The 60948-nt window shown below is 39.5% G+C and overlaps 3 protein-coding genes across 5 annotated transcripts; all 3 read left to right on the forward strand.

The window, feature by feature from the left end:
• Positions 1-16101: 16101 nt before the first annotated feature.
• LOC102716148 (ABC transporter G family member 43) lies at positions 16102-27100 on the forward strand. Of its 2 annotated transcripts, XM_040525902.1 has the most exons (20): positions 16102-16478; positions 16605-16725; positions 18051-18133; positions 18386-18470; positions 18554-18844; positions 19137-19227; positions 20018-20918; positions 21039-21199; positions 21318-21421; positions 21599-21764; positions 21844-21942; positions 22211-22317; positions 22911-23243; positions 23642-23932; positions 24008-24091; positions 24914-25047; positions 25216-25443; positions 25560-25731; positions 26276-26530; positions 26624-27100. In XM_040525902.1, the coding sequence occupies exons 1-20, from the start codon at positions 16102-16104 to the stop codon at positions 26894-26896; spliced, it is 4356 nt and encodes a 1451-aa protein (XP_040381836.1). In that variant the 3' UTR covers positions 26897-27100. The 2 variants fall into 2 exon arrangements, with proteins under 2 accessions (XP_040381836.1, XP_015695240.1); XM_015839754.2 differs by lacking the exons at positions 16102-16478; positions 16605-16725 and adding an exon at positions 17680-17761.
• Positions 27101-35023: 7923 nt separating this feature from the next.
• On the forward strand, positions 35024-50558 carry LOC102716432 (ABC transporter G family member 43-like). Its single transcript, XM_006658559.3, has 20 exons — positions 35024-35515; positions 35648-35768; positions 39636-39718; positions 40923-41007; positions 41092-41382; positions 41654-41744; positions 42206-43106; positions 43229-43389; positions 43508-43611; positions 43782-43947; positions 44029-44115; positions 44444-44550; positions 46141-46473; positions 46881-47171; positions 47257-47340; positions 48234-48367; positions 48520-48747; positions 48897-49068; positions 49696-49950; positions 50055-50558. The coding sequence occupies exons 1-20, from the start codon at positions 35136-35138 to the stop codon at positions 50325-50327; spliced, it is 4347 nt and encodes a 1448-aa protein (XP_006658622.2). The 5' UTR covers positions 35024-35135; the 3' UTR covers positions 50328-50558.
• A 1570-nt stretch (positions 50559-52128) lies between these two features.
• LOC102706860 (glutamate receptor 3.4-like) lies at positions 52129-56814 on the forward strand. 2 transcript variants are annotated; one of them, XM_006657709.3, is made up of 7 exons: positions 52134-52511; positions 52635-53040; positions 53586-54928; positions 55034-55311; positions 55405-55436; positions 55519-55925; positions 56003-56814. In XM_006657709.3, the coding sequence occupies exons 2-7, from the start codon at positions 52755-52757 to the stop codon at positions 56447-56449; spliced, it is 2793 nt and encodes a 930-aa protein (XP_006657772.2). In that variant the 5' UTR covers positions 52134-52511; positions 52635-52754; the 3' UTR covers positions 56450-56814. The 2 variants fall into 2 exon arrangements, with proteins under 2 accessions (XP_015695374.1, XP_006657772.2); XM_015839888.1 differs by having other exon boundaries at positions 52129-53040; positions 55519-55911; positions 56003-56130.
• The last annotated feature ends 4134 nt before the right edge of the window (positions 56815-60948 follow it).

Here is a 60948-nt window from a genome sequence, read left to right on the forward strand (position 1 = left end):
CTCTGGCACTTGCTTTGGTGGGAAAAAATTAAGCAAGACTGAGTACAAACCACCGTACTCAACAAGTAACACCCAAGAGAGGGAAATAATGAATGCAATAGGGTAACAAGGATAGGCTAAGGTTAACTTGCATAAAGCGACAGTAATTTAGCAGAACAGTAGATAAAATAGACTGAAATAAAAGTAAAGTAAAATCTAAAATAATCATCTACTGTCCAACGTTACACCACGTTGCAACAGGCTCAAACCATTGTCCAGCGTTACACCACACTGCAACAGAGTCAACCCTCTGTCCAACGTTAAACCACGTTGCTACAGACCCAAACCACTGCCAACATTACACCACGTCGCGCAGGGTCAAACCGGTTCCAAGATTAATCAAGTTATTTAAAAGGTTCACTAATCCCAAAGAATCTGTCAGTTCGCCCAATAACCGCGGGCACGGCTATTCGAATAGTTTTACTCTGCAGAGGTGTACAACTTTACCCACAAGACATGGCTCCCAAGCATGCTACCATGCCCCAACGTATCACCACGATACCTCAGTATGGAAACCATGATTAAGACCTTTCACCTAACCCTTCCTAGACAATCGCACAGCACTTCAGGTTTCACCCCCTCCTTTACACCAAGTCGGGCAGTCCCCTCTTGTGCCTTGGTGAATCCGGAAGCAGCAGAGGCTTTCGTTACACCATGATTGCACGTCCATACTCCATCACGCTCACCCTTGCCTTGGTACGTCGAATAGGGACAAACTAGATTATGAGTCTCACCGTTGCCCATTCTGGCTTGTGGTTAGTATATGTAAGACTTCCAGGGTTTCCTGAGAACAGGTCCTTAATTGCCATGGGCACGATCAAAACCATGCACCCACAGCCCACCATAAGCAATATTTTAGTTGTTATTAATCCACATCGGGAGATTAATCATGATCACAACCATTAAAGGTCTATCAAAGTCTAATCAATAATTAAATGATAATTGGTGAGCTAGTTAGACTAAGCATGGCTAAGCATTGCCTAAGCCTATTTCTCGTCAAATTAACCCTGGGATAACAATAATAAATGGGAATCAACGGATATAAAGGTAAATGCCCAATAGATAAATAAAGTAAATACATTTGAATACAATACATGTTTGAATGTAAAAGCGGGGAATTTTATAAACAACGGGTCAATATAATCAAAGAAGGGTGTCACTTGCCTTGCTTAGACCCACGAGGAACTTCGGCGACGACTTCGAGAACGAACGGCGCTGCGACGGGGTCAAAACCTACGACAAACAAGACAAAACAAACAAAAACAGACTATGAAACTACTGAAACAGAGAAAGAAACTATTTTTAATGGATTCTTGGTATTTTTTTGGATTTAATGAAACTTGAATGGACCTAAACGGAGACTAGATGAATTACTTACGAATTTTAGAAGTTTTCTGGGTTTTTAACTAAACAGAAAAGTCCTAAATCAATTATTGCGCAATTAAATGGGGCGCTGACATCAGCGGAGGGGAGGTGGCACGCCGACAGATGGGGTCCACCTATCTGTGAGAGAGAGGGGTGGCGGGTGGATGACAGGTGGGTCCCGGGGAGGAGAGAGAGAGGAAGGGGGCGACCGGCGGCTGACGGGTGGGACCCGTCGGTCGGGAGAGAGGGAGGGAAGAGGAGGTGTGGCCGACGGGTGGGATAGAGAGAGAGTAGGGGAGTGGGCAGGGGAGATGCTCGGCCGGTGGCGCCGACTGGCGGGCGGCGACAGCGGTGGCGCACGGCGCGACGGCGACGGCGCGACGACACGGCGACGACGGGTGTGACGGCGCGGCGCGGCGGCGACGACGCACGACGCACGGTGGCGTGACGCACCGCGGCGCGCGACAGGGCTACGACACGCGACGACGATAGGCAGCGACGGGTGCTGGCGGTGACGACACGGTGACCGCGTGGCGGTGGAGACGGCGCCCGGTCGGCGCGGAGGCGGCGACCTACGGTGTGCGCGCGCGGCGACGGCACGCGGGCCAGCGACAACGACCGAAGGGGAAGGACGAGGAGAGAGAGGGGAGTGGGGTTGCTCACCGGCGAAGGCGAAAGCGGCGGAGGGTTGGCGACGGCGAGGCGGCAGGGGTGACGCGGATGGACGGCGACGAGCGGCATCCGACGGCGAGATCGGATGCGGTGGCGAAGGGAGCGGAGGGGTGGCGAAGGGCGCTGAGGTGCCCACCTGCGGCGGTGAAGGCTGGCAGAGGGTCGGCGAGTTCGAGGCGGAGGCGGTGACGCGGACGGGCGGCGACTTGCGGCGTCCGACGGCGGGTTCGGTCGACGGCGGCGAAGGATCGATGGCGCACGAGCGAGGGGAAAAACGGCGACGGTGCTTGGGCGAGGAGGATTTATAGTGGGGGGTGGCGCGGCTAGGGCGGGGACGGCCGTTGAGGGAGTTCGGCTCGGGCGAAGGACGGGGCGGCGGTTGCGGCGGCCGACGGACTCGGCGGCGGTGCAGACTCGACCAGCGCGGGGAGGCGGCACGGACTTCGCGCGGTGCGGGCGCGCTGGGCCGACCGGCTGGGCCGAGCGGCTGGCGGCTCAGGCGGAGGGGGAAGGGGAGGCGCGCGCGGGCGGGAAGGCCGGCGCGGTTGGGCCGGCCTGGAGGGAGAGGTGGGCCGGCTTGGCTGGGTCGGCCCAGGAAGGGAGAGGGGAAAAGAGAAAGGAAAAAGAAAAAGAGGGAGCAGGAAAATTGGACTTCGGCCCAATTTGAGAAGGAAGGGAAAAAGAAAGAAAAAAGAGGGAAAAAAAAGGAAAGGTTCACTTTTGCCGAATTTTAAATTAATTTGTTTGGCCAAATTTTATACTTCTGCAATTTGAGTTTAAATCCAGTTAATCGATTTGCGAACCTCGATTTAATTAAATTAATCTCTTTAGAGGGATTTTTCCTGAGTTAATTAAGCTAATTATTATTTACGAATTTCTTTTACGAATTAAGGCTTAGGATAAACTCAGGGCGTGACATTTAATCTATTACTTAAATAAATCATGATATTGTATAATGAAAGCATGGCAACACATGGATCAACCAACATGAACAGATTAACGAGATTTAATCTAAACATGTATACGAAAGTCGAAAGAGCTACACACGAATATATTAAACAGAAACAATACTATATTAAACGTAATTAATTTGTACCGAAGGTTGTTTGAGGAGGAGGATTAGGCGATATCGACAACGGCGAGACGCAACTGATCGACGAGTAAGACAAGCCTTTGTGGACGAATAACAAGTAGTAGCGTGGAGCGCTTTCCAAAATCTTTATTCGCTCTCTCCCGATGCAGGACTTCACGAGGATGATGGTTTCAGAGACCTACTCAACCGATCACCGGTGCGTCGTGATGGAGGGGATGGGGTAGACTACGTTAGCGACACAGTACTGTTAACACCAACATTTGGTAAATTTCCGTATTGGATTTGGATAGAGAAGGGTGCAATCGCCGCTAGAAATTTTATCCGAAAGAGTTCAAATTCAACAGAGAATCGTGAAGACCAAGGCTTGGCGGCGTAATTTTATCTAGTAGTTAGAGTTAGTTAGGATTTTATCGCTAAGAGATTAGAGTCCGATCGGGACTTGTGTGCGTTTTATCTAGTAGTAGTTGGAGATAGAGTCCATATAGGACTAGTTTGTTATTTCTTTTTATCTATTAGGAGTTGTATGTCGTGTCCAATACGGCCTAGCGTCCACCGAGGGTATAAATATGTATGTCCAGGGTCATTGTAAATCATCTACATCAATCAATAGATCAATTACTCTCGGCGCATCGCCACCCTCCTAACTGAGGTTTCAACTCCGGCGGAACTTGGCACCTAACGTGGGACTGCATCGTTTCAATCTCCGATGGAGGGGTAAGTCCTACGTTCCGCCGGGCCAAACTCAAAGATGATGACTCCAAGAAGGCCGCTGAACTAGCCGGGCCAAAATACTGCCCAACTGATGATTGCCCGGACAAATACGAACACAGGAAAGCACTCTTGCCGGATTGGGCACTAAACGAGGGACCATGGGAGATGAGAAGATTACATACCTTCTACATGGAAGCCAACAAGAAAGGCTTGGGCAATATAACAGCTTAATCACCGGCAGATTGTTTTGGCGCCGAAGGTTACGCATGGCTAGATTTTGCAGATCTCCATGCCATATATCGGCGGGATAAGATGGACGTCAACTATGTTGCTGTCTGGTGCATGTGAGTATGAACTTTAATTAATTACATGAAAAATATATACAATACACATCCATGAGATTGTTTCTAACAAACTTCTTCTGTGGGAGGCAATACATGGATGCTAAGAAAAAAAAAGAACCTATCGGCTTCTTGGATCCAACTTGGATCTGTCAAACACAGCATACTGTGAGTCTAGCACCTAGGTCGGACCAGCTCAAGGGGAAGACTACAAAACAGATAGCTGAATACAAGAAAGGCTTGCACAAGGAGATATTGATTACTGTCGCACAGTACATTGGACGAGCCTTCTTGCCCTTTCAAAATAAGAGAGTCATCATGGCTGCTTACAATTTCAAGTAAGTTTGGTACATTTCTTTTGTACATTGTCCTATTTTAGCTGGTACTAACTAACTATATTGTTGTTAATATGTAACAATCATTATATCTGTTTACTCATCCACCCTAAAGACGGAACTGTGGTAGTCTTGGACCCTCTTGATTACAGCTACCAGCAATACAAAGAATTTCTAACAATCTTACAATAGTAAGTGATTCTGACTCTTGCATTTTTATGTGAATGTATTATAAATAACTATCCTTCTTAATGTGAGACGGTACGACACCCATACAGTGCGTACCAATACTACAAGTTCAAGGGTGGAGAACAGACCCGGACAAGGGAGAAGTTGCTAGTTCGTACCTATTGGCCGGTAATACTCCACTCACTCAATGTATTTCAATTGTTTTACTAATTGAAAATTTTAACTATTTTTTCTACGATATGTCCTGAAGTGTCATAAGCAACCTAGAGGAACCGTCCTTTGCGGGTATTACACATATAAATTCCTTAGGGTCAATGGGAGGTACAGGACTAACGCAGAGGATGTAAGTCTCCATACTATGTACTACATAACAATTTCACATATTTATGGTACTAATATTTTGTTTATTTTCAATGCATGCAGTTGCCAAGATTAGAACATCGAACAAGCTTTGACGATATAGGCATCACAAATATCCAGCGTGATCTGTGCCACATCATCCACCGTGAGTGTTGTCATGTGAAGGGAGATTTCTTTGACCCAAAGGGTGCCCTAGCAACAAGTGATGAATTCAAGAATCTTCGGGAGTGGAACAATGCTATGCCATAATGTAATTAGATGGCGTATTTGAAGTAACAATGTACAAAAATATTGTAGCATATATATTTTGGCAACACTTTGGAGTTATGCAATATATGCACATTTCTCAGTACCAAATGTTTGATAATCTTCCAATATATGTAGATAATAATCTACCTGCAAGAATTTCTATTAACAGGAAAATTATTATTAAATATATAGCCAAATTATTATGAAATTTAAATAATTCTACCTATCTTCACAGGCGGATTTTTTTTTGCAGGCGGTTGTTTCTTACTTTCATAGGCGGGCCGGACTAGGCAAAGCCCGCCTACGAAAACTAACTTCACAGGCGGACAGTAGCCCCGCATGCGAAGATCGGTGATCTTCATAGTCGTTTCCTTACAAGTGACCGGCTGACCCGCCTGCGAAAGACCGTTCTCGGCCGCTTGTGATAATGCTTTTTCCAGTAGTGTTCCAGGGCTGTGGATAGTCTTGTTCCAGGATCAAGAGATGCATAATTCTTAAGAAGTGTCCATGACTCTTCAATTTGTATGGATCCAAATTACAGGGCCTGCAGTTCCTACAAACTTGGCTAGGTATATAATTGAGTTGTAACTAAGACTACACTTCCAGGTGCTCCCTTGCATAGTAGACCCATTAAACCATTCCATATCACAAGCATCTCATCCCATACATGATCAAGTACCAGGAGGAATTTTTTTCCTTCTATGACATTCTGAAATTTCATATGGACATGCTCCAGGGTGGTCATATTATAACTGAGGTCATAATTAGGATGAAAAGAACATATGATCTTTTTTATCATGTCCACTTGGCGGATGCTGTCAGTCATACAGACCCATGCAGATTTATCACCAAAGTGCTCCCGGACATTTCCATCATTGAATATGAATTTTGCAAGAGCTGATTTGCCCACCCCACTGATTCCAACTATTGGAATAGCTGCAGGATTCCGAAGATATGTAACAGTAGTGCGGATGTATTTCACTCTGTTGCTCATTCCATTTGGAAATATCATCCATCCATGAGCTTTACTTCCGTCCTTCCTTTAGTACCGCGAGGTATCAGTACTGTGAGGTAATAATAATTCACTCGTATTATCTACCCTACGACCAAGCTAGCACCTCGAGGTACCATATAATCGTGATTGTCCGATTTATCATCACCAACCGTTGGAGTTTTAGTACCAACTCAATCGTGAGGTGGATAGCACAAGTGAAAATTTTAGTATCTCACGATACTAATACCTCGTAGTAAAAAAGAAGGATAGAGTAAAACTCTTCCATTTGTGGGGTAAGGGGATACTTCCGTCGCTGGTCGTGTCCTTTCAGATAGATCAATTTTCTGAAGAGTTTCAGTAACCCATCCCTTGTGAGGATTGTGTCGTTTTCTATCTGCGCGCGCGTTAAGACTATCCCGACACCGGTAGCTACGTAGTGGCCTCGGGCTACAAATACACTCGGTATCGAGACCAGTTTATCACGAAATTAATTTCCTCAACTACAACTCAGTTCAAACCCTCGTCGAAGTGTTCGTCGCTAACTGGATGACGTCGTTCCGAGCGGCGACGGCGAAGTCTCGGCTGTGTCGCGTGCTACAATGGCGTCCGATTGACGAGCGCCGCCATCATTGCACCGAAATGCAGCTGTTCCGTCGTCGTCACGGGCCAGGTACGTCGTCGAAGAGCTCTCCGCCTTGTACGTACACGCCGGCGAGCCTCCCGATGGCGAGCTCCATCCTGACCTTGTTCTTGGCGTCGGACCCCAGCCACCCGGCCACCACCTCCGTCGCCGCCCTGCAACGCCGCCACGGCACCCACCACCACCGCCCCTTCTTCTTCTTCTCCGTCTCCACTGCCGCTTCCATGTCCGCCAGGAGGTCCTCCAGCTCGTTCGTGGCACTGTCCATCCGCAGCTTCCACTCGATGCGCGCCACGCGCACCTCGGTGTCGTCGCCGTCCTCCTCCTCCTCCTCGCGGCGCCGCCCGCGCCCGCCGCAACCGCCGCCGAGCGGGAGCACGCGGAGCTGCGCCTCCACCACGTCCAGCGCCAGCAGCGCGGACTCGTACCGGCCGTAGTCGTCGCCGAGGAAGGCGCGCAGCTTCTTGGCCGCCGCCGCGATCGCGTCGGACACGAGCGCGCCGAGGTCGCCCGGAGGGTCCGGAGAAACCGCCGCCATCGCGCTCGCGCCCCTCTGCTTGTCCCGGCTTGGTTTTATAGCGCCGTGCCCCCCATGCATGCATCCGCGGCTGGTTTCCGAGCTGGTTTCCGCTGATCCACTCCGTTTCGGACTCGGCGCGCGCCGCTCTGTGCTCTGGGTCTCCGGCTCGACATTGGATGCCGGTGGTGCTGAGGAGCGCGAAGAAGAAGGCCTCAGCAGCAGGCGGCGGCACGGGCGTGCTCCGGTCGTGCGGCCGCGAGAGGGGATGGAGGAGTGGACTGGGCCTCTCCAAATTGGGCTGGTTTGGTGAGCGTCGTGGGAGGCCCAGTTCCGCTTAGGTACTAGGGTTGCGGTCGCCTCCCCCTTTCCTAACCTCGTTCCCTCCATTACCGCGCGCAATGTTTCTCAAATTTCATGTATTTTTTATAAAAATTTTCTATAGATTTTTTATAATTAATAATTAATTAATTATTTACTAATCTATTACTATGTTTTTTACGTCAGATAACTAACATCCCTTTACTCCCACGAATGCGGCCTACGTTTGCGTAGGACTGTATGGACGGTATGATGGCTTCATGACACAATCATTCTACAAAATTGTTGTTGATGATCGGAAATTGATTAAATTTGATTTTAACCACAAAATATCTATGATCAAAGGGTATAATTAATTAGTTATTCCATGACTAGCCTAAGCAGTAAGCAGTGACGCATAGTTATAAAAGATAAGTTTATCTGATGGAGTGGGTTATAGGGCCTGACACGTAACCCCTCATCAACAAAATTGTCATCTATGATGGATGATATAGCCGTGAAAAACTTTTGGTCATTGATGTAGAGATTTATATGTGACGACTCTTCACCCCTTGCATACATCTGATAACTGTAGCTACTCAAAATGATGAGGAGTCATAAGAGATATAAAAAATCTATAAATGAAATGAAATAATAAAAAAAATTGACTCCTCAACCTACCATAGTGATGATAGATCGTGTGACCCTAAATGCAGCAGCATATGCAGAGAGAAGGGAGGTGAGGCAAGACAGTAGCAATAAAGGGCTTTCCCTCGGTGATGAAAAGGGGAGGTCCATGAGATGGAGGAGCATGTGGTGGGGAGGATGACCTCGATTTAGGGCCACAAGATATAGTCTTTCCGAGACGACAACCATTGGATTTGTTTGCTCGCCAACAACCTCATCAGCGGAGGGAGGTAAAATGGTTAGGTGAGATGACATACTAGTGGAGAGTAGGAAGAGGTTATGGAGAGTAGGAAGAGGTTATGGAGAGTGCTGAGAGAGGGGGGATTGAGACTTCTCTTTGACATGGTCATTAACATATGGGCCTGGGACCCACATGTCATGTCAGTGACCATATCCTGGTGGAAAGCATGTCAAAGGAATTGGTCACAGTAGAAAGCATGTTGGAGGAACTGCGTCCGAGAGAGACAAGGAGAGTCAGAGAGTTATATAGAGAGATGGAGAGTTTAGACTGAACTAACATAGATGTAATATAATTTATCATGGTTGGTCTTATCAATCCGCTAGTGATAGCTAGTATTCTATAATGGCTCTTCATTATGAGATGTTAGAGATGACTGATATGAGATCTATATCGACTCATACTTATTAATCCGTTAATGATAGCTAGTAATCTATAATGACTCTTCATTATGAGATGTTAGAGATGACCGATATGAGATCTATATCGACTCATCATTATGAGCCGCTATAGCTAGATATGTTAATCATTTGTAGCAACTCTTTAGTATAAGTCGTTAGAGATGTCTGACAACATCTATAGAGGTGTACCATTAGGAGTCATTATAAATGTACTCCCTCCATCCTATAATAATGCAAACTTTAGGTTTGTGTGTCCAGTATTTGACTATCCGTCTCATTTAAATTTTTTTAAAGAATTAAAAAAATAGTCACTCTATTCATGATTTATCATCTAATAAAAATAAAAATATTAATCATAATTTTTTTTAAATAAGACAAAGAGTCAAGATAAAAAGTGAAAGATTGGTTTATTTTGGGACGGAGGGAGGATTATCATCAGTAATAGCTTTGGGCTCCTACCATACTAATAACGGTTCAAAAATATACACCCATCACAAACTTAAGAGATCATCGTTCAGCTTTACGAAGGACAAAACAAAACTACTTATATCTTCTGAATGATCTAAAAGCGAATGTTTAAAAAATAAACTTTTTTACGATGAAAAAAATTAAAATCAACTCTAAATTTAAGTTAAGATTGAAAAACATAAGTATAAGTGATAAGATAAGGGTATCAGCGATATGTAACTGTTCTAATTAAGCCATGACATAAGTTCTATAGCAGTGGGGTCAAATAGAACTACTAGTTAGTTAGTTAGTTCAATGTGTGCGCTGAGGTACCACGCCAACACGTACTTATGGGATCAGTGATGGACAAGAGCTACTGCATTTTCCTCTTTAATTTGCACTCACAGACGGTGGCACAACCAAGCCTAGGACAGGTAGGACTTGGGCTCTATAAGTTTGTTAAATTCATTCAATAACTTAGCTAGAATTTTAAGATTAAAAAAAATCACATCAGTTAGGCCTCGCTCGCTCTTAACCAATTGTTGTTGGTTTGGCCTCCTGCTCACGGACAGTCACACGTGAAGTTCATAGTAAATTTGCCATAGAACGAACGTGATCGATGCAAGTGAACACGAGTTACACGAGCCCATCCAAACAACTTTTTTGACTGCTTTTCAACAATAAAATATCATACTGAAACGAGGCGATTTGCACCGTATCGTTAAATTAATAATCATCTTCTACCAACATACTGTCATGCTTAAGCTTTGCATGCGTTAATGAGTCGCCATCAAGTTAGCAAGCAAACAAACAAAGGGAAAAAAAAGCAGCAGTAAACCCATGGTGGTCAAAGACGAAAGATCAGCATGTATATATATCTATCAGTTACTTTGAATCAATCGCCACAACCACCAATCGATGATCTGTCGACCAAACTGACTGTGGAATTTCTAGAAGCATGTGTTTGGAATTCAAGTGCCCTCTCTGGTCATCTGTCGCGTGAACCTGGACTGCATGCGGAGCGCTTCTTCCTTTCCAAGCTTTTTCCTGGTATCTAACGAGAATTCTTCTCCGTTAATTATATATCAGTCACAAAGTTAATATATTTATACTCGTATCTTTTCGCTTAGACTTACACTTATTAGGCCAAAATTAAATTTGGAGGAAAGTGCACCAGCGGTCCCTAAACTTATATGCATGTGTCATCTAAGTCCCTGAACTTTCAAAATGCATTTTTAGATCCCCGAAGTTGTCCGGGAGTGTCATATAGGTTCAACGAGTTCTAACCTGCTCCATCTCCTGACGTGGCATGCCACGGTGGGGCCTATGAGAAGGGAGAGAAAAGAATAAGGAGGAGAGAGAAACTGACATGTGGGACTCATGTGACACCACCAACACGTAGACGCCACCGTGGCATGCCACGTCAGCAGATGGAGCGGGTTAGAGCTCGTTGGACCTATATGACACCTCCAGACAAGTTCAGGGACTAAAAATATATTTTGAGAGTTCAGGGACCTAGATGACATATGCATACGAGACTGCCGGTGTACTTCACTATTAAATTTGCAACCTTTATTTTAGGATTTTTTTATCGAGGTTTATTTTCAAGTCTTGGCTTTTAGATCGTTAATAATATATATATAAAATTTGTATCCACAAATTATTTTTCGTTTGTTAATATGTTGTTTGGTTTTTTCAAACAATCACCCATTTAATTTCCTCACAAAATTAAAGAGTGTCGCGTCTGTATTGGAACATTTTTTTAAAAAAAAATTAGGTATAATTTTGACCACTTAAATTTTTTTCACTTAAACCTGAAAATGAGTCTACAGAAGGATTGGGAATGTCATGTATGAACAAAACCTATATTCTAAACAATAATTGTGGCCATACTTATTTTGTATTGACATTAGATTCTAAAACAACAATTTTCCGTGACAAGAGCTAGGTAATATATAGCTGCTTCATCCAGCAGGTAGTGTGCCATGATTTCTAGAAGGCTCTGCCTATATATCACCTGGATAATTTTTTTTTTCTTAAAAACCACACGAGTATAACTATAGTATAATTATCCACATGGATGTAACTATAGTATAACTATAATTTAACTAGCAGGTATTTATAAATATAAATAGTATATAATTAGCATGTTAGACTCATACAAATAAAAAAAATACCCATTGCGTAGCGTAGTTCTAACTATACCAAAATTACATACTAGTTATATTAAAATTACATATCAATTTTATTACAATAATACTATAGTCACATTTGTGTTAATTTTTAAATCACTCGGGTAATTTATAACAAAATGGGTTCTAGAAATACACACAATCATTTGGATTAGTTCCTTTTCCTTTTTCCCTTTTGGTGATTGGCATAAAACAGAAGTCAAAATGAATTGAAAGGATGGTCACTTTCACCTCACAAGGAGCAACTGCTAAGTATATGTATAGTATATAAAAAGTTGTGTGTCCATCCACCCTCTCTCCTTATGTGTAGCACGTTAGCTTATCTAGAATTTTATGTTTAGTTGGTTCAACTTATTTATTTTTTAAATACTGTAAAGATATCATGCCAAAAATACAATGCATCTTTAACATTACAAAAAAAATCACCATCACATATTATTAAGGAAGTGTTTCCTTCTTTTCTCTCTTCATATGATTTATTTTTCAATTTCTACATATATATATATATATATATGGCTTGGATTAGATTTTCGGATGGTCCCAGTACCACCGGGACTACCGTTGCATACACACCCCTAGTTTAGCGCCACCCCTCTCCGAGAAAACAAACAACAAACAACCACTTCCCTGAGCACACCAACATCAGAAGATAATCCTAAAAAAAGAGAGACAACTTTTAACTTTTGTATTTAAGATCCATAACCGGTTAACTAGTTGCCTATTTGTCCCATCCCCAATATACCTATAAAATAATCAATAACATATTATAGTTTGTTTTTTCTGTTGTAAAACACAAGTACCTCTTACGAAGTACCTCTAATTGCTAAGAACAAGGCTAATAATATAGCCAACAAGCTTGCTAAAAGGCTTCTTATAGTTTTTTCTTAGCCCGCTCATATAGTAGTTAGCTATTTATCATCCACATATCTCTCTCATATAATTTTTTGGTTCTTGTGTCCAAGTTAGCTATAAGACTACAGTCCACTACTCATCTCTCTTCTCCACATAAGCATGTTAGACTCATACTAATTAATTATATACTAATTACGTTTATCATTTTGTTAATCAGCTTTTGCAACAGCCTGTTTTGAACGCAGCCTATTTGTTGACTTTGTCCCAAAAATATAGCAACCATTTTAGTTCAAAATTAGTCATTATTGTGTGATACTTGGAACGTCAGGGGTCCTATAGTGACTTTGACCCAGGCCTCGGCTGTTTTGTCTTTTAGACGAGTAGCATACGGAAATTTGTAAACATGTCATTATAATTGTGTAAAGTTGGAGATATGTCATTGGTATCACAGTAACATGAAGGACCGGCATGAGTGGTCAGGATGACGTATCTCTAATTTTATAAAATTATAATGATATGCTTATAATTTTCCCTATACGGCATTCTAGCCGTCAAAGTGAGCTGAATCAATTCAACGCATTCGATCGATCGATGTTGGTCAAAAACATATATTGCTGGCCGGTATTACAAAAATACACATTTCGGTCGCTTTCAAGCTTCAACGGTGAGCGCTACAAGTTGTGTTTTCTTGGAGAGCGTTCTCCGTTCGATTTGGAGGGGATCGGATGATCGAGGAGCTTGACGCAGTAGCTTTTCCATGTTGACAAGTCACTTGCTATATAGCTGGCTATTCTTCGTTGCTACTTAGGCCATTTTTAGATGGCAAAAGTTTTTGGTGAAGAGGTCACATCAAATGTTTGACCGGATATCGGAATGAGTTTTCGGACGCGAATGAAAAAACGAATTTCACAGCTCAGTTGGAAACCACGAGACGAATTTTTTGAGCCTAATTAAAGACGTCATTAGCACATGTTAGTTACTATAGCACTTATGGCTAATTATAGACTAATTAGGCTCAAAAGATTCGTCTCCAGATTTCTCACATAACTGTGCAATTAGTTTTTCATTTTATCTATCTTTAATGCTCCATTTAAATGTCCAAAAATTTGATGTGATATTTTTGGAAAAAAACTTTTAGAACTAAACAAGGCCTTAATCAATCGTAGGATCAAGCAGCCCTTCTAGAAGCAGACCCTGGAAGTTTGGACGACTTGGGTTAATTAGCGTGTGCTGAGAATCTATGCCATGCCAGCTAGCAAGCTATTCGATCTAGGTTTTCTGGTCAAAGTCTCTCTGTTATCTTCTTATACAGTGTTATCCGAGAAACATGCCAGGATCGAAGGCACCGCCACGAGGAAAAAAAATTAAGATATATTTATAAACAAAAACTAATTTACAAATAAACTTTTATATACTCATTCTTATTAATCTAGCTAATGTAAATAACAAAAAATAAACTATAATAGTAATCAAAATTTAATTTGGTTTATAAGCAAAAGCGAAAAACAAGACCCTGGAAAAGAAAGCCATGATCTAATCCTAACATGCTTTTTTTTTTACTTTATATACTGATATATATACTTATATACCACCTGATCAACGGCCGCCAAGATATTGAAGTGCTTCAATACATTCAAGATTACTCGCTATAGTCTCTAGGAAAGAGGTCATCAACTTTTTGATTACGTAGTCAGCATCCAGAACAGTAGAAATAACATGCCACTATTCTACTGTTCTTAATTAAAAATTAACTCCTTTCTCGAACAATATATTATACTACCGTTCTAGAAGGTCAAATTTAAGAACAGCGGATTCCCCTGTGAACACGTAAGTTCTTAATTAATCCAAGATGCGCGTGATCGATGATTTATCCTAGAACATGGGATCGATGGGTTTTATCTGTCCGGAACAGAGGTACACTGTTCATATGAGTATAAAAAATTCCGTCAACAGTGTCATAAAATTAAGTTTTCGGTGCTGTAGTAATACCGTAGCAGTACTGTAGTGGTCGGATCCAGTCCATCTATTTCTGATCCAACAATTAAAAACAAGTCCAAATTTACGAGACTGATCACCTCCGCAGTAGCATGTGTGCTACTACAAAGGATCCCATTCCAAGTTTTATAGGTAATAATCTCGTACTACGACAACGTCGTCTTTCAAAAATAATTGTACCAATAACAAGTTCTCTAGACTCTTAGGTTTGCATTATGAATTTAACAAATATACTAATAAATACACTACCACATATTTTAAAATAAAACTATGTATTTTTGTAATAACATTGGTGAAATATATAAATCCAGAAAGGAACAATTAACTTTTCACCACTTTACAAATGGTGATAACAGATTTTTCACTGGACCCACATGCTATAGGTATATAAGGGCCCACATGTCATAAAGAACGAGTGACAAATATGTTATCTGCCATTTATAAGAGTGGCAAAAAGTTAAATGCTCCATCAGAAATATATTTTTATAGCACATATATACAATCAAAGTATTAATTTCATCTACTTACGTAGTACATAAATGTTAATTCATCCATTTCCAATAGAGAAAATTAACGTTCTTTTGCAAAAGTATCTGGAGGTGCTAAATTTTTAATGTAAATTTTATAGATTTAGGTATTTAATGTCTTGAGGTACCAAAAATTTATAGTAAATCTTTCTATACTTTCTCAAAATGTTAAAATTACCCTTTCCAGTACCCTCGAAACCATTTTTTTGAAAAGTTTCTCCTTGCTTTCAACGCTTAGAGCATCTCCAAGAGATGTCTAAACTTGATCCATAAAACTAAAATTTGAAAATTGAGCAAAAAAAATATATCTCCAACAGGTTTCTAAAAACATCCCTAATATTTACACATACCTAAAATTAAATCATTTGTGTCGTAGATTTAGGACAAGAATACTCGTTCCTAATACACGTTATTCATTTTAGTTTTCTGTTAGAGAATGATATAAATTTTATGCCTAATGTTTTTTAAATGAAACCAATACAAACTTTTGAAAAGCAAAATATTAGCATTCTCTTGGAGATGCTCTTATCCTCGGTAAGTTAATCACTCAACCTTCTATATGTCCGTCAACTCGAGCTAATTATAATTATATCTGTTAACAACAACGTGCATTTGCCCAAATTCTTCCCGCTCAGGAACCTTCCCTTGATCAATTTGCAGCTTCCGGAAATTATACACGAATTAACTGAATTGCTGACCTGCACGTACGGTCACTACGCAGAGTACTTGCACGCCGTGCTAGTCGCGGCTGATTAATCAGCAGCTCTTATATATATATAAACCTCTCTCCCGCCAAGTTAGCTACCAACAAGCCGATCAGAGCTAGCGAACGACGTGCGTCGACGTCGAGTCCGCCCATCGCCGGCGGCCGGAGGTAACTCTCTGCGAAGTGATCAAGGTATAGATTAGGGAGCTGATCTATCCAGCGCGTGTGCGAGCGGGGGAGGGGGACGCGACATGGCGGGGGAGATGACGCCGTCGGCGAGCCGGCGGAGCTGGCTGTCGTCGGGGGCGGCGTCGCTGGCGCGGTCGATGCGGGAGGGGGACGACCCCTTCACGCGGTCGGCGGCGGCGAGCCGGCGCGACGCCGGGGACGACGAGGAGAACCTTCGGTGGGCGGCGCTGGAGAAGCTGCCGACGTACGACCGGATGCGGCGGGGCCTCCTCCGGAAGACGGTGGACGGCGGCGACGGCGACGGGACGCTCAGGGCCGACGAGGTGGACATCGCGAACCTGGACCCGCGCGAGGGGCGCGAGCTGATGGAGCGCGTCTTCAAGGCCGTCGAGGACGACAACGAGCGCTTCCTCCGCCGCTTCAAGGACCGACTCGACCGGTACTAATCAAGCAATATCTCGATATCATAGTTTTTCGAAGACCATATTTACGTGAGGACTACGATCCGTTAAATCGGTCGGAATTGAATTAATTTGCTTAATTTTTTGATTGGGGGGTTTTGCAGGGTTGGGATTGAGCTGCCGCAGATCGAGGTGCGGTACGAGCACCTGAGCATCGAGGCGGACGTGTATGTCGGCAAGCGCGCGCTGCCCACGCTGCTCAACGCCACCATCAACACACTCGAGGTACACACATGTATACGTTATCAGCGTTCAGCTCAGCCCGATCGCCAACGACGACGTATCACGTATGCACGCTCAGCGTTGGCGCGCTTGCAACGAACGAACAAAGCAGATCGAGCACGTAGAAATCTGCAAATTAAAGCCCGAATTAATTTTGCATGAGTTTTACAAGATTTAGTTCAAACCGTATAAAAGTCCTTAAATTATCATCTCTTCTAGAAAGAGTCCTAGGCCGCCTTCGTTTCCTCCCTCCACGTTAACTTACTCCTCGTTTTCCCCACGCACGCTTTCCGAACTGCTAAAAGATGTATTTTTTATAAAAAATTTCTATAGAAAAATTGTTTTAAAAAATCATATTAATCTATTTTATATTTTTTTAATAATTAATAATTAATTAATCATATACTAATCTATTACTACGTTTTTCGTGCCAGAGATAAGCTCCTCCATTCAAACGCGGCCCTAGTAAGCCGCCAAACTGAAACATCAACGGACATATACATATATTAGGAAAGGACAAAAAAAAAATTCAAGAAAAATAAGAGAGAGACAGACACAGAATGTGAAAGTGCGAAACACATCCCTTTGAACGTTTACGAGGGGTGTAGGTAGACTTGTTGCTTCACCTAAAAGCCACTATGAGAGGCCCGTACGCGAGCCCATAAAGAGGCCCAGTTCATTAGGAGCCCATTAGAAGAGAAGGGGACAAGTCGGCCCAGTCAAAATGGGCCTTGGGCCTCGGTCTTCGGAACGTCTCCACTCGCCAGGGGCCATGGCGGCGTGGCCCCCGTCCGCGGCGGCGGCGGCGGCGGCGGAGGAGCGGCTGGGTCAGCCGTCGTCTCCCGCTCGGTCGATGGCGCCTCCTCTGCAGCTCTGCTCTCCCATGCGTCGGCCGGTCCACCTCGCCTTCGCCTCCTCCAGTAGGAGCCCTCGGCTCGGTTACTTTTTCCGGTGCAGGGCCGGCGGCGGTTGCTGCCGACGTAGAGGCAGATGGCACCACCCCCGGGGCCTCTCTGCTCCGTGGGCGAAAACGCCCTAGGTAGGCTTTTGATTTTGTGCCATCGAAAATTTCCGGGAATACTTCCACCGCAGCATACTGTTCGGGCGTTTCGTTGGTGTGGTACTACTAATCTGAGCTAGCAAAGTTCCGTTGCTATTTCAATTCGTTAAAATTTTGAGGAACCAGACTCTGATTTTGCTAATTTGTGGCTGTAAGTTGCAAAGGCACTATACAAGTCCAATGGGATGCTAACTCTAGTTCTTAATATCGGCTGCACTCGTTACTTGCTGTGGCTCAGAGTTGTTTTCTTATGCTTTATTTATGACAGGGTCTCATAAGCCAATTTGTCTCATCGAACAAGAGGACGGTTAAGATACTCAAAGATGTTAATGGCATTATCAAGCCGTCAAGGTACTTGGCAGTTCTTTGAAACTCAGCTATGGAACATTTTAATCCAATCCTTTATTATGTACGGTCTTAAATGGAACCGTTATATTTCTGGCTTTAAAAGCCATTGTTGGATAATAGACTACGATGAAAAAAAACCCCTCAAAATCAACTATAAAATTAAAATTTAAAATTCAGGTTTTGCCTGTGGCTGATGAGCCAAAAAACAGACAATAAGAGTTCTTTACAATCGTTGCATTAAACTACTTGTGTCAGGATGACTCTTCTTCTTGGGCCTCCATCATCTGGAAAAAGCACACTTATGCGAGCACTAACCGGCAAGCCTGATAAAAATCTCAAGGTTATAATTTTTCTTGTTAAGTTTAATGTAACCACTTCTGACAATATAGCCCTACCACATGTCTAATCGCTTAATGGCTACAGGTGTCTGGCGAGATCACTTACTGTGGTCATACATTTTCAGAGTTCTATCCTGAGAGGACTAGTGCATACGTCAGTCAACATGATCTGCACAATCCAGAGATGACAGTAAGAGAGACATTGGACTTCTCGAGACGATGCCTTGGAAGTGGTGCCAGATACGATATGCTCTCAGAATTAACAAGACGGGAACGTAATGCAGGCATTAAACCTGACCCTGAGATTGATGCTTTGATGAAGGCAACTGTAGTAGAAGGAAAGCAGAACAATATTGTCACAGATCTTATTCTTAAGGTAACATTATTCAATTTTTTAGTTTTTACATGTTAAAATAATTTTCCTTAGACCTTCTAGCCTCAATTTATCTATCTGCTGCTTCTTTTGTTGAAATATTAAAAGGAAGTTGTGTGAGAATCTATTTTCTAGTACACCTCTTTTCCAGAAAGTAATATACATGTATGCATTTACCTCGACTATGAATTTGTGATACACAAGTGAAAAGTTAATACTTTTGTTTATGTTGCAAACTGAGCATGAATTCTCAGTCAATATTTGTTGTGCTGATTGAGTTTATAAATCTTGGCAGGCACTTGGGCTGGACATTTGTGCCGATATTATTGTTGGTGGTTCTATGATAAGAGGCATTTCTGGTGGTCAAAAGAAACGTGTGACTACTGGTATGCATGATCACATACATTAAATATACCAGAAGTAATTAGTCATATTTTCCATGAAATTTACTGCCACTACATCTTTATGATAATAATTACAAACTAAACTTAGGGATGATGAATTTTCCAAATAGTTACTTGCCTCAAATCATACTGTTCAGAATTCAGAAATCCACCTGTGTTCCTTTTCTCATGTGGTGGAGCCTGGATTTCACACTGGGAATACTGGGACGTAATTTGATGTGACACAACCATGTGGGGTCATGCCTTACCCTTTCAGCTAAATCATTACATTTGTCAATATACTATAAATACAAAATCCAAAACTACAGGGCAACTCAGCCACTGCTTTGCTCTTTAGACTTTTTTCACTACGCGATAACTACTATTTCCAAGAAAATGTTCATGAGATCCTGGTAGGAATAAGAATCTAACCAGACTCACCATATAATTTTATTACTCCTGTACTAAGCATGAAGTCCTGTGCACATAACTCACGTTAAAAAAACTTCATCACTAGCCCATGGACCATAGAGTATTCAAAACAATAAGGAGAACATGTCGAGAGTTGAGCCTAGTGGTAACAAACTAACACATAGACCTAGCGCTGTCTATGCTTGTGAACGGTGATTGATATTATAGTCAGGTTGTAGTGCTGATCACAAATATCGATACGCTTGTGGACCCACGACAATATTGAGTATTCAATAATTTACAACTCCATGACGAATCTTGATATTGCATTCTTGACATATTTACATCCTAAGATTGGAGTTCTGTAATTGTTTTGTTGCAGGCGAGATGCTTGCTGGACCAGCAACAGCTTTGTTCATGGATGAAATATCTACCGGGCTTGATAGTTCTAGCACATTTCAGATTGTCAAATACATCAGACAAGTGACCCATGTCATGAATGCTACAGTGATGATGTCTCTTCTGCAGCCTCCACCTGAGACCTATGATTTGTTCGATGACATCATTCTTATATCAGAAGGTTACATAGTCTACCATGGACCACGGGAAAATATACTTGAATTCTTTGAGAGTACTGGTTTTCGGTGCCCTGAACGGAAAGGAGTGGCCGACTTTCTTCAAGAGGTGACTTCTAGGAAAGATCAACAGCAGTACTGGTTCCTTGAGCAGGATCATTATCGTTACGTGTCAGTTGAAGAGTTTGCTCAGCATTTCAAGACATTTCATGTTGGGCAAAAGCTCCAGAAAGAGCTGCAAGTTCCCTATGACAAATCTAAGGCACATCCTGCTGCATTGACTACCAGGAAGTATGGGTTATCTAGCTGGGAGTCCCTCAAAGCAGTAATGTCAAGAGAATGGTTGTTGATGAAGCGGAACTCATTCCTCTTCATATTCAAGGCCTTTCAATTGCTTGTCCTCGGATTTATAACCATGACTCTATTTTTGAGAACAAAGATGCCCCACGAGAAATTTTCCGATACTAATAAATTTGTTGGTGCTTTAACTGCTTCTTTGATTACAATCATGTTCAACGGATTTGCTGAACTTCAATTGACTATAGATAAGCTCCCGATATTCTACAAACAAAGAGACTTCCTGTTCTTTCCTGCATGGACCTATGGACTTGCAAACATCATTCTAAAGGTTCCTTTATCCCTTATGGAATCATCTCTTTGGATAGTGTTGACATACTATGTCGTGGGTTTTGCACCTGCTGCAGGAAGGTAGTTGTTTTATTTTCTTTTGCTTGCCTCGGTTTCTCATTTTAAAGATTTTTTTATAAACAAAATTTCTGCTATCGATTGACTTGAGGGGTTGGTTTGTGATCTGCCTGCTGATTTCAGGTTCTTCAGACAGTTTCTAGCATTCTTTTGCACACACCAGATGGCTTTGGCCTTGTTCCGGTTGTTAGGTGCAGTTTTAAGATCAATGGTGGTAGCTAATACATTTGGCATGTTTGTGCTGCTTCTTGTTTTCCTCTTTGGAGGAATTCTCGTCAGCAGACGTAAGTAGCTAGCTGCGAGAATTGTATTTTAATTCGTTTGTCCATATGACCTACTATTTTTCCAGCAATAAATACTAACTTATGTTTCTTATTTCATTTTTGACATTTATGTTAACAGGGGACATTAAACCATGGTGGATATGGGGATACTGGACATCTCCCATGATGTATAGCAATAGTGCCTTATCAGTTAATGAATTCCTTGCCAGTAGATGGGCTATTGTAAGCTTCTGTCAACACAGCCATTTTCTTTCTAGAAGCACAGTATTTTCTTTGTATAGAAAAATAACTGTTGGTTTCTCCTTTGATTTTACATTTTTTATATATATTCCCAACATCAACTAATTTCATTACCTCTAATTTTTTGTGGACATTAACGATACCACTTTTTAACTGCAGCCAATCAATGACACAAGCATCAATGCATCAACAATAGGGAAAGCATTTCTTAAATCCAAAGGCTACTTCACAGAAGAATGGGGGTATTGGCTTTCCATTGCAGCCATGATAGGGTTTATGATTGTTTTTAACATCCTCTATGTTTGTGCTCTTACATTACTAAGACGTAAGCGCTTTGCACTTACCTAGTATTATCACTTGTTTCTACCTTTAGCTCTAGCACTTACACAACACTTATTTTACAGCTATTGGCGGTTCAAGCACTGTTGTTGCTGATGATGACACCAAAAGTGAGTTGGACATAGAATCAAGAAATCAGGGACAAATGTCAGAGGTTACCAATGGTAATACAGCAGTTAATCCTGGTTTTATATTCTCCATCTGTATCAAATTGTTTATGTTGCTGCCAAGTTTGGATGAACAGCAGGAACAAATGTTTGATTTCTTATGAGATTCTAAATCCAAATGGGCCCTAAATTGTGTTATGGATGAATTCTAATACAAATTCCATAATCATTAATTCAAGTATCATGAATCATGTAGTTTATTTATTGTTCTAATCTGTATTTTTACCATCTCATAATTTATCCTGCACTCACATCACTATCTTAGGTACGGACGGAACAGAAAACAGGAGAAGCCAGAAAGGAATGGTTTTGCCATTCCAGCCTCTTTCGCTTTCTTTCAACCATATAAACTACTATGTCGACATGCCTGCTGTAAGTTGATATCTTGAAAATATATCCCAACTTCTTTTTTACACAACCATACAGGACACATTATACCTCGGTAATTAGTTTCGCTTGATTCTTCTTAAATATTACTACTAGCAATTAATTAATTTCACTTGGGCCCAAATATTCTTGCAGTATTTTCTTTTTGCATTTCAGCATTACAAGTTTGCATTACTACTTGCTTTTGTTAGTTCTGTTGTAGCAGGCTCTAAGATTCTTCAACTTAATGATGTCCTTTATCATACTTTGAACCGTCCCAAAATAAGTCCATCTTTCTAGTTCAAATTTGTTATTTTGGGATAGAGGGGATATATTCTAGATTATACGACTCACAGGGTGTTTTTTTCTTACTATACATTGGGTTATTGAACATACATAGTGATTGTGATGATGTGGGTCTCTGTTGTGCGTGCTGTTGCACTTGGCTATTTAGCTTATTAAAGATTAACTATTTATGTTTTATGTAGCTAATAAATTATTTGTCATCCAATAACGATTTATTAAAGTAAGTTATTAATAATTTCATCTTGAGTAAAGGAGTGCAATTCAGGTATGGACTTAATTTTAACTTTTTGTAGGAAATGAAAGCTCAAGGATTCACAGAAGACCGCCTCCAACTACTATCTGATATTAGCGGTGCATTCAGACCAGGTGTTCTAACAGCATTGGTTGGTGTCAGTGGAGCTGGAAAGACCACTCTAATGGATGTACTAGCAGGAAGAAAGACTAATGGAATGATTGAGGGAGATATCAAGCTTTCTGGCTACCCTAAAAAACAAGAAACTTTTGCTCGCATCAGTGGCTATTGTGAACAAACTGATATACATTCACCAAATCTCACTGTATATGAATCGCTTGTTTTTTCTGCTTGGTTGCGCCTTTCCTCGGAAGTTGATGAGAATACTAGGAAGGTATGTGTTCCTACTTGTTATTATTTTTCTGGTGGGTTTTGTTTGAATAAACTCAGTAACCCATGATTATGCTTGGGAGCTATCAAAGACCCTGTGAATTGTAGTTGATTGTGTGTACCGCTTATTAATTTAATCTACTTAATGGTCCCTAACTATGCATTATAACCTAAAGAGTCCAACACAAATGTGCAGGCTAGTGTGTTACCGAGATCCTATCCACACGCAAGCCATTATTCGTTGAGTTCCTAGGAACTTGATCGACTGTCATGGTCCATTTTCTTATATTTGTACATACAAGGCCTTGTTGACAATCATGATACTGAAGAACAGTTGCAACATTTTTATCTTGCGAATTGAAAACACATATTATTGCTGATGAAATTAATTCCATTGTGTAGGCTTTTGTGGAGGAAGTGATGTCACTAGTTGAGCTTGATGTATTGCGTGATGCTCTGGTTGGTCTCCCTGGTGTTAGTGGGCTGTCAACTGAACAAAGGAAGAGGCTGACAATCGCTGTAGAGCTAGTTGCAAATCCTTCAATTATCTTCATGGATGAGCCAACTTCAGGTCTTGATGCTAGAGCTGCAGCAATTGTTATGCGCACTGTGAGAAATACAGTTAACACAGGACGAACTGTGGTTTGCACAATCCATCAACCCAGCATTGATATCTTTGAGGCTTTTGACGAGGTCCTTCTTGTTTCATTATCTGTTATTTATCCTTAGTGCTGCAAGGTTATACTGAAAAATTGTTGTATTTTGCAGCTTCTGTTGCTAAAGAGGGGAGGACGGGTTATATATGCTGGGCAGCTTGGTCTACATTCACACATACTAGTTGAATATTTCGAGGTAAACTGTCTTTGATAGTATATTTCAGTCTCTGATAACCAATTCACAATATTGACTATCTGTACTGCTAAAATCAGTTAATGCCCTGCATCTATTGTGGACCATGAAATTTCACTAGGCAAACATGGATGGTATTCATAGCCCAAAAATGTGCACTTTATTTTTATAATTGGAAAATATGCATATTAGATGGGAATCTGTCAGCTATTTGAAGGTATTGTAGGCCCTTTCTAATAATGCACAAATGTGCAGAGATAAATTTCAGTGTACATGACTGTATCTGTGTATAGCATAGATGCCATTTTAAAAAGGGTTAATTAGATTCATGCCATTATAAATTTTAAATCACTAAGATATGCAAGTAGATATTAGTTTAATATGCTGTATATAGATTTGAAATGTGAAAATGACCTTAGTCTTTCATATAGTTAGTCTGTTTGTATTAAGATTTGTAATACAATTCTGCAGTCCTCTGTTTCCAAAATGCTGTTTCAGAGTGTGTGTATGTGTAACCAGCAATCTATTGTTTTGTTCATTAATCAACTAAACTTTGAACACCTTACAAAGATTTCTTCCATGGAAACAATATTAGTATATTTCTCAACAATGGTATTTATATGCCATTGAATTTTTTACTCACTAATGTATAGTTACAGAAGTAATGATCAAGATTTAACGGAGACTGTCTTAATGCTTAAAACAAATGTCCAATAACAAAAACATCGGGAACATGTATGGAATTAAGAGTACTTGGATAACTGCATTAATTCTGAGAAAAAAATTTAAGATTGCTTAGTTCTAATGTATGTCATTCTCCTCCAGGCAATTCCAGGGGTTCCAAAAATCACAGAAGGATATAACCCTGCAACATGGATGCTGGAAGTTAGCTCTACTTTAGCTGAGTCTCGTCTGAACATAGACTTTGCTGAAGTTTATGCCAGTTCTGCACTTTACCGGTAAATATGTGTGCAATATTATTCTAAAAACATTTTATAGTACAATTTCTATTGCTTGCTTGCTTTAACACCTACTAGTTGTGATTAAACTCTTTCAATGGTCAAAGAGACAAAATTAGTATGTTCCTTTTTCATATGATCTTACATCATGTTCATCAATGTGTTCAGGAGCAATCAAGAACTTATTAAGCAGTTGAGCATACCACCTCCAGGCTTCCAGGATCTCTCGTTTCCTACCAAATATTCCCAGAGTTTCCTAAACCAGTCTCTGGCAAATACATGGAAGCAATTCCGGTCTTATTGGAAGAATCCACCCTACAATGCTATGCGTTATTTGATGACGCTTCTCTATGGTCTTGTGTTTGGTACAGTCTTTTGGCGGAGGGGAAAGAACGTGTATGCTCCTACTTTGGTTCTAAATCATATTCAAATTTCACTAAATGTAGTTTTACCATGACACATAACTCTAATGCCTCTTAGCTGATCTGTTGAATTCTTTCCTGAATGTACAGAGAGTCTGTGACTGATCTGTCCAATCTACTTGGAGCCACCTATGCTGCCGTTTTCTTCCTTGGAGCAGCAAATCTGCTCACACTTTTGCCTGTGATATCAATTGAGAGGACAGTCTTTTATCGTGAAAAGGCAGCAGGGATGTACTCTCCACTGTCCTATGCGTTTGGACAAGTAAGTTCTGAACACCTTACAAGTTATGCTTAAGCATTTACTTTTATAATGAACAGGGCATACATTAGTCTTGCCCAGCTAGAATCTCCCAGTTCAAAGCAGGCAAAAAGAAATGGTTAAACAGCAGAAGACAATTTATTTCCATTTTCGTACTTGAGATAGTAGGGTAACGAGACATTCTGAAAAGAATAAACCAGTTATTTAAGAGATTGGATTTGTATGTCTGTCATCATAATTGCCTGCTGCATTAAGCCCTAAATATATATTTACATCATCATAACCTGAACTGTTAAGAAAAACTCCCACATATGGTGAAATGGTCTGACTTCAAAATTAGAAGTGGGCTGGGTATCCAAGTTCATAGTTTAGGGAGGGAGGTGGACTTTAGTAGCGATTAATGCGCACAGCTAATATAGACCTTTCACACCTCTGATTTTTGTGGGTGAGCGTTTGTAGCATGCATTTTTTTATCATCATATACTTGCAAACTGAAGTCTTAAATATTCCAAAATATCTACTGAAGCTTCTCTTAAAAAATATACAGGGAATTGTCGAGTTTTGCTACAGCGCAGTTCAAGGTGCTCTTTATACTATCCTCATCTATTCCATGGTTGGCTACGAGTGGAAGGCGGATAAGTTCTTCTACTTTGTGTTCTTTATGGTTGGAGCCTTCGCCTACTTCACATTGTTTAGCATGATGTTGATTGCATGCACTCCTTCCGAAATGCTTGCGAGTGTTGTCGTTGCATTCGTGCTCTCCATGTGGAACAATTTTGCCGGTTTCATTATCAGCCGACCAGTAAGTGCTTTTCATGAGAAAGTTATGCTACAGGACTTAACATACTAAGTAATTAGGCTCTGACTTCTGAGCTGAAATATTTTGTTTTTGCAGCTGATTCCAGTTTGGTGGAGATGGTTCTACTGGGCCAATCCAGTCTCGTGGACCATCTATGGGGTGATTGCTTCGCAGTTTGCGGACAGCGACCGCACAGTCACGGTTCCTGGCCAGTCTACCTCCGTTGTGGTGAAGGATTACCTGGAGGAAAACATGGGCTTCAAGCACGACTTCCTAGGGTATGTTGTGCTGGCGCATTTCGGCTACGTCATCCTCTTCTTCTTCCTCTTCGGATACGGCATCAAGTACCTGAACTTCCAGAAACGGTAGGAGAGGGCAGGGCAGGGCAGTGTCCAGCAGGATTGTGAACGCAAACTCACGTTTTGGAGTGTAAAGCAGGTAGAGCTTGGATTTTTTTTTTTGGTTTGATTTATGTAAATATGTATTATATAGTATTATTTAGTCAAATGTGCTTATGAATTTAGGTATTTTCTTTTTCTACCAATCATGCATCTTGTCAGATTGTCAGTTCTACATGATCCCTTACAATTGGTAGATTGATTGTTTGGTGCACTAGAAGTTGTCCTACTTTGACACAGTTTGAAAGTGTGGCTTATTACCACATGACGAGAATAAGTGCGCCAAGTCTTGTTAGGAAGGTACGAAATGCAGTCACAGGTAAATCGCTGTCGTCCAAAAATAAGTGAGTGTTTTAGCCAAAAAAATTTGTTCCAAAATAATCAACTACTTAGGCACTTAGGCCCGTTTAGATCCAAAAATTTTTAGGAGACTCACGTTGATATGTACGGTCACATATTTAAAGTACATATACCGCGTTCGGTAGATAGGCTAAGTTAACTTAGCCTCTTCGTTTTTTTCACGCGCACGTTTTCCGAACTGCTAAACGGTATATTTTTTGCAAAAATTTTCTATAGGAAAGTTATTTTAAAAAATCATATTAATCTATTTTATATTTTTAATAATTAATTAATCACTTACTATGTTTTCCGTGCCAGGTAAGTTAACTTATATCCCTCTTACCCGAACGTGGCCGTAGTCTAATTATAAAATAAATTTTAGATTCTGATTGGAAACCGTGAGACAAATATTTTGAGTCTAACTAATCCGTCATTAGCACATGTTGATTACTGTAACACTTGTGGTTAATCATACACTAATTAGGCTTAAAAGATTCGTCTCATGATTTACTACGTAACTATATAATTAGTTTTAATTTTCATCTATATTTAATACTATATACTATATTTAGGTGTCTAGATATCGATGTGATGTGTTTGAAAAAAAGTTTTTGGAACCGTTAAACAGGACAGGGTCGCCTACCGATGTTTTCATAGCCATGTTCTGTATCATCAGCTAGTTTGCATAAAAAACCTACTCCCTCTATTCACAATATAAGACTTTCTAGCTTTGTATTTATATAAATACTAATGAATCTAGACATATATATATATAAATTATATATATTCTCAATTGATGAATTTTGATAAGACTAAAACGTCTTACATTATTAAATATTTTACACTACTAATCATCTCGTCAGTTCTACCTGATTGACAAACAACTTGGATGGATTGGTTGTTTCGTCCACTGGATGTGTCTTGTCATACTTTGCCATGAGGAGGATAAGGCTGTGCAAAAAAATTTGGAAGAGATGTCACATCGATACATATGATCAAACATTTGAAGTATTAAACATAGTCTAATTATAAAACAAGTTTCAGATTCCGACCGAAAACCATAAGACGAATCTTTTGAGTCTAATTGATTCATCATTAGCACATGTTGGTTACTGTGGCACTTATGGCTAATCATGTACTAATAGGCTCAAAAGATTCGTCTCACAATTTTCCACATAACTATGTAATTAATTTTAATATTCGTGTATATTTAATGCTTTATTTAGATGTCTAAAGATTTGATGTGATGTTTTTAGAAAAAGTTTTTAGGAAGGGCCTAAGAAAGCGTGCGTCAAGTTGATCTAGGAAAAATGTGAAATGCTGGTCAGACGAGGATAATATATAATTCAGTAGAGTTTTTTTTAGTTTTCAGTGGAAGGTTTTGAATTTGAATTGAAAGTAAAAAAATTGGATAGATGTCTATAAGTTTTAGTACAATGTTTAAAATTTTAATTGATAGATTATAAGTTTTCGGCATAAATTTTTCTTTTCTTTTTTCAAATTTTTGTTAAAACTGTCTATTGAAAGAGTTTCTATTACAAATTGTTTACTTGATTTTCAAAAATATTCAGAAATGGTTAGAAAATTATACAAAATTCAGAGCTATCCAAAAGTAGAGTGTGATACCTCAGATGACCCATATGTGGTCAAAAGCCTAACAACATTTTCGCAAGAGCAATTTTACGATCCTTAAGAAGGTACTAGGAGGTATCATTATTTTCTTTGTAAAATTTGTTACCTCTTGGTACCTAGATACTAGAATATACAAAATTTTACATAGAAAACTAAAGTACCTCATGGTACCTCCTCAAGGATAGAAAAAATGCTCTTTTCGCAATGCTAAGGTACACTCCTCTTTGGTGATAATTCACTAAAACACACTATGATCATTATTTCTCTTATTATTTTGCTCAATTTGATTTAGAAAATTTTGGGAAAGATGTATTTATCCCCATACCAAGTTGTGCGGCCAAGCTGACTATAAGTTTCTCCCATTAAGAAATAAAAGAATATTGTGTATAAGATCCATAGAAGGGAAATCTCCAATTTCTCAAAAAAAAAATCTGATAGGAAGAAATAAATTTTGAACAATTTTTGCTGAAATTAAAAAAATCAATAATAGCTGGTGAGGATGGAGGAGAAAGGAAAGAAAAGAAGCGGCCTCAGGGCACGTACAAAGAGCTCTAATTGTTGTCTCTATTGCTGCATGAGAGCTGATGTGGAAGAGAGAGACAATAGGAGAGAGAAAATTGATTGTTTGCATGGAGTCAGCAAAATATTGACTCTTGGCGCATAAAACGAGAAAACAACCATAAAATCTGCTTGGTATGTGTGCTGACTCTAATTATAGTCGCTGACCAGATGGAATGCAAACGAGAAATTAATTAGTCTAGAGTCAGCTTGAAATATTGTCCTTTGTACGAGGAGTTTTTTTTACTGACATGGCTTGAGATAAAACCCATAATAAGGTTCTACTATTGAACATGCCCTCGTATGAGCGAGCGCATCAAGTGACTTTGAAGAGAGTGTGATCTAGAGAAAAAAAAAAAGAAAGGGATATAGAAAGCAAACATCTGCCACTTGCCTTGGTCCCTACACCGATCGATATCATCAAGTTGAATTGCCTTCGGGGCCATATGCCAGTTTGGACGACGACACAGTCTTTTAAATATATCTTTGATTGATTTTCTATTTAAATATATAGAAAATATAATTAAATATTTATTATTATTAAAGTACTCTTTACGACTCATCTATGCATATTATTTTACATATTATTTTACTGTTTTCAAACTAAATATTTAAAAATTATAATAATCAAAGTTTTAAAAGACCATCCTTATTTAAAACAATTAGAATTATAGACCTAAAGTATTATTTTCAAAGTAGCGTGTGTGACACTCTCCCTTCTTGAGGACGCTGTTATGGTTTAATACTGCCTGTGCCGATATCTCCAGCCGTCAGAGTGAGCTGAATTAAATAGCTTCCATGGTGGTAACATGGTAGCACTAACTTTGCCAGTATTATAAGATACACAATAACTTTGCCAGTATTATAAGATACACAATGGTATTCTCAGTGTAAGATTTTATTATGTGCTTTTTAATGGTACCATATTATCCAAATATATTAGAATGGATAAATGAAACAAGTGTTTTCAATACAAAATTTCACTTCACAGTTTAATATGCTAATATATTACTTAAATGTTGTATCGGGATGATTAATAGGAGTTGATTAAATATGTAGAGATAAAATAAATTATTTTTAGTGGAAGTTTCAATGCAGTTTTATAGTCTAGGTGACTGTACGACAAGTTATCCTATAAAACTCAACTCTTTCACTTCATAGATTTTATATCACATCACTATTTTTATCTATATGACATGTTATTAAAATAAGATTTAAATCCATAAACTCTCCCTAAGAGTGGCCTAAAAGTTGTTGAACTTTCAACAGTGAGTAGTTGTTTTCTTGACTAGAATTTTCACCGTTCTTAACTTCTCGGTCCGTCGGTCGTCACAAGATATTGCATTTTCATGTTGGCAAGCTAAGTCACGGTCTGTTGTTCGTTGTTACTTCTACTTAATTGTAGAATAAGCCTTTCTAGAAGACAAAGACGTACCTGGAAATTCCGACTTCCAACTTACAAGAAAGTGTGCTGAGATATAAAAATACTCTCTCGTATTTTAAAGATATGACTCATTTACTTTTAATACATATTTAACTATTTGTTTTATTAAAAATATGGTGTAAATTTATAAAAAAATATAAGTTATAATTAAAATATATTCAATAATAGATCTAATCATAATAAAATAATATAAATTTTTAAATAAGATAAGGATCAAATATGTGTTAACAAATGAATGACAACATCTATTAAAATACAGTGGAAATGAGATGGTATGCATGCCGTGGGTCCTATCATAGTTGAGGTGTATATGCGGAAATTCTCATACTTTCTCTGGTTTTTTATTTGACGTCGTTAATCCTTCGATCTATATTTGATTGTATATCTTATTTAAATTTGTTACAAATATGTAAAACTATAAGTTACTCTTAAATTTTCTTAGTAATAAATCAAACATAAACAAAATAATTAATAATTATATATATATATATATTAATAAGACCAATAGACAAACATAAATCCGAAAGACAGCTGTGTAAAAAAATACACGAGGAGAATTTCTAAAAAGAGTTATTGGTTTTCTAGCCATGTCTAAGCCATAAATCTTGTTATACTATATTATTGTCTGCAAAACAGGTCATGGTTGGAGGAATTAAGAAAGGAAACCCATGACCATAATCCTAACATGTTTTTTTTTATTTCGGTTAATTCTTGTACACATCATCATCATCAATAGGTACACCACTGATCAACGGCCAAGATGGAAGTGTTCAGTACACTCAAGCTTCCTATACTCTCTGGGAAGGAGTTAATCAAAAGTCAAAAAATTGATTACGTCCTAGAATCCAGGACAGTAGACATAACAAATTAACAACCAACAAGCCTACCATTCTAGAAGGTCAAAACTAATCCATCTAGAAGGTCAAATTTAGGAGCAACGGTTTTCTACGTACACACGTTCTTAATTAGTAATTAATTCCAAGATGCGTCAGATATATGAATTTAATATAGGTACGGACGTATTCTCTTAGTACGACAGCTATCTTTCAAAACTAGTTGTATCAAACAACATTATCTCTTCTAGTTATCTGACATTAATTCAAGCAAAAGCTTTATTATGATTTCTATACAGTAGCACAAATAACATCATATTGCATATTTTACCAAATTGGATGGCAAGATAAATCCAGCAGATGTAGTACGCACGCCATCGTCCAAGCTATTGCTAGGGCTCCTACGTGGGTATGTGATGAACTAAGACTACTCGCCATGTAGAAGCACTCGTATGTCCTTAACGTACGAAGTGTATGATCAAATATGGCCCCCAAATATCAAGGGCATCAATTTTTCTCTATTTAGAAAAGGGTATCTAGTTCTTGTTTCTAGCCATCGGTACTATTATCGTCTAGTCGGTACACAGCCACGGTGATACCCATCCTAATAGATTGTGCAATTCTAGTTAATATTCCCTCCGTTCCATAATATAAGCTAGGCACAACTGCCACTAACCCAAAGACCAAGAAAATGTTATAGTTATCTTCTCGTTTAGATTACCTAAGTGTACGTATGCATGCATGTAACGTGATTGGATATTTTGATGATGAAAAATGTGCTAGTTAATACATACTTGCATGCACGCCTTATATTATGGGGCAAAGAAAAAAGTGGTTATGCTTATATTGTGGAATGGAGTGTAAGATTAAGGAGTGATCTACAAGTTTTTGTGATGAACAAATTGGTGGTTTGCGAGTTAAATGTTTTTTGATAATTGACTGGGCGGTCAGACCTTTGAGACAACTGCGGTCAGATCGGCAGGTTAGCCCCAACAGTTTCAGATTTCGGTGTTCTTTTCGGTTTCGGAATTGTTTTTCATGAATTTGACTTCTAGTTAGTTTCTATATGTATGGGTAATGTTGTTTTGCTAATAATGAGTCAAGTTAGAGATAGTTTGGTCTCGGAATATAGTTTCTTTGTTTAATTCATGTGTAGGTGTCTTGATGCCTCGGGAGAGTTTACTAGTGATAGATCGGGAGTCAACTTGAAGATAAGGTGACGTCCGGCGATCAGATATTATGCAGGATACTTAGCCTAAAGATCAACGCATGTGGTTGGTGAAGATTCCATATGGCATACGATGGAGATATTGCGTGTGTATGGGATATGGAGTTGAATCCGGATAGAGTTCGGATTTGAGAAGATTTGTTGTATTAGAGATAAATATATGATTGATTATGGATAAGGGTAGGTTTCCCACGAGATTGGGAGTCCTAGTTCGTGCTAGATACGTGGGCTTTGCATAGCCACGTCGAGGTTATAAATAGGTACCGAGGGGTATGCCCCCGGAGAGTTTTTTGGTGCCATCCGTGAGAGAAAATTAGGGTTTAGACTCTATTTCGATATTAAATCGAAAGTTTTTGTTGGGAGTGCTTTATATGCACTTTGTAAGCACTAGTTGATCAATAAAAGTCGAGAGATTCAATCTACATCTTGAAGTGTTGTCGATCGGCGTTTTTTCACAATCCCGATGGTCCAACCGCAGGCGGGCTGGCGGTCTGACCGGCCACATAGCATCGTCTGACCGAGAGTATGCGAGCAGTCTGACTGGCCACATAACGTTGGTCTGACCGGTGGCATAAACGCAATGCGACTGGATGCTTTGGTAAGGTTTTTGTTAAGGTAATCTTTTATTTCTGCTAAAAGATTTAGGTTTTTGATATACCTACCATTCACCCCCTCTCTGGTAGGTGTTTTACTCTGTTACGATCCTACATGAAGGGAATATTTACTCTCTCCATTTCATATTACAGGATTTTTGACTTTTTTTTTCAAATTAAAACTTTCTTACATTTGGCCAAGTTTACAAATATGTCTACATCCACAACACCAACTTAGTTTTATTAAATCTAACATTGAATATATCTTCGTAGCATATTTGTCTTCTATTCAAAATATTTCTATATTTTTTCTATAAACTTGGCCAAACATAAGTACGTTTGACTTAAATAAATTTTCTTACAAAGGAGGAAGTACGGCCCAGTTTACATCAAAATTTACACTTCCTATTTATTGATATTCAGAAAATATAAGACCCAATTTTGTGTTTAGCACCTGGGCCTAAAATTACTAGGTATGACCATCACCATGCCCATATTTTAGCGAACTGGGACCTCTGTTTGTCTACCTCTTTGCTTCAAACCGGTGATCACTCGAAGCATCAACGACAATATGGCAGGTAACGACAATGGGAGGAGAGGAGAGGAGGGGGGTTGGGTGGTCCGTAGTAAAACAAACGGTAATTTATCTAAAGCGACAATTTATTGAATTAGTGGTTTACACTAAAACTATGGTAACGATAGGTCTCTGTACATAGGGATGCAAGTGGACCGATCAGTGAATCGACGTATAGATCATTTTTATACGGGTTAATTATTTAGACCGTCTAAAATGACCTATATTCTTGTTCATGGATTAGCTCACTTGCGTCACTAGCCCCATGTGCGACTGATTGACTTGTTTCACAACAAAATGCATTCCAGGGTGTAGCTACTTGTATCGAGTGGGGTTCCAGGAATCCTCATTGGAAAAAAAAATTAGCTACAATTTATCAATTTTATCATATATTTATTCACTCAATTTAAATTAGACATCCGCAGTGTCTAAACCTAATTCAAAGAACTTCATTTATTTCGCTCTAGCTCCGCCCCTGAATGCATTGATGCAATTTCTTCCCCGTTAATTAATTATTATATTATGAGATTTGCTTCGGTCCAAAAAAAACTCGAGGTACCAAATCATTTTCTACTCTTGGATCTAGCTAAGTAGGATATGCATTGCTAGGTCTAACGATCAGAAACGATTTGGTATTTCGAGATACTTTTTGTTTGACTTAAACAAATCTCTTATATTATCCTCCCACACGAACCTTCCCTCCAAAATCTATGGCGCGGATATCTCATCCGGAAAGAAACTATCCACAGTTCCGTGCTTACCTGTACTTATGGTAGTCGCATACACATGCCGAGTAGTTGCTGCTGATTAGTCAGCTGCTATATATATATATATATATATATAAACCCCTCTCCCGCGCAAGCGCAGCTACCTGCAGCCTGCAACGCTGATCAGAACGAGCGTCTCCGTCGCCGGTCGCCTCGATCGCCGGCCGGCCGGCGGCCGCAGATAACAAGCAAAGTGATCAGGAGCACTATCAAGTAGCTGAGGGGGGGCCGGGCAGGGCACGATGGCGGCGGAGATAACGCCGTCGGCGAGCCGGCGGAGCTGGCTGTCGTCGGGGGCGGCGTCGCTGGCGCGGTCGATGCGGGAGGGGGACGACCCCTTCACGCTGTCGGCGGCAGCGAGCCGGCGCGACGCCGGGGACGACGAGGAGAACCTGCGGTGGGCGGCGCTGGAGAAGCTGCCGACGTACGACCGGATGCGGCGCGGCATCCTCCGGAAGGCGGTGGAGGGCGGCGACGGCGAGGGCGGGCTGCTCAAGGCCGGCGAGGTGGACATCGCGAACCTGGACCCGCGCGAGGGCCGCGAGCTGATGGAGCGCGTCTTCAAGGCCGTCGAGGACGACAACGAGCGCTTCCTCCGCCGCTTCAAGGACCGTCTCGACCGGTACTAACCAAGCAATATCTCGATATCATAGTTTGCTGGAGATCATATTTACGTGAGGACTATGACCCATTAAATCGGTCGACGAGATCGAATTAATTAATTTGCTTAATTTTTTGATCGGGGGTTTTGCAGGGTTGGGATTGAGCTGCCGCAGATCGAGGTGCGGTACGAGCATCTGAACATCGAGGCGGACGTGTACGTCGGCAAGCGCGCGCTGCCCACGCTGCTCAACGCCGCCATCAACACAGTTGAGGTACGTACGTACACACACATGTATGCGTTATCAGCGTCCAGCTTGGCGGCTCCGTGTGCGTTTCGTCGATATGATTTTGGTTTTACAAAGTTGGTAGTAGTACACTTTTTGGTTCTTGGTTACCTCGACAAAGGCTGCGTTCCGCTCGAGGACTCCGCGTAGAAAATATAGTAATATACTAATATATAATTAATTAAATATTAGTTCTAAAAAAATAAAAATATATTAATATGATATTTTAAAGCAACTTCTCTATATAAAATTTTTATAAAAAATATATTATTTAATAGTTCAGAAAATATGTGTAAGAAAAACGAGAAAACGTGTGTAAATTAGAGGGGTGCAAAGGTGGCGTAAGAGGTCGATTTGTGATAGGGCGGTTTCGAACACTCGTGTGAATCCTACATTATTCTGCTCGCTCAAGGCTGGCCGTAGCTCACTTCAGAAAAATTGCAGTGCTGTGGCTCCCAGACTGTCAGCTTTTGTCAATGCATGAATTTTATTTTTTTAAAAAACCCAGGATTATTAATTAGTTTATGTTAAAATCATCTAACTAATTCCACTTCAATTTCAAAGGACTGACCTGAAACAAAGCAATAGAATACACACTCGAGACGTCGTGGAGCGTACACTAGTAAAGATCGGGAATTCCCTTTCGTACTCCGGAGCGAGACTCTTGTACCATCGACACTTCCTCGACTTGGACCGTAGTGTCCACCGTTGAATATTCTTTCTACGGGTGGTTAGGGGACGATAGCTAAACGACATATTTACAAACAAAAAAATAATTTATGAATATAATTTTTATATACGTATTCTTAGTGACTTAGAAGTCAATGCTGAAAAATAAAACATCAAAATCAACTCTAAATTTAAGGTTAAAAATTCAAATTTTAGCATATAAGCATAAAATAAACGAAAAGATGAGGTTGTTAAAATAATGGTTTTAGAAAATGTTTTTTCTAATGTTTTAACTAGGATAAAGCACATACAATTAACTCTATGCTTCCTAGAATACAACATCTTCTAACATGCAAATTTTGCTTCAAAATTTCCATTTAGTTTTTCTAATTAAGTTCTTCCCCTTTTCTTTTGGTCAATCAAAACATCTTCTATTTGATTCCACCTACTTGTTTAATACACTATAAGTTCAACCCTGAAACTTTGTATATTTTGGAAACAGAGCTAGCTAGTAACAGACAAAAAGCTAATACGTCACCTGAGTTATAATGAGAAGAGAAACTACATGGCTCACATCCAAGAACTTGCTCCGACACTAAGTTCAAGACATGGTGATGGTGTGGGATGACATAAATCGGTCGTGTGTGCACTAAGGAGTTGGGTCTAATAATAGTTTCTAGATGATGCGAATCGGTCTTTCACTTCAGATGGTCTATGCAGAATTAGATAATTTATCACATACCGTTCACGATGACCTGGCAAGATATTTAATTCTTGAAGAGAGAAAAATAACGTGGATGATAATTCCTCATATTTAATAATTCTTATCATTTTAAATAAGGATGTGAACTTAAAGTATTAATATTTTTAAAATATATAGTTTTAAATTACTACATCAATCATAAAGTGTATTTTAATAAAATAAAGTAAATGTTTTTTATTTATTGTGTATATTTTAATAGAAAATTATGGTAAAAATAGATTTAGAAAAACTTGTTATTATCCAAAACAACTAGAAACTGTAGTGCCCATATCCACCGTTGATATTAATTATCTTCCGATGAAGGTGATATATGTACCTCGGCTACCTGTAAGTGTTGGATGCGTGCATTTGTGTGCATTGTGCCACGCTGGTAATTATTTGGCACGGCTCGTTTAGTCAAGCACGTTTTGGCGTGCTGTTGACCTTTGACTAGTGACCAGCCATATGTTGTGTTTAAATTTTTGGGAGAAGTATCACGTTAAATGTTTGACCAGATGTCGGAAGGGGTTTTCGGACACGAATGAAAAAACGAATTTCACGGCTAGCCTCTGTGAGACGAATCTTTTGAGCCTAATTAATCGTCATTAGCATATGTTGGTTATTGTAGCACTTATGGTTAATCATGGGCTAATTAGGCTCAAAAGATTCGTCTCAAGATTTCTTCTATAATTGTGCTATTAGTTTTTTAATTTATCTATGTTTAATGCTTTATTTAGGTGTCTAAAAATTTGATGTGATGTTTTTGAAAGAAAAATTTAGAAACTAAACAGGCCATAGTTTGACGACACCAAATTAACGGGCGGCGGCAATCGATCGAACAGAAAAAGAAGAAGAAAAAAAAACTCTCAAGTGATCAAAAGACGGCGACGTCGGAAGCCCTCCTCGTCGTAGTCGTAAAGGAATTCGTTGCAGTGGGGTCCCCTCACGTATTCTTGCACAAGCGACAAATTAAAGTCCAGCCGATAAGGCAGAAAGATACCTTCAATCAATGCTCGGTTGGGTCGTGCACCAAGCCAAAAGTGTCATGCAAATGGTAGATAAGGCACACACGGCTAAAATAGGACACATTAAAAAAAATTGATCTTAACATCATGTTATGATATATTTTAGAATTAAATCTCATTGTAACGTATAGGCAATGTGCTAGTTGTTAATAAACTTAGGAATCTATTAAAAATATTTTTAGCCTAATTACCAAAATTTAGTTTTATGAATCAATTTCAAATGACCCTTAGATGCTCTAAGAGAACAAAATAATAACATTTAATCAGTGAAGAGAAATAAAAAAGATAATTATTTTTCCTTAAAAAAAGAAACACGAAGGTAATGTAGCTCAATTCATTAGGCTCTTCTAATGAAGCCCTATTCACCCAAATTTAACTCGCCTCTTGTTGTAAAACCCTTCTCACCTGAAGTTAAACGGTAAATTTGATACGACACTCACAAAGGGAAGAAAAAAAAAGAGACAGAGACCTGTTTCACCGACGAACCTGCAATAAGAATAAGTCTACTTCAGGTCGCTCATTTTGACACCAAGTCTCAAAATCATTCTTAATACCCAATACCAGAAATGTTAGACTTCAAACTCACCAATCTTGTCTAATAGTGGCCCCTCGGCAGTATGGAGGGGTGGTTTTGTTTACGTGGCATCCTAGCCAGCAAAAGAAACCTCCATACTGTCCAGGGACCTGTATTAGACGGGATTCGTGAGTTCAAGGTCCAACATTTCGGGTATTGGGTTTAAGGATAGTTTTAAAACTAGTCATCAACATGAGGGACCTAAAGTGGACTTATGCCCCTGCAATATCCACACGAGGGCTGTGGGCCTGTAGCTTAAGCTAAAAAGATCCACAGGGCAAGTTCCCTACACGAGCCCATATATTAGGCCCATGTAGTTGCCTAGCCATGATGGGCCTGGGCCTTGGCTGCCGCCTCGACTCCGTCGCGACGCCCTCGGGCCTCGTCGCCGCCCTAGGTAATGGTGGCCGGCGGAAGCCTCCGCTCCGGCGGTGGCCGCCGCCCGCCGCGGCGGCGGCGGAGGACGAGGAGCAGCAGCGCGGGCGCAATCTGCCGGTGGAGCCTCTGCAGCTCTGCTCCCCCATGCACCATTCCGCCTCGCCTTCGCCTCGGTTCGTGTGCTTCCCCCACCCCGCACATTCCGCGTATCCGTCGCTGTGGTAGAGGACGAACTGTTCGGTCGTTTCGTTGGTAGTACGATTCTAAAGTTCATCCATCGGTAGTGATCTTTTTTCTCGAGTCGTTAATTGTTTTTTTACGGAGCTCACCCCGACCAATTTTGCTAATACGTGGTTGTAATGATGGCACAAGTTCGATGAGATGCTAACCAGTGCTACTTGTTAGTTTGTTGCTTGCTTGTTCAGTCTGGCTCAAAGATTTTTTCTTTTTGGTATGGTTTATGACAGGGTCTCGTTAGCCTATTTGGCTCATCAAACAAGAGGACAGTTAAGATACTCAAAGATGTTAATGGCATTATCAAGCCATCAAGGTACTTACAAAATCTTTTGCAGCTCGGTTACAGAACATTAGGAGATCCAATCCGTAATCATTGGGAATATTAAATGGAACTGTTATGTTTTTGGAGGGGTGGTTGCAGAAGTACTATGGCTGGGCACATTATAACTAGTTTAGTAGTAAATCACCTGTGATTTTTTTTTTAGAAATTACTAATTTTCTATTCCTAAATGATACAAATACATATCTGATCTCTATGGTATGTAGACATGGCTACTCTGTGGTTTGACCTTTTTTTCCCTTGCTAATAGATTTGAAGCATGGCATGAAAATTGCTCTCTCTCTCTGTGTGTGTGTGTGTGTGTGTGTGTGTAAGAAACAGAAAAAAATGTGTAAAAATATGATCATATATGTGTATTGTAGACATAAACATTATTTGTGCCGTACAAATATTTGGATGGCCATATTTCCACAATTTTGTTTTCTAAACGTTTTAACATGATATACTTATATAATCTTATACACAGAAGTAGACATTTGCTACTCCTGGGCGTAGCTAGATTCCCCCTTAATTTGCATCTTAAAGTATGCAAGTTTTGTTAAAAAAAAAACTATGGATGTTAGAGCCTGTTGAAATGTGTTTTCACACAAACCTCGTGTGAAAATATTTATTATATGTGTACTACGTGAAAACGATATAAGTTTCCAATCTTTTTGACAAATTGACTGTGTTCTGTTACAGTACACAATGCCCATATTTTTGGGCAATTTCTTGTGTGTAAATATGCTTTAATGTGATCTAGATATATGCCTGTCTTCAGAATTATGAAGATTAGACAAATCGGAAATCCAAAAGTGGTGAATTACACAGAGGACTAGCTGGAATTTCCTCAACGTTTAATACACAAATATTTAGTTATTCTTGCATTTTATTTTATCAACATATCATGACTGCCAATCCTATTTCTGAAGGTATCAATTTTGTCAAAGTATGTTGAATGAACCTCAAGAGGATGAACACACTTTTGTTCATCATTTATCCCTAGTGCATAACTAATGGTTATTCTTCTGTTGACCATCCTTTTCCCCATTAGTAACAAAATGAACCATCTCACACGTGTCAGTGGTTCTAATTGCTTTTGCTACTGACCTCATAAAACCCTTTCCAACCACATGTTTTCCCCTGTCCCTCTGTTATTCTTGTTCTTCACAATCATTGCATTAAACTACTTTGTCAGGATGACTCTTCTTCTTGGGCCTCCATCATCTGGAAAAAGCACATTTATGCGAGCACTAACCGGCAAGCCTGATAAAAATCTCAAGGTTACACCTTTTTTCTATTTAATTTAATGCAGTCATTTCTGACAATATTGGCCTACCACATGTCTAATTACTCAATGGCTACAGGTGTCTGGTGAGATCACATACTGTGGTCATACGTTTTCTGAGTTCTATCCTGAGAGGACCAGTGCATATGTCAGTCAGCATGATCTGCACAATCCAGAGATGACAGTAAGAGAGACATTGGACTTCTCAAGACGATGTCTTGGAAGTGGCGCCAGATATGATATGCTATCAGAATTGGCAAGACGCGAACATAATGCAGGCATTAAGCCTGACCCTGAGATTGATGCTTTGATGAAGGCAACTGTGGTAGAAGGGAAACAGAACAATATTGTCACAGATCTTGTTCTCAAGGTAACACTGTTTAACTTTTTACAGGATAAAACAACATCATTTAGGCCTTCTAGCCTCAATTTATACATCTGTTTTGTTGAAATATTAAAGGGAGATCTGTGAGAATCTGTTTTCTAGTACATCTTTTTTACATGAAGTAATAATATGCATGTATATATTTACTTCAGCTGTGATACACAAGTGGAAACTTAATGCTTTTGTTTATGATGAAAGCGAGCGTGGATTCTCAGTCAATATTTTCTGTGCTGATTGAGTTTATAAATCTTGGTAGGCACTTGGGCTGGACATCTGTGCTGATACTATTGTTGGTGGTCCTATGATAAGAGGCATTTCTGGTGGTCAAAAGAAACGTGTGACTACTGGTATGCATGCATTTCACATACAAATATATCAGATGTAACTAGTCATGTTCTCTGCGAAATTTACTCAATCACTGCATCATAAATCATAATATTTTTTTGCCGGGAAGATCATAAATCATAATAATTATAAAGTAAACACGTTAAATGGATTTTCTGAATATTTGGTGGTTATTTGTATTGAATCACATTGTTCAGAAGTCACTTGTTTTCCATTTCTCCTGTGGTGGAGCCTGGATTTAACCTGTGGGGTAGTAGGATGTAATTAGACATGACATAACCATGTGGGGTCTACGCCTTTGTGAATTTTGATTGATATTAGAGTCAGGATATTGCCATCATAAATATCGACTTATATGTTGAATGCGCATTCAATAATTTTACAGTTGCATGACGAATCTTGATATTACATTCTTGAAACATTTGTATCCTAAGATTGCACATCTGTAATTGTTTTGTTGAAGGGGAGATGCTCACTGGACCAGCAACAGCTTTGTTCATGGATGAAATATCTACCGGGCTTGATAGTTCTAGCACATTTCAGATTGTGAAATACATCAGACAAGTGACTCATGTGATGAACTCTACAGTGATGATGTCTCTCCTTCAGCCTCCACCTGAGACCTATGCTCTATTTGATGACATCATCCTTATATCAGAAGGTTACATAATCTATCATGGACCACGGGAGAACATCCTTGAATTCTTTGAGCGTGCTGGTTTCCGGTGTCCTGAACGAAAAGGAGTGGCCGACTTTCTTCAAGAGGTGACTTCTAGGAAAGATCAACAGCAATACTGGTTCCATGAGCAGGATCATTATCGTTACGTGTCAGTTGAAGAGTTTGCTCAGTATTTCAAGACATTTCATGTCGGGCAAAAGCTCCAGAAAGAGCTGCAAGTTCCCTATGACAAATCTAAGACACATCCTGCTGCATTGACTACAAAGAAGTATGGGTTATCTAACCGCGAGTCCCTCAAAGCAGTGTTGTCAAGAGAGTGGTTGCTAATGAAGCGGAACTCATTCCTCTTCATATTCAAGGCCTTCCAATTGCTTGTCCTTGGAATTTTAACCATGACTCTATTTCTCAGAACAAAGATGCCCCATGAGAAATTTTCTGATACCCAAAAATTTGTTGGTGCTTTAACTGCTTCATTGATTACAATCATGTTCAATGGTTTTTCTGAACTTCAATTGACTATAAAGAAACTCCCGATATTCTATAAACAGAGAGACTTCCTGTTCTTTCCAGCATGGACATTTGGTCTTGCAAACATTATTCTGAAGGTACCTTTATCCATCATGGAATCAACTGTTTGGATAGTTTTGACATACTATGTCGTGGGTTTTGCACCTGCTGCAGGAAGGTAGTTTTTTCTATTCTCTTTTGCTTGCCTTGGTTTAACATTTTTAATATTTTTTGACAAACATAATTTTCTAATAGCGATTGACTCAAGGAGTTTGTCTGTGATCTGTGTACTGATTTCAGGTTCTTCAGGCAGTATCTAGCATTCTTTTGCACACACCAGATGGCTTTGGGCTTGTTCCGGTTGCTAGGTGCAGTTTTAAGATCAATGGTGGTAGCTAATACGTTTGGTATGTTTGTGCTGCTTCTTGTTTTCATCTTTGGAGGAATCCTCATTACCAGAAGTAAGTGTGTAGTTGTGGGAAGTGTATTTTAATTATTTTATCCATATGACCCACGATTTGTCTAGTCTGAATACTGACTTATGTTTCTTATTTCGTTTTTGACATTTATGTCAAACAGAGAACATTAAACCATGGTGGATATGGGGCTACTGGACGTCTCCCATGATGTATAGCAATAATGCCTTGTCAGTTAATGAATTCCTTGCCGATAGGTGGGCCATTGTAAGTTTTCTGTCAACAGAACCCGTTTCTTTCTAGATGCACAATTTTTTATTTTTTGCGTAGATAAAGCCATTGGTTTTGTTTGCGAGTCTACATTTTTTTATATAAATTCTCAACATCAACTACCCCTATTTTTTGAGACACTTAACAATACCACTTTTTAACTGCAGCCAAACAATGACAGAAGCATCAATGCAACAACAATAGGGAAGGCTTTTCTTCAATCCAGAGGCTACTTCACGGAAGAGTGGGGATATTGGCTTTCCATTGGAGCCATGATAGGATTTATGATTATTTTTAACGTTCTCTATATTTGTGCTCTTACATTTCTAAGACGTAAGCATTTTTCACTTACCAAGTATCATCACTTGTTTGTAAGGCCTAGCTTTAGTGCTTACTCAATTCTCTCTCTTACAGCTCTTGGTGGTTCAAACGCTGTTGTTTCTGATGATGCCAAAAAAAATGAGTTGGACAATCAGGAACAAATGTCAGATGGTACATCTGGTAATACAGCATTTAATGTGTTTCACATGTCGTCCTCAATCATTTTTATTGTATACTCTCCATTTGTATCAAATTGTTCATCCAGCTGGCCCCATTTGGATGAACATTAAGCATGAAGCTCACATAAAGGAAACATATGTTTAGTTTGATTTCGTATGAGATGTTATGAAATCCATATGGGCCCTAGATTAATGTTATGAATGGAATGGATTTTTATACATATATCATGGTAGCTAATTTTATTATCATGATGCTTACAGTTTATTTATTGTAGTAATCTGTTTTTTTACATCTCATAATTTATCCTACACCCACATCATTATCTTAGGTACAAATGGAACAGAAAACAGGAGAAACCAGAGAGGAATGGTTTTGCCATTCCAGCCTCTTACACTTTCTTTCAACCATGTAAACTACTATGTCGACATGCCTGCTGTAAGTTGATATCCTAAAATATATCGCAACATTATACTTCACTAGTATTTCATTTCTCTTTATTCTTCTTGGATATTATTCCTACCTCCATCCCAAAATAAGATCATTTTTACCGATTCTAGCTTGTCCCAAAATAAGTTCATTTTTTAGTAATTATTGCATTGAAGTTTGTGAAAGCAATGAATAAATACATTGGAAATAGATAAAGCAGGGAATAATTGTATTGGGATTTGATAAAGTGGAGGGTATTCTTTTGTATTGGTATGTATGCAGAGTAAAAAATGAAGTTATTTTGGGACAGTGGGAATACTAGTTTTGAGCCCACATGCTCTTGCAATATTTTCCTTCCTCAATCTAACATTTCTAGTTTGCATTACTACTTGCTTTTGTTAGTTTTGTTGTTTTATAGAAAGATGAACCAGGTTCTAGATGTTTAACTTAAGGGAAAATTGAAAACAAACGGCACCGAGTTTGAGATTGCCCTCCATAATACAGTTTGCTGCAAATGCCCTCCTCCTAATTCACCTTGGCCGTTGCTCGCCTGTTCTTGTGGCTGTAGACCCTGCACATGCTGCTATGAATACTAATAGGGGTAGTGGTCATTACTCATGTTGGCCAACCCTGATGACATAGTGTGGCATCCCTACTCATGGTGCTGAACACGTCGTTGGGTGATGGTGGTCAGATGTCTCCACTCTTGGACATTGGGGTCGTTGGAAGATAAGTTGTTGCACTTGCCTCATGTGGTTCAGTAATGCCTGGTTTCTTCAGCTGATTCAAGATAGGGAAGATGAGCTCGGTGCGACATTGTGTCACTATGAAAGATGTGTTTGGATCCATGTCAACCAAGAGATATGTTAGGTACTTAGGTCATATAACACATGCGGACAGGGCCAAGAAACAAGCGAGAGCAAACTCAAACCAAGGTGAATTACGAGGGGGTATTTGCAACAAATTTTACGGGGAGCAAACTTGAACTCAGTGTGGAATTTTGTGTGTTTTGGTGTGTGTGTGTGTGGGGGGGGGGGGGGGGGGAGGGGGTTGCAATTATCCATTAACTTGATGATGTCCTTTATCATATATTCTAGATTAAATGATTTGATGTTTCTTATTATATCGTTGGATTGGTATCCAATGGTACATAGTGATTGTGATGATGTGGGGTTCTTGTGTGTCCCCTGTCACAGTTAGGCCGTGTTTGTTTGAGAGGGGTAAGTTAACTTACCCCAGCACGGAAAACGTAGCAATGGATTAGTACATGATTAATTAATTATTAATTATTTTAAAAATATAAAATGGATTAATATAATTTTTTTAAACAGCTTTTCTATAGAAAATTTTTGCAAAAATACACCGTTTAGCAGTTTGGAAAGCGTGCATGCGGAAAACGAGGGGGGTAAGTTAACTTAGAGGGGGCAACGAACACAGCCTTAGTTATTCAGCTTTACTAAAGATTATTGATGTTTTATCTAGCTGATAAATTACTTGTCATCAGATAACCATTTATTGGACTAAGTTATTAGTAATTCTATCTTGCATAAAGGAGTGCAATTCAAGTATGGACTTAAAATTTAAAATTCTTCTTTCTAGGAAATGCAAGCACAAGGATTCACAGAAAGCCGCCTCCAACTACTATCTGATATTAGTGGTGCATTCAGACCAGGTGTTCTAACAGCATTAGTTGGTGTCAGTGGAGCTGGAAAAACTACTCTAATGGATGTACTGGCAGGAAGAAAAACTACTGGAATGATTGAAGGAGATATCAAGCTTTCTGGTTACCCTAAAAAGCAAGAAACTTTTGCTCGTATCAGTGGTTATTGTGAGCAAACTGATATACATTCACCAAATCTTACTGTATATGAGTCTCTTGTTTTTTCTGCTTGGTTGCGCCTTTCCTCAGAAGTTGATGAGAACACTAGGAAGGTATATGTTCCTACTTCCTATTAGTTTTGTGTTGGGTTCCATTTTTTAAACTCAGTAATTCAGCATGCTGCTTGGAAGAAATCAGAAACCCCTGTGAATTGTAGTTGATTGTGTCTACTGCTTATTAATGTTAATTAGTCCACTTATTTATCCCTAGTTATACGTTATAACTTATGAATTGGGCCAACATGATTGTGCAGGCTAGTATGATATCTGGTTTCCAGCCATACACAAGCAATTATTTGAGTTCCTAGGAACTTCAGACTACCACATTGTTATGTCAACCTTTTTTATATGAGCATATAAAAGGCCACCTTCACAATCATGATATTGAAGAATAGATGCAACATTTTTTATCTTGAGAGTCAAAAACACTTATTTCTGATGAAATTAATTACTCTTTGTAGGTGTTTGTGGAGGAAGTGATGTCACTAGTTGAGCTTGATGTATTGCGTGATGCTCTAGTCGGTCTCCCTGGAGTTAGTGGGCTATCAACTGAACAAAGGAAGAGGCTCACAATTGCTGTAGAACTAGTAGCAAATCCTTCAATTATCTTCATGGATGAGCCAACTTCAGGTCTTGATGCTAGAGCTGCAGCAATTGTTATGCGTACTGTGAGAAATACAGTTAACACGGGACGAACTGTGGTTTGCACAATCCATCAACCCAGCATTGATATCTTTGAAGCTTTTGACGAGGTCCTTGCTACTTTGCTCTTGTTTCTTTGTCTCTTAGTTCTCCTTTTAGTGCTGAGGTTATACTGAAAATGGTTGTGTTTTTCAGCTTCTGTTGCTAAAGAGGGGAGGGCGGGTTATATACGCTGGCCAGCTTGGTCTCCAGTCCCACGTTCTAGTTGAATATTTCGAGGTGGACACTCTTTGATACTATATTTCAGTCTGTGATAACTGTAATATGGACCATGCATGTTCCTAAAATCAGTTAATACTCCATATCTATTGTGGAAACATGAAATTCCACTAGGCAAACTTGGATGGGAGATTAGTAGCCCACATGCACTTTACTTTTATAAGTTGAAAATATGCATATTAGTTGGGATTTTTTTGCTCAACTATTTGAAGGTGTTGTAGGCCCTTTCTAATAATGCAGAATGTGCAGAGAGATATTTACATGACCGTATGTGCATGGCATAGATGCCACTTTAGAATATGTGCAATCAAAACCTCCAAATCTTAACTCATTAACATATGCAAATAGATGTTTGTTTACCTCGCTGTATATTAAAATTTGATATGTGAAAATGACCTTGGTCTTTCATATAGTTACCTCTGTTTATATTAAGATTTGGATGTACAATTTTGTAGTCCCTCTGTTTCCAAATGCTGTTTCGGTTTGTTTGTAACCAGTAATCTGTTCTTTTGAGAAATAATCAATTAAACTTTGGATACCAATACAATTGTTCACATTTATCCCATGGAAGCAATATTAGTTTATTTCTCATCCACGGTATTTATACCATTATATTTTTTATTTACTAACATACAATTAGAAAAGTAACAATCAAGATTTATTGAAGGCTGTCTATTAAAAGCATGGGATATTACTTTTATCCCATGGAAACAATATTATTATAGTTTGACTAACATATAGTTAGAAAAGAAACAATATTAGTATATTTCTCATTGACGATATTCATAAATCATTGTATTGTAAGAGTAGTTGAATAGATGCATTTAATCTGAGGCATTTTTGTTTAAAAAAAGAAAGGCTGCTTGCTTCTAATGCATGTCATTCTCCTCCAGGCAATTCCAGGGGTTCCAAAAATCACTGAAGGATATAACCCTGCAACATGGATGCTGGAAGTTAGCTCTACTTTAGCTGAGGCTCGCCTGAACATAGACTTTGCTGAAGTTTATGCCAGTTCTGCACTTTACCGGTAAATATGTGTGCAATATTATTCTAAAAATATTTTGTAGTACATTTTTTGTTGCTTACTTGCTTTAACACCTATTAGTTGTGATTAAATTCTTTCAATGGTCAAACAGGCAAAATAAGTATGTTCATTTTTCATGTCATCAATGTTTTCAGGAGCAATCAAGAACTTATTGGGCAGTTGAGTGTTCCACCTCCAGGCTTGCAGGATCTCTCCTTTCCTACCAAATATTCCCAGAATTTTCTAAATCAGTGTGTTGCTAATACATGGAAGCAATTTCGATCTTATTGGAAGGATCCACCCTACAATGCTATGCGTTATTTGATGACACTTCTCTATGGCCTTGTGTTTGGTACACTCTTTTGGCGAAAAGGAAAGAATGTGTACGCCCCAACTTTTTGTTCTAATTTGTATTCAAATTTCACCTATCCGTCTATTCTAATTGCAATTATTTCACTGAATGTAGTTTCATAGTGACACATAACAGCAATGCATCTTAGCTGATCTGTTGAATTCTTTCCTTACTGTACAGCGAATCCGAGACTGATCTGTACAATCTACTTGGAGCCACCTATGCTGCTGTTTTCTTCCTTGGAGCAGCAAGTTTGCTCACACTTTTGCCTGTGGTGTCAATTGAGAGGACAGTCTTTTACCGTGAAAAGGCAGCAGGGATGTACTCTCCACTGTCCTATGCATTTGGACAGGTAAATTCTGAACACCCTTACAACTTATGCTTATGCATTTACTGATGATGAGTTTTACCATCCTTGAGATATCTAGGTACCAAAATTTAAACTTAAAATTTACCACCCTAAAGATACCAAACTTTACACTAGAAAAATATGTTACCTCATGGTATGTCTCAGATGGTAAAATTGCTATTTACTGATACATTGAACATTGCATACATTAGTCTTTCTCCAGCTAGAATCTCTCAGTCCAAAGCAGGCCAAAAAAAAAGTTTTCAGCAGAGGACAGCTGAAAAGAACTAATCAATTAGTTAAGAGAGTGAATTTGGTTGTCTGTCATCATAAATGACTGTTTCATTAGGCTCTAAGTAAGTAAATATATATGTGTACATCATCATAACCTGGATTGTGAGGAAAAAACTCTCCCACAGGGTCAAATACTCTGATTTCAAAAGTAGAAGGGGCTTTCTATCCTAGTTCGAAGTTTAGGGTGGTAGGTGGAATTTAGTGATATTCAATGCAGCTACGTGGACCTTTCACACCTCTGGTTTTTGTAGTCTGATTTCATATACATAATAACTAAAGTATACATACCGAAATATCCACTGAAGCTTCTCTCTCAAACCTGAATGATATGCACAGGGATTTGTCGAGTTTTGCTATAGCGCAGTTCAAGGTGCTCTTTATACCATCCTCATCTATTCCTTGGTTGGCTATGAGTGGAAGGCAGCCAAGTTCTTCTACTTCATGTTCTTTATGATTGGAGCCTTCTCCTACTTCACATTGTTTAGCATGATGTTGATATCATGCACTCCCTCCGAGATGCTCGCGGGCATTCTTGTTTCGTTCGTGCTCACCTCATGGAACAATTTCGCCGGATTCATCATAACCCGACCAGTAAGTGCTTTCAAATAAGTTGTGATGCTGCAGGACTTCCTTTCTTACTAGGTAACATTCTGCGCCTTTAGGGGAATAAACTCTGAAATACTTTGCCCTTGCAGCTGATTCCTGTTTGGTGGAAATGGTTCTACTGGGCCAACCCGGTCTCCTGGACCATCTATGGGGTGATCGCGTCGCAGTTCGCGGACAGCGACCGCGTTGTCTCGGTTCCTGGCCAGTCTACCACCGTGGTGGTGAAGGATTACTTGAAGGATAACATGGGCTACGAGCACGACTTCCTCGGCTACGTTGTGCTGGCGCATTTTGGCTACATCATCCTCTTCTTCTTCCTCTTTGGCTACGGCATCAAGTACCTGAACTTCCAGAAACGGTAGGAGGAGGCGCCCGGTGTTCAGCAGGGACCTTGTCAACGCAGAGTCACGTTTTGGAGTGTAAATCAAATGCTGAAATGCAGCAACCTGTATGTACCCTGTTTTCCTGTAGATGTATAGTTCCGTTCGAGATAAGTTTGGATTGCATTTTGACCTATGTATGAAGTTAATTACTGGATTGTACGGCTGAATTATGATATATCATCCTTTTGCGTTATCAATCATTTTTTTTCAGCTTGTTTTCCTTACTCTTGCTGCTTAGGCCGCGTTCAACAAGCGAGGGATAAGTTAACTTACCCAGCGCGGAAAACATAGTAATAATAAATTAGTACATGATTAATTAATTATTAAAAAATATAAAATAGATTAATATGAATTTTAAAACAACTTTATTATAAAAAAATTTTACAAAAAATACACCGTTTAGTAGTTCAGAAAATATAGAAATTTTTTTTAAAAAAATACACCGTTTAACAGTTCGAAAAACGTGTGCATGAAAAACAAAGGATGTAAGTTAACTTACCGAACACAGATTTAGTATGAATTCTACTTGATCCACTAAAAACTGGATGGGGTTGATACACACGGAAGTTGCCCCACCTTCTCATGCTAGAGGTTTAGAAACGTGGCATGTTACCATACGTGGAGACACCAAAGTATAAGTATGTCAGAAAGATATCCCATATCACGTATGCATGAAAGTGTAAGTATGTTTGAAAGATATCCCACATAAGAACATGCAATCTGACTTATAATAATCCAACTTATATAATTTGATTGAAGAATCCATATTACAATAATTACTGGCTGAAACAAACCAGGGCTCACTCTTTAGTTAGAGATCGAACCGATGCAGGCCTACTCAAGAACAGGACCTCGTTGAAAATTACTCTTAAGGGTGGCGATATGTCAAAATCGTGTATATTTTAACTGTTGTTTTACAAGATCCCTACGTGCACATATTTATACCATTAGAATTTGTTTCAGTTTGACACGGTTACAAACAAGGTTTCCCAAAAGGAAAAAAAGAATATCTAACTTTACTTATTTACACAAGGTATGTAAAAATCTAGAAGAGATGGAATACAATTTTACCAAACTTGTCTTTCATCTACTTATGGAAACCTCACCAGAATCGGCTAGCCTCTCCATTAGCTTTATCGGCTAGGCCTTGCATCAGCTCTATCGAACAATCCTTTCCCCTTTTTACTAAGTTTAAAATCTGACGTTAACATAGTTGTAAAAGAGAAACAACTGACTTAACTATTGAACAAATTTACAATACCAACAAACTTTAGGCACCTCAACTTTGGGGCATAGGAATAAATTTTTCAAATGCTCCTTACAAACATAAGATTGAGAAACCGAGGAAAAAACATATAATTTTCGCAACAAGACCAGTACAAAATATACATAAATAGTGATTTAAATAGACTATATGAAAATCACGGAAATCGGATGAGAGAGGTAGAACATTAGTGAATTTCCGTGAGATGAGGGCTCTTACGCTTTTCATGAAAAATCTAAATGCATTATGCCATTTAAGAATTTCATAGGATTTAATATCTCCATCATTTTTCTTCGAAAGTCATATAAAAAAATCTTATATAGAGTTTAAATCTTGTTCGCTCCATCTTATATTATAATATATTTTAACTCTATCTATATTTATCCAAAACAATAATATTTTATATTTATATTTATATTTATTAGCATTAAATAAACCAGACAAACCATACCATTTCTTTTAAAGGAGATCCCAGAAGAGGTCATGGGCAGCCAATAGCGGAGAGTAGGACGGCGCAAAGCCATTCCTTTTTTTAGTCGAGTGAGCCTACGACACGCCTTCGCATCAGACGGCAGCCTCTCGCTCCAGTCCAGGGAAATCTTCCCCAAATCTAGAGCCCGAGCGCGGCAGCTCAGTCCGGAGCTCGCGTCGCCGTCTCCGCCGCGGGCGCCGCTGGCCTCCGCGCGCCTGGGCGTCGATCGGGACGATGGCAAGCGCGAGACAAATTCATGATCTTTTTCGTTTCACAGGCATTTTTTTTTTTTGAAGTAACTGCGCTCGCCATTTCATCGTCTTGAGCATTTCGTCGAGCAGTTGGTAGGCGGGCCTTGGTAAAGGCCGCTTTTTTTTTCCTCTTTGTGGAGCAAGAGACGGACCGGCTACCGGCCAGCAGTTTGGAGGTTCTTGATTCTTGGGAATGAGCATTGCTGTTGATTCTTGTTCTGAAACAATTCATCTTTGATTTGCTCGTGTTACTCGTTTCTAGGAATCTGAAGCATGTGAGTCTGTTCCCCATTTTTCAGCTCTGGTCTCTGGCAACTTGACGATTGAGCAGGAAGGTCGTAGAGAACAGTGTTCGTGTCAGTTTGTAGAGTCCAGAGAGTTAGGACGCCGTTTTGGATTATTTTCTTTTCCCTTGGTTCATGGATATGGCCTCTGCGCTGCTTGCTGCCCTAGCTGTGTGTGTCTGCATTTTGGCCAGTGGAGCCATGGCTGATGGTCAGAATGTCACCGGTGATGGTTCAAGGCCAGCTGAGCTGCGCATCGGTGCGCTGTTCACGTTTCATTCGGTTATTGGGAGAGCAGTGAAGCCGGCTATTGAGCTCGCTGTTGCAGATGTCAATGCTGATCCAGGTGTTCTTCCTGGGACGAAGCTGAGCATTACAATGCAGGATACCAATTGCAGCGGCTTTCTTGGAACCATCGAAGGTGTGTGTCCATGCCAATTTGCTTGTCATTTACACATAATTCTCATTTTTCAGAAATAAAAGCAAGTTTCTATCGTACATTGGTATGCATGTAAACATTCACTGCACGTTTGCAGTTAGCAATTTGCCCTTTCTCCTCTGCAACTGTTCGCCTGAACTGAGAAATCATAGTTGAAAAACCCAAACCCCCAATCAGTAGTCTATTTGGCTTTGAAACTTTTGCACTTTATTATTCTTTAGTTTATGGTGGCTACCTGTCAGATCTGATTCCTAATCTAATTCAGATTCAGCTGAACTTAGAGGTTGTAAATTTCCAGAGCAATGTTAAGGTAGTTCTACTTGACTACTTCCATGATATGATGGAAAGGGTGCTAACTGAATCCCTAGTGAATACTATCTATTATCTATAAAGAACACCTAGAAATCAGGGTTTTCCTATGTTTATTTTTCTGTGGAGAACTTATCTTTTGTTTATTTTCACTAAATTAAAGTGGTGATAAGGTGTATTTATCTTGCATGAGATTAACAACAGTTCTTCTTGTGCAGCATTGGAGCTTCTCGCAAAGGATGTCGTTGCTGTATTAGGTCCACAGTCTTCAGGCATTGCTCATGTCATTTCTCATGCTGCTAATGAACTCCATGTTCCGCTTGTCTCCTTTGCAGCATCTGATCCTACCCTTTCTTCCCTTGAATATCCTTACTTTGTGAGGGCTACGACAAGTGATTGCTTCCAAATGGATGCTATAGCTAGCATCATCAATCAGTATCGATGGAGAGAAGTCATTGCCATCTATGTTGATGACGACTATGGTAGAGGTGGCATCACAGCATTAGGTGATACTCTAGCAAAAAGGAAATCCAAAATAGCCTACAAAGCCAAGTTACCACCTGGTGCTTCAAGGACTACCATCGAGGATATGTTGATGCATGTGAATGAAATGCAGTCTCGTGTCTATGTTGTCCATGTAAACCCTGACTCTGGTATAGAAGTTTTCTCTGCTGCGAAATCTTTGGGAATGATGAGTAGTGGATATGCATGGATAGCAACAGACTGGCTCTCTGCAGTGTTGGATTCGCCTGAGCATATTAACTCTGATAGAATGCAGCTTACTCAGGGGGTTATTATGCTTCGGCAACATGTTGCGGATTCTGATATTCAGCATTCGTTGCTTTCAAGATGGAGAAATCTGACCAGGAATGAAGGTCATTCATGCTTGTGTTCTTACAGTATGCGTGCTTATGATTCTGTATGGATAGTTGCTCGTGCTGTTGAACAACTTTTGAGTGAAGGGAATGCAGTATCTTTTTCTGCTGATCCAAACTTACGAGATGCAAAAGGAAGTAACCTTCAGTTAGGCTCCCTCAGAAGTTTCAACAACGGAGAAAAATTACTGGAGAAAGTTTGGCACACGAATTTCACAGGGGTTTCTGGCCAGGTACAATTCACTATGGAACAGGATTTGATCCACCCAGCTTTTGATATTCTGAATATTGGTGGTACAGGTTATAGAACCATCGGCTATTGGTCAAATGTTTCTGGTCTTTCAGTTGTTGCCCCGGAAAGGTTGCATTCAGAACCACTGAAGTCTTCAACAAACTATATAGAGCTTCATGGTGTTATCTGGCCTGGTCAGACTGCTGAGAAACCTCGTGGTTGGGTGTTTCCATTTCATGGGAAGCCGTTGAGGATTGGGGTACCTCTCCGTACGAGCTACAAAGAGTTTGTGATGCAAGACAAAGGGCCTGATGGAGTAAAGGGGTTTTCAGTTGATGTTTTCAAAGCTGCAGTAGGCTTGTTGCCCTACCCTGTTGCATTCGATTTTATTTTATTTGGAGATGGTTTGAAGAACCCCAGTTACAATGACCTTGTTCAGAAGGTTTCTGACAATGTGAGTAACATCTCGTAGCATTCAATTCTGGATGTTACTGTAGATTAGTGTGTCACATGTTTCACTTGTACTAGGTTTACTTATTTCTATTTCTGTACCACTCAGTACTTCGACGCTGCAATAGGGGACATTGCGATTGTGACAAATAGAACAAGACTTGTTGATTTTACCCAGCCGTACACAGAATCTGGACTTATTATTCTAGCCCCAGCAAGGGAGGTTGAATCGAATGCTTGGGCTTTTCTAAAACCATTCACCTTCCAAATGTGGTCTGTCCTGGGCGTTCTCTTCCTTTTTGTGGGTGCAGTTGTTTGGGTACTTGAGCATCGCACTAATACTGAGTTCCGTGGACCCCCAAGGCAGCAAATTATGACAGTGTGCTGGTTAGTATATGTGTCACAGCTTTTTCTTTTTTCACTTCAAGATCCAAAATTTACCGTTTATAATTTAATTTCATAGAGTTCTTATCATTTCAGGTTTAGTTTTTCTACCATGTTTTTCGCGCACAGTAAGTATAAACATGAAACTAGCCAAAAAGTATTTTTGATATTTACTACTCCACATTTATATCATTCTTGCTGTTTACACAGGAGAGAACACAGTTAGTGCACTTGGTAGATTTGTGCTACTTGTCTGGCTATTTGTTGTGCTCATCATTAACTCAAGCTATACAGCAAGCTTGACATCACTTCTTACAGTTCAAGAGCTGACATCAGGGGTACAAGGGCTTGATAGCTTGATCTCGAGTTCAAGTTCAATTGGCTACCAAGTTGGATCGTTTGCAAGAAGCTACCTTGTAGACGAGCTCAATATTGCCGAGGGCCGTTTGGTGCCACTAAACAGCCCATCAGATTATGCAAGAGCACTAGACTTAGGATCAGGAAATGGTGGTGTTGATGCAATAATTGATGAGCTTCCGTACGTGGAGATCTTCTTATCAAAATACTGCAAATTCAAGACAGTTGGCCAGGTTTTCACAAAAAGTGGGTGGGGATTTGTAAGTGACTTGACTATAACTGTATATTAGGGATTTCTTTCCAGGATATACTCTTAATTCACTTTATTCTGTTTCAGGCCTTCCCAAGAGACTCCCCTCTTGCTGAGGACTTGTCAACAGCAATCTTGACACTGTCCAAGAACGGCAATCTTCAAAGGATCCACGATGAATGGTTAACTGGGACAGAATGCAGTGCAAATGACAAGGATATTGGTTCAAACCGTTTGAGCCTTTCAAGTTTCTGGGGCCTCTACCTCATCTGTGGCTTTTCATGTGTCCTTGCTCTCTTGATTTTCTTCTTCCGAATATTTTGTCAATACAGCAAGTACAATAACCAGGTTGGACTTGAGCGTCATGAACCAGAGGTTGTAACTCGACCAGCAAGGTTAACTACTATCAAGTCAATAATCTCATTTGTAGATAAGAGGGAGGAGGAGGTGAAGCATGTTCTCAAGAAAAAGCCTAATGACTGTCTGCAGCCAAGAAGAGGCAGCACAGGAGAACAATCTACATTACCACTATGACAAATTTATCACTGGTCACTGCCTCACTGACATATTCAACAAAATTCATAATCCTGCATTAGATCCAGCTGTGAAGGCCAAAGCCTGTAGAAGGTCCTTCAGAGTTGTTCTTTTTTTCCGGAACTCTGAAGTATGACAGGAACATTCCGAATTGTGCCTAACTGTAACATGCCTGAATCCCCTTTCAACAGCTGCTTCTGGGAGACGTAGAGCATTGGTTGCAATTTCAGTTCCAAATAAGTTGACAAGTTTGAACCTCTGTCAAGTTGAGAGGTTCCTTTTTTTTTTCGTTTGGAAGCAACCTCTGTCAAGTTCTTGTGGCTACAATCTTAAGCATCTTCCAAATAAGTTGAGAAGTTTGAATCTTTGTTTGGTGCGGTATGTGTCTGGTTGAGCATTTCCTTTCACTATATTGCCCTCTGCTGAAAAAAGTAAACATATCTCTTCTTTTTCACTCGGCTATGCAGACTGGCAATCCTAGCAAATGCAAAACCAGTACCATCTTGATTAGCATTTCTTATTTGGTTGCCAATTATCCAAATCCTCAGCACTCATTCTGCTCTTAACAGCAACTTGATTCAGGTAACTTCTCTTTCAGAAAGGGAGTCTGCACCAACCCTTAATTGATTGATTTGGAGGGCATGCATGCACTGCATGGAAAAGTATATGCGTCTAAACAAGTTTCATCGCCAACTAGGGTTAGGTTCCAACGTGTCTAGCCTCCAGAGATTAAAATGTATTGCCCTCCAATATGCAGTCCAATCTAGAACATACATTGTGATTATCTTGGGCAACCACTACCTACAAGTGCTGGGAACTGATTGAATTCAGCTAATTAAAAACAAACCCATCCATCCAGTTTAGAAATGGCACATTTGCACTCACAGCTAGAGTCTTACCTTACAGGTATTTTACCATCCCGTGAAAATACCGAGAGATACCATATTTTCTAACGTAAAATTACCTCTGTATCAACCAGAGACACGCACAACCGAATGTGTTTACCCTGCACCCAGGCCTCTTCAGTTTCCTTTTTTTTTTTTTACTTATCTTGCACGATAACATCATCAAAATTTACACGTGAAGGTTCGTTGCTCCTACACACCATGCAGGCGACAAAAGGTGGATGGTCTAGAAATCTAGGTAGATGGTCAATTGGTCATAAGACCAATTCGTGATGAGGTGTGCTAAGACGATCCAAAGAAATCTTTATCTTGTCAAGGTGCGCAGCACACACTGACAGGTCCACACCTCTGAATAAACTAAGTGGCAAGGCTTAACACAAGCTAGCGGCCGATCGACCTCTTGTGCTGTGAAAGTGCAATTGGACGAGAGCCTTTTTAAGTTTTTTGATTTCTTGGCTTAATTTGCTTTGCTCCAAGTGTTGGCCCATTGCTAGAGCCGCGTTCGTCCGAGGACTAGTAGTCCGACGTGGAAAATATAATAATAGATTATTACATAATTAATTAATTAATAGTAAAAAATTAAAAATAGATTGATATAAGGGTGTAAGTGGGCAGGCCCGCCAACCCGCTTATAGCCCAATTAAACGGGTTGTCCACCGGGTTACCCACTTAATTGACCTATAAGCGGGTTCGCGGACCGGCCCACTTACACCTCTAGATTGATATGCTTTTTTAAAGCATTCATATAGAAAATTTTATTAAAAAAACACTGTTAAGCAGTTCGGGAAACGTAAACACAGAAAAAGAAAAATGTTATAAGAGGGGCAGAAGAACGGGCCCTAGGAAGCAATGATGGATGAATAGGTGTTGAAAACCCCTTCTGCTAGTGGCTGTGCATGCATGATCAATCACATACTAGTATCACGTAGTGCTCATGGCCTCATGTCGTTTCTTGCTGTTGGCTTGTTGCTGATAGAGTGCATGATGTGGTGGCTGATGGGAACAATCGGAGCCAACAGTAAGAGAAGTAAATTTAGTCCGTTCAAATATGTTCTTTGTGAAATTATGCATAACCCTTTTTTTTATTTTAGTCTCCATGTGGGTTTTGAAGGTTTTCCTTTAATTAACCATGCAGGTGTAATGTTTTTTGGGCTTGATTTCACTCGTAAACTAGGTTAGCTTCTTTTTTTTTTCTTCTTAATATAAACAGGAATGCGTTATCCTCGTTCTTGACATTTACCTAAAAAAGTATCCACAGTTTTATTGTACGGTGGTGCAGAAGGATTTTTATTTTGAGGACGTAAAAAGGATTTTAGATTGGTAAGCTCTAAAATCTGTTTGAAAAAAAATATAAGTTTAGCAAAACCAGATATCTTTTTTGAAGTGAAAAAAAAACAGATATCCAAACAACCCCGCAGATTGTAGTGTCAAATGTTTATTTCACTTGTTAATACTTACTGGCATATTTGCTCATAGCCACAACCCGAGAAAATACAACAAATATGTAGGGTCCTCTTGGTTCTCTACCTTACTAAAATATACATTAGGAATTTCTTCTGGGGGGTTAATGAACAATGCAAAGTGTGGACGTATCATGCCACCCTTTTCGCATGTATACATGTGAGATTAACATTGGGCCAACTTGACACATATTTTTTTCCATCAAATCTTGTAGTTGCAAAATGATTAAAACTAATGCACAAATTTAAGTGGCACGCCACACGGTTGTAGCTACGATTAATTTACATAACCAAAGTCTTACATAAATTTAGCGGTGCTAAACATGATGGGGGGTATCACAAACTCTGTTCTTTTTAGGTCTTTCTTATTGCTGATAGGATGAATGATGAGGTGATGTGAGGAAAAATCATTGGTTAATTTGCAGCATCTCTAAATGTATATATGGTGCATTTGTGAATGATCTTGATAGGGAGCATGACTAGTTTCTTTTATCCAATTTGTCTGGACATAAGTAGCGATGTGCTTCAAGGGAAGGCAAAGGAGAAAAAAGGTATTCTTTTTTGTGTGTGTGTGGTTGTGGTTTGTGATCCCACTTGTATACTTTTGCTCTTCTCTTTAGGTAGTGGTAGGGCTGTCAAGCAAGTTAATTAAGTATTAGTTTATTAATTTCTGAAAAGAGGAAAGATGCCATTCAAGGTTGTTAACTTTTTTTTTCTTGTTGGTTATTAGTTTACTTGATAGATTAAAATACTAAAACGCATGGTTAATTTATTGTTGGTGCATATATATATATATATATATATATATATATATATATATATATATATATATATATATATATATATATATATATATATATATATATATATATATAGTTATGCATGCATGCTGCTCTGAAAGAGACTGGACGAAAAAGAGAGGATCAGATAATTTGTTTCTTGATTCTACTAAATGTGACTTCTTACCATCTCCAATATGTATATAAAATAGCTGCCATTTATTGTTTCAATATTTGTAGGGAGGATAAAAAATAAAATTTCAGTTGAACTGAATCATTCAGCCATGCATAAAGAAACTTAGTATTTGCTACTGGTTTCTTGCGGTCTTCTTAATAAATGATCTGATTTTTTAGTTCAATGTGGCACCATCCTATTGATCAATAGTACCCATCTCAGAATGCAACCTACAGACACTAACTGCCTAACTGTCTTTAGACCGCGTTCGTCACGTACGCTTACCAAACTACTAAGTAAACTTAATATATTTTTTATAAAAATTTTAAATATTGTTTTAAAAATTATATTAATCTATTTTATATTTTTAATAATAATTAATTAATTATGTATTAATCTATTTCTATGTTTGTGCTGTGTAAGTTACACAAACGTCACACTTGTCTGCATTCTTCTTCTCCACCCCTTTTTTTGGGATATATATCTGGTGGTTGCAACATCAATTACTACTCATCACATAAACCAAAGCCTAACAGGTTTTTAACTTGAGTCCTGCAAGAAAACAAAGACATTTTCAAGCCAATCAAGAAACAAATTCTTCAGACAAGATGGTAGGTACAGACATCCAGATCTTGATTGAGCGTTCACTTTAATTCGCACCTGTCCTAAAAACCTGTTTGATCTTTCCAGTTTACCTTATCACACAGAGCAGTACTACATTACTCCAAAACGAAGAGCATCAATGCTTGTTGTCCTTTGCAGCATATTTTTTATGAATCAGGAAAGGAAGTAAAGATGTATAGATCCTTCATTAGTCTTGATCAAAGATCTTATTCTCTGTGATTGATTGACAGTGTCATTCCACCTAAGTTTTTAACAGAATTAATCGAATCATTCATACCGGTCGCGTTAATATTTGTTGGCTGCATGCATGGGAAGGATATTATTGATAGCTAGGATGGAACCATATTAAACTAAGGCCCCATTTAGTTCCCAATAAATTTCACCCGAAAACATCATATCGAGTTTTTGGATACCTAAATAGAGTATTAAATATAGATAAATCGAAAAACTAATTACACAGTTATATGAGAAATCGTGAGACGAATCTTTTGAGCCTAATTAGTATATGATTAACCATAAGTGCTACCGTAACCCATATACGCTAATGATGGATTAA

The sequence above is a fragment of the Oryza brachyantha genome, chromosome 7, assembly GCF_000231095.2.
Source record: "Oryza brachyantha chromosome 7, ObraRS2, whole genome shotgun sequence".
In the NCBI taxonomy this organism is placed as follows: Eukaryota; Viridiplantae; Streptophyta; class Magnoliopsida; order Poales; family Poaceae; genus Oryza; species Oryza brachyantha.

What these genes read in the sequence shown, in the direction of transcription:
- LOC102716432 (XM_006658559.3), top strand. Translation starts at nt 35,136, where the DNA reads ATGGCGGCGGAGATAACGCCGTCGGCGAGCCGGCGGAGCTGGCTGTCG. An exon ending in TCACAGATCTTGTTCTCAAG is followed by an intron (nt 41,383 to 41,653) that starts GTAACACTGTTT and finishes AAATCTTGGTAG; the next exon opens with GCACTTGGGCTGGACATCTG. An exon ending in AATGTCAGATGGTACATCTG is followed by an intron (nt 44,116 to 44,443) that starts GTAATACAGCAT and finishes TCATTATCTTAG; the next exon opens with GTACAAATGGAACAGAAAAC.
- LOC102716148 (XM_040525902.1), top strand. Translation starts at nt 16,102, where the DNA reads ATGGCGGGGGAGATGACGCCGTCGGCGAGCCGGCGGAGCTGGCTGTCG. An exon ending in TTCAAGGACCGACTCGACCG is followed by an intron (nt 16,479 to 16,604) that starts GTACTAATCAAG and finishes GGGGTTTTGCAG; the next exon opens with GGTTGGGATTGAGCTGCCGC. An exon ending in CCACCATCAACACACTCGAG is followed by an intron (nt 16,726 to 18,050) that starts GTACACACATGT and finishes TATTTATGACAG; the next exon opens with GGTCTCATAAGCCAATTTGT.
- LOC102706860 (XM_006657709.3), top strand. Translation starts at nt 52,755, where the DNA reads ATGGATATGGCCTCTGCGCTGCTTGCTGCCCTAGCTGTGTGTGTCTGC. An exon ending in CTTTCTTGGAACCATCGAAG is followed by an intron (nt 53,041 to 53,585) that starts GTGTGTGTCCAT and finishes CTTCTTGTGCAG; the next exon opens with CATTGGAGCTTCTCGCAAAG. An exon ending in TTCAGAAGGTTTCTGACAAT is followed by an intron (nt 54,929 to 55,033) that starts GTGAGTAACATC and finishes TGTACCACTCAG; the next exon opens with TACTTCGACGCTGCAATAGG.